Source organism: Ochotona princeps, chromosome 5 (genome assembly GCF_030435755.1).
Source record: "Ochotona princeps isolate mOchPri1 chromosome 5, mOchPri1.hap1, whole genome shotgun sequence".
NCBI classification, from domain to species: domain Eukaryota; kingdom Metazoa; phylum Chordata; class Mammalia; order Lagomorpha; family Ochotonidae; genus Ochotona; species Ochotona princeps.
The window spans coordinates 106,079,304-106,150,687 of NC_080836.1; the positions used below are offsets into that span (position 1 = coordinate 106,079,304).

At 52.3% G+C, this 71,384-nt stretch overlaps 1 non-coding gene across 1 annotated transcript; it reads right to left on the minus strand.

Moving 5' to 3' along the window:
• Positions 1-1,328: 1,328 nt before the first annotated feature.
• On the minus strand, positions 1,329-1,430 carry LOC118757938 (U6 spliceosomal RNA). The gene has a single exon (XR_004995443.1). It is a non-coding gene; the product is annotated as a U6 spliceosomal RNA (small nuclear RNA).
• Positions 1,431-71,384: the final 69,954 nt, after the last annotated feature.

The following is a 71,384-nucleotide window of genomic DNA, read 5'->3' on the forward strand; positions in this document are numbered from 1 at the left end:
GCTCCGGCATGGGTGCCTCCTTCTGCAGAGAGGGGAAGGGATGGCTGTCTTTAGGGACTTGTCACCCACTACCTTCAAGGCTCCTTTGGACCCAGGGACTGGGCAGTCCCTCCGGGTGCAGAGGCTCGCACGGTTGATGTCCACCGTTGCCATGCACCCCTTGGGCTCAGCCAGGGGCACACCCAGCACACCTTTGACACCTAACACAGCATTCATGACTTCTCCAACTCACATATGAATCCGTCAAAAGAATTAGAAAATACAAGTAAGAAACTGAAACTAAAGCCGTTTAGAAGCTTCCGGCTCAGACACAGCTTCTGGAAGCATTTGGGTCTTTTTTCTTTTGTGTTTTATGAGGCCTTCCCCACGACCTCTAACATCCCATGAGAGTATAATTTTTATGGATTTGTAATACTGTGTTATGGTTGTGTCATAAATTATTTGGCTGTTTTTTCGCCATTGATTATTTAAGTTTCTTTCTCTCTGCTTTTCTCATAGTTATAAATAAGACTACATCGAACACCCTTGTGCAAAAATCTCAGGCCACATCATTTCTTTGTCAGAACATATGTTTGAAGGGGAGGGGAGGCTGTGAAGCTGAAAACTGTTTTAACTCTTCAGGCACACATTAGTATAAATCTTGGTGGCATTCATAGGCAAGAGAGTAATTCAAAGTTTGCAGAAGGTGGAAATTAAAACTAATTTTTTTGGTGCAAATCACTGAGATTCATGCGTGCAAGGAATACTCAGGAAGTTCATGGAGAGACCAGTGTGGTGGTGAGGCAGGCTAAGTCACTGTCTGAGGTGCTGGCATCCAGATGCCAGTTGGACTCCTAGCTGCTCTACTTCCTCTTATTATTATTTTATTATTGCATGATGCAGTTCCATAGGCTCTGGGATTCCCTTCTCCCATCCCCAAATCCCTGCCGACTATCCCCCCAGCTGATGCCCCCCACGTCATTACAATAGTGTAGTCCTTCATAATCAGTCGTGCGTCATTCTGCTGTTTAAGTGTATCCCGATCCAGCGGGCGTGGACGACGGCAGAGAGTCCAGCATCCGCAGTCAAGATGCATTCAACAGTTTGGGAGTCCGTCTTTGATTCGGAAGTAGACATGCACACTGCATTGCACCTTCACGTCTGTGTGGGTGGCCCCACTGCACAGTCACACAGCAGCTCTTTAAATGAAAAGCCATCAAACAAAATAAACCACAACACCACGAAGTTAAATGACGTGCTACGGAATGACCAGTGTGTCACCGGAGAAACGCAAAAGAAAACCAAAGACCTTCCTGAAGCAAACAGCTGTCGTGTGACCTGAGTGAGTGAGGAAATTGATGACAATGTGAACATATCATGAATTTACGCAGGGGCCATGCTAATCTTCTCTGTGTCGTTCCAATTTTAGACTGTGCACGGCCCAAACAAGCAGGATGGCTCTACATCCGATCCAGCGTGCCGGACACGTGCTTGGGAGAGCCGTGGAAGAGGAGCCGACACCCGCGTGGGGACCCTGACGCAGCTCCTGGCTCCTGGCTTCGGCCTGGCCCAGCTTCTTGAAGTGTGGACCAGCAGGTGGAAGAGCTCCTCTCACTCCTCTGACTTTCAAATAAGTAAGATAAATATTTTTTTCCACAAAGTTCATGGAAAATGTATACAATGAGGAAATCTTACATATGGATTTCAAAGGGCGCCTTTTTTTGGCACCAAAGTAAGTATCTTTTGATTCCATTTTTCCACAAACTTCTTGAAGTGCCCTCATAATGCTGAAAATATGTCCATGCAGGATCTTGCCAATACGTTAATTTACCAAGAAAAATAATCAGACTTATTGCTTAGCCCTCCCGAGCCCAGCTGTCTGATGTTTTTTGAGAACTCTGAAGTGAATGTTGGCTCGCAGTCAAGCTGGAGTGGAATAAAAAGCCTGGCTTTGGGTCCAGGAAGGAGTCCTGCCTTACTGCTTCTAGTTGATGAAACAACATTTTTCAATTTGCCAAGCTGCACAGTGCCTGAAAACAATTTTTCAAAGCTGCAGGCCCACGTTTCCATGGGTAGGGCTGGGCCTCCATCTGGATGGCACACAGGTGCCCACTGCCCTAGCCCGGCTGGGCCTCGGCCATCTCCAGCACAAGGCCGACAGAGGGATATTCAAGCCGCAGTGGGCGCATGGGTCGCAGAGTCGAGGTCATCGTGAATTCTGCATGACCATGACCGTCGGATCCGTCCCATCTTCCAACCAAAATGCTGGCTTCCGCGGACTAGGCTGTCTCCTTCCGTCTTGAAATTCCTGCGTCTTTACGTAACTGCCTGTGAACTAAGCAAAGAAAAGCCTTCTTGGGGGGAGGACAGAGGGGAAAATGATGTTCACAGCCTGGGAGGGGGTCCCTGCTCGAAGGCAGGAAAGGCCACAGCGTGGGGATGCCCCTCCACCCTGCTCTTTCAGAAGACGCCCTGAGTGAGACCCCGTGCGGATATTGATGTGCTGGTAACCGTGTTAGAATAATAGCCACTGTCTGCTGCGGCTCGATTCCAGCCAGAAAATTTAGAGAGCAGGCAGGGGGTCCGTAGCTCTGCTCCTCCCCTGTCAGGCCCGCAGCCATCGCCGGTAAATCATGCATGATCACCTACAGCAGCCCAGCCCCAGCGCTTTCAGGCACGATGGAGGCAAGCAGAAGAGGGCCATCCTGACAGCTCTCTTCCCATGTGCCCACCTGTCCCAGTGTCCTCAGCTTGAGGAGGAAGCGCCCCATGCTCTGGGGGACCCCATGACTTCATCTGCCCGCTGGTTAGCCCTGGTCTTCAGTGCAGCTGCACAGGGAGGCCGAGCCAAGCCCTCTCTGTACACTCTCGGCTGCCACCACAGCAAGAGATGAGGGAACTGGCCACGTGCTCCGCGGCAGGAGAGAATGCTGCCCAGGTCAGTGCCTGTGTTAGCAAGTGATGGAGATGCTGTGATGGGCCCCAGGTGGTGAGGAGGGGCTGAGCATAGGAGGGCCAGCCTCCAGGCCACGGTCATGACATTGAGTTTTCTGCAGGACAGGGTTACCCCAGGAGGTTTCCCACAATATCCAACTGACCCCCAGGCTTCCCTCTGGAACTTGAGGGGAGACTGGCTGTGTGGGGTAGCTGGGTCCCCTCATCTCACTGGGACAGGAGACCCCCAGACCCACTCTGTGCCCCTGCTCCAGCTATTGGGACAGTGGGCACAGAGAGCTCCATGGACCACTGGAGTTCCAAGAAGCATAGCCCATTTCCAGCCCTGGAGAGAGAGGCTTAGCCCCAGCCCGCCACCTCCACTCCAGGACTCCGTCCCTTCCCGGTGACGCACCGGTTGCCAACCTGGCCAGCACGGGGCTGTGCAGTTCAGAGGGGCACCAGCCAGCCTCTGCCTCCTTCTGGGAGCCTGGAGTAAGAACCAGCGGGTGTCGCAGCTTTCCAGCTGCCCACTGATTTCCACATGGACGAGTTCCTCTTTTCATACAAGGGCGAAATGCAGCTGACTCCTGGCTGCTTCGTCTTTGCCTGCGTAAAACCCTGGTCTTCCCAGTCCCCCACCAGCAGCGGTAACTCCAGCTTGGACACAGGCGGGGCATGGCAGGGCTGGGAGTGCATGGCTCTCTGGCCCCCTCTGATCCTGGCCCCCGTGTGTCATGGTCACAGCTGAGCACAAAGGACTCCCCTGTGGCTTCCTCAGCAGGCCAGTGAGGTTAACAAGTTAATGAAATCCTATTGCCGGGCTCCTGCGCCCGCCGCCTCCTCCCCCAGAGGCTCGGGGCTGGACCCATCCCTGATGGGCACGGCTTGTCTTCAGATCCCATTTCCTGGCGCTCTGCCCTCCACCCCTCGTTTCCTGACGCCAAGCCACAGAGAGGAGCCGGGGGCGGGGCGGGGGAGAGGCCTGTTATTCATTTCCACCTGGTGGAGGCAGGAATGTGTTCAAAGAGTCGGCCTGGACTCCTGCTTATGTGTGGAGTGCCCCTTAGGGGTTGACGGAGGTCAGTAGGCCCAGTGCCCCCCAGATCACCCCAGCCTTGCCGTCCGCAAGCAGGCATCTGGAGCCAGCTCCTGACCTCCTGACCTCAATGCAGCTCCAGACTTGAATCCTCAAAACCGGAGCGACGTTGTTTGGTCCGTGAGCATGCGTGAAGATCAACCATTAGAATCCTTGCGATGATGGTCCTGAGGTTGCCACACCAGCAACGTGGCAGCAGAAGGCTTGCCCTAGACAGCTCTTCTGTGGTGTGGCAGAGCTGTGGGGGGAGGCGGAGGCAACCAACCAGACCCCTCTGAAGGGAAGGTTTGTTTATGAGGTTGACTGTTGGTGTGGGGGATCTGCAGTCTGAATTTCAGATCATCAAGGTGAGCAGAAATAAGGATCCTATGCCAGGCCGTGGTGGTGCAGGGCAGTGGCCCCTGCCAGGCGTGGGCCAGTCAACAGAGCTGCCCGAGACAGGGGCCTCCAACAGAGGGACTGCAGCCATGTTTCCCTCTCCCGGGGCCCTCTGACTCCCTCTGGTCTCCCTGGGAGCTGACCTGGGTTTCAGACGTTGGCCAGGAAGGTTTTATATGTAAATACACACTGCTCATGCGCACACACAAGCATGTGTGTGTGTTTCTGCTTTTAGGATTTACTCATTTTGACTTGAAAGGCAGAGTTATAGAGAGCACTGGAGAAACAGAGAGAGCTCTTCCATCTGCTCATTCACCCTCAAGATGGCTGCAAAGGCCAGCGCTGAGATGATCTGAAGCCAGGAGCCGGAAGCTTGTTCCAGTCTCCCACAGGGTGCAGGGGCCCGAGCACTTGGTCATCTTCCACTGCTTTCTCAGACCATAAGCTCGATTACAAGTGGAGCAGCCAGGACATGAACCAGCACCCTTGCAGGTGGCGGTTTAACCAGCTACACTATGACACTGGCCCCTAGCTGTGTGTCTTTTTAAAGATTTAGGAGTCGTCTTCTTTTATTTTACTTCTTTTTGTTACTATCATTTTATGATAGTTCCATAGGTCCTGGGATTCCCCTTGTCCCCTCCCCAATTCCCTCTCCCCATCACTGAGTCCCCTGTATCATTACAACAGTATAGTTCTTCACACACAGTCATATGTCCATCACAGCAGGCATGGACAGTGGCAGAGTCCAGCATCCCATTGTCAAGATAAACAGTTTCATTGTAAGTCCATCTTTGATCTGGAAGTAGAGATGCATACTGCATTGTATCCTCACATCTGGATATGATAGTCTCCATTTCACAGTCACTATACATCCCCTTAAATGAAAAGCTACAAAACAAAATCAACAAAAGGAAGAAAAAAAAAGAAATTAACGACACCATGAAGTTAAATAACATGCTACTAAATGACTAACGTGTAGTTGAAGAAATGAAAATCAAGAACCTTCTTGCAGAAAATGATGCTACTGTATGATCTATGAGTCACTGAATGATTTGATCAGAAGGAAGTGTTTGAAGAGATGAAACTGATAAAAAGAAAATGAAAATCCTTGAGATACAGTTTCTGCTGATCTTTGTTGGTAAAATCTGTCTCCTATAAGCAACAAATAGCTGGGTTTTGTTTTTTAATCCAGTCTGCTAATCAATTATGTTTGATTGATGAGTTTAATCCATTTACATTCAGGGTCAGTATCGATAGACAGTAATTTGGCCCTGTCATTTTACAATGGGTTGTTCATTGATTTAATCTTCTGTGTTATTTTATTGGGATGTTCTTTGCATTTGCCTTTGGTTTTGGTGGGTGCTATTCCTCTTCTCTGTCAAGAGAACATCTTGAAGTATCACTTGTAGGGCAGGTTTGAAAGAGGCATATTCTTTTAATTTCTGTTTACTGTGGAAGAATTTTATTTCATTTTCAACGACAAAGGAAAGTTCTGCTGGATATGTTATCCTGGGCTGACAAGTTTTTGCTTGTAGAGTCTGGAATATGTCTCTGTTCTCTTCTGGCCTGTAGAGTTTTCTCTGTGTGAGAGAGGTCTCTTAAGAGTTTAATTGGCATTCCTTTATATGTCAATTGATTTTTTTTCATGTGCACATTTGAGGATCTTTTCCTTATGTTCGCCTGAAGAGAGCTTGATGATCATGTGTCATGGTGAAGATCACTTTTGGTCAGGCCTGTTGAGAGTTCTGTGCCCCTCCTGGATGTTGTTTCCCAAACCTTTCTCTAGATTAGGGAAATTGTCCCTTATTGTTTCATTAAATACATTTGTAAACCCAGCTTCTCTTTCTGCACTTTCTGGGACTCCCATAACTCTTATATTTGGTCTTTTAATGGTGTCTTTCAATTCTTAAATACTTTTTTTTTTTTTTTTTTTTGCCTGATTCAGCTCTGCGTCCAGCTTTTTGTTTGTTTCTCCCAGGTGACAGGAAATATCTTCTAATTTTGAGATTCTTTCTTCTGCCTCCTTCATTCTATTTTGGAGACTCTCCACTGTACTTTCAATTGGCTCCGCTGTGTTCTTCATTTCTGATATATCAGCTTTCATTCGATTCGTTTCCAATGTGACATGTTCCTTAAATACGTTGACTGCCTGCTTTACATGCTTCTCATTGTTGATAAAAAGTTTTATAACAAGTGTCTTGAATTCTATATCCACCATTTTCTTGACGTCTTCCTCTGTGAATTCTGAGATTGGCAAAGGGTTTTGCTCCTTTGCAAGGGAGTTTTCGGTAATATTCATCATGCCTTTGTCTCTTCTTTTGCTCTTGGTCATTTTACTTCTGGTTATCAGAGTCTTCTCCTTGGGGCAGGTTCTAAGCTGTGTCACCCACTGGTCTGCAGTTTGAGTTTATTTACTGCAGTTGGTACACGGTTCCTTGTTTGCAACCAATTGTGCCACTCTCTCCAGCGAGTCCCAGGTCTGGGTTCTTATGTTACATTTCCACCATGGTCTCCATAGCCCCAGCTCCGGGCTCACTGATCTGCACTCCTGTGACACCATGCTGAGCCTGCACCGTTGTCTGTACAACCTTTCTTCCACTTCCGGTTGGAGCAGGTCCCAATCAGAGAAACACCAGGTGTCGTACGTAGTTAGGTTGTTGTTGGTGGTGATCATGCTGGAACCTGTTGGCCATTAGATCTGAGGGCCACATGAATCTATTTTGACCCGTATGATGTCATAGTTGGTATTATTTTCCTGTGGGAACAGTGCAATGCACTGAGCTTAGTGTATACTTGCTGAGTTCAGCACATGCACAGCTCATTGTTGTCCCCTGAAGTATTAAATTCTTTGCTGTACAAAATGGCTTGCTTTATGTGCTTCTTACTGTTGATAAGAAGCTTTGTAAGAAGTGTTTTAAATTCTGTATCCCCCATTTTCTTAATGTCTTCCTCAGTGAACTCTGAGGTTCCACTACTAGAGTTCTTGATCTGTTGGCCGTCAGGTCTGAGGGCAACCAGACTTATCTTGGGTGGAACCTGTAGGATGCCCTGTTGATGCTGTTCACTGATCCAGAAATGAGTTGACTCCCAGCTCATTGCATGCACAGTACTGTCCATTGACCTTGCCTCCTTAAACAAAATGGTGCCTGATACAGCTCTAGGGGGCGGACTGGGTTGTGAAATCCATGTGTTCCTGCACTGCCGGTCTGGGATCTGCTGCTCTGTCTCTGCTCCTGGTCAAATCAAACAGAGCAGCAGGATGAGCAGTTCTTTGGGTTCACCGCCTGAACTCCCGGTAGACGTCCCTTCCCACCTGGCTGTTGGTGCGATTTGGATCGCCTCTCACTGAATGCCGCTGGGGTGTCAGTCACTGCAACACCACACTGTTGTGTCCGCTGCTTTCCTGTGTCTGTCAGTCTCCAGGTACCCCTCTGCTGTTGTTCTGTCCTCTCCTATTTCTGGAATGTGCCCTCTCTGCTTCACACTGGCTGATGTTTCTCTGTCTGTTTAAATGTGTTCTTACTCTATTCTGCCATCTTGGTTCTCCATAATTAGGAGTCTTCTGAGCCAACCCATGGCTGGGAATGGCTTAACGTCTCCTGAAGAAGGCCACGGTGTGGTCCATGGGGTACACACTTGGAAAAACCCCAGTTGACCCTACTGCCTGATAGTCGGAGGTACAGGAGAGGATGAGGCAAAGGCAGCAGGTGTCCACCTCAGGGGAAGGAGGCCAGCCCTGGGATTGTACAGCCAGGCCTGGAGCTGGATAGCGACACCAGCAAGAAGAGAAAGGCCCCAGACTGTCTGGGCTGCATGCAGGCTTGTCTGGGACACTAAAACTCCAAGGCCATGGCCAGGCCAGCCATATCAACTAGCAAGAGGCATGGCAAGTTAGTATCTACAGGCAGAGCCCTGAATTCTGGTGTCAGCTTTGGTACAGATAGATCTCCATCCCCAAACACCCCTCAGGCCCACCTGGCAAGCAGGAGGAGGAGGGGGGACTACAGTTGGGTTAAAATGCACTGCTCCCGCCCCCGCCCCCCCCCCCCGAGTCTTCTGAGCACTCGTCTGGGACCTGAACGCCGGCCTCGGTTCCGTCTCCTCCTAGTGCTTGGCAGACACTGACTTGCCTCACCCAGGACATAGAAAAGGCGCCTCCACCCCCAACTAGTGACGTGTGAGTCTGTTGGTTCGTTCAATAAATAAATGCCAAGGAACTCGTCTGCAAAATTCAATGGAATCATGCATTAATGCTACATCCACAACAACCTAAACAAGAAGCCCTGTGTCAGGGTTGTTCGGGCTTCTGGGAGAGTTGGCAGCACAGTGATGGTTTCTGCTGTGAGCTCTCCCACACGTGATTGTGCTTCAGAGGGACACCGTCGAGCCACTCGCATTAAAACACGATGACTGAGAGGACCCTGTTGGCTATTGATCCTTCATACTGCTTTGGAAATGCCCCCGATGCAATTAGGCAAGTGACAATTTGAAGTCGGCATAATTGTGTGTCTAAAAAAGACAGCTGATGCGGTCCACTGAAGGAAATGTTGGAATTAAGAGGATTCTGTGAGCGGGTAGTTTCCATTTCAGTAAACAGAAGCCCACAGCTCCTCTTTCTCCCAACATCAAGCACTTGGGAAATGTAAGGGAAGGAGCAGTGCCATTTGAAGGGCCACCACACGCCGCAGCGAGAAGTGAATGTCACAAACGCAGGACTTCCGTGAGAAAGAGTCTGTTCTACAGAGAAGGGGGATTGCGATGGAGGAGCGTTCTCTGGGAGTTCATGAGACAACTTCTCCTTGGGTGGGGAAAAGCAATTGTGTGGAGAAGTAAAATATCCTAGATCTGGTAAGAAAGATTTGTCCACACTGCTCCACGCCAGGAGGACCCCGGCGGCTGTCATCAAGAAGAGCAATGCAGTCTCTTTCCTGGATTGTACCTGCTGAGTTCGGCCAGGGAACTCAGCACACATCCTGGCATGGCCTGGGACACCAAGCTGGTGCGCTGAGCATGTGGGAGGGAAGCACCCACGGCGCCGCAGTGCTCCCTGGGTAAGGAGGCTGCTCTGCGCGGAGCTGGGGCTGCGGCAGCCAGAGCCCTGGGCTCGGGGGAGGCAGGGGCACAGCCGTGTGCATGCTGGGACGGCATGAAGGATGACCATGAAGGAAGGAGACGGGCATTCTCCAGAGAGGACAGATGAGAAGACATTGGCCATAATGGACTAGGCGGGAGGGAAGGGATCTAATCGCAGGGAGAAGCGAATCTCCACTGAGTGTGGAGAAAATGACCTTAGTGTCTGAAAGCAAAGACGTGTCTCCTTGTACTGACAAGCCAAACAGCTACAGAAGAAAAAAAAAAAATTTAGTCCGATATCAATGCCAGAAATGTCACGCTAGATCAACACTAGCAGACGGATAGGGATAGCTTTGCAAAATTGGATCATGCTACAAAAGCTATTTAGCCAAGAATGTACTGCATTTAATTTTAAAGACCAGCTAACTTTATACACATATTTATTTGTTTTTTTTTCCCAATGAGAAAAAACAAATTGGTTTTGGTTTGTGAAAGACTCTCTTTAGAAAATAGAAATGATGACTCAGAACTAATCAGCTGGAATCATGGCCTCACTTTCGCCTCCTGCTTGGCCTTCTTGCTGCCCCTTTGGATTTGCAGCCACCGGAGAGGGTGGCATTCGCCTGGGACCCTCCTTGTCCTCTCCCCACTCACTGTCATCTGCCCGGCAGTTCTGGGCAGCGGCATCCCTGTGTTGCAGAACATCTCAACCTGTTCCACAGCCACTCGGTCACTCCAGCCCGGTGCTGTGCCACGCCCACAGACGGCTCACCAGAGCTGAAAGCCCATCACTGCCAAGCCCGGGCTGTGTGCGGGTGAGCTGGGTTTTCAGGAGGGCTGTCCCCTGTGCTCTTCCGTGTTGTCTTTGCTTTTGAAGGCAACACAGCTGCATGTAAAGAAGTGACACATCCCTCTTCGCTGACTTGCCGGCAGCCCCCCCCCCACCACCACGGGATGTTCCAGGGCCCAGGAGCAAGCCTGCCTCAACACCTGCCTTGGATCATACTGCTTTGGCTCTAGGACACTGCTGGGATTCCCATGTGGTTCTTTGTCATTGCACAGAATGCACAGGACACACACTCCCACGCGGCCTCGCGGCTGTGTGACGTGCCTGTTATCAGCTTCGTTCCCTGTGGCCCTGACATGGAGTCCCCTCGGTGGCTTGTGCCTCCCTGTTGCTCAGCACTGACTTCTCGTGAAAGACACATGCGCTTGAGGCGTGCAGGTCTCCTAGCACTCTCACTTGGTAAATTCTAATGTTCATTCTAGTTTCGTTTGGTAGGAGGCCTATTCTTTCTTATTGTATTTTCTACAAACCCTCGATCCTCTCTGGAATGTTCTTGGTGGGGCCGTCTGTGGTTCTTCTCCTTTGCATTTCCAATAGTATAACTGTTATTTAATTACTTCTTTAATCTGAAGGGAGTGTGCGTGTAATAAATACACATAATAAAAGCCAAGCAAAACCTATTCAGAAAAAGTCGGATGTCTCTCTCACTGTCAGCATGCAGGTCCTTGTTTTGTCATTTCCAGGATTTTGTGTGAATTCTTCTAGAAAACTCCTCCAGAAATGGTGTCAGCTACACAAGGAATAGCACAGGGTAATGGTTTTCAAAGAAATCAGCCCACATCATCCAACCAAACCTACTTCATTGCTTCTCTCGCATAAGGTTTCTTTGGCCACAGATGCTACAAATTACTCCAAATGCTTAGCTTTTGCCACTTTTCATATTTGATTTCTAAAAGCTACTTTCCATGACTGCTTTGCACACATGTTCGAGAATACCCCGGCTAACATTCCAAAAGTGAATTCTATCCCAAATGCCATGGGCTATAGCATTCCAGTTGGAAGGGGTCCTGCTGGCACCTGGTGGTAGGAGGCTGGAGTGCTGGTGGACATCCCGCAGGGCACAGGGCAGCCCCTACCATCAAGCGTCCCAGGGTCCACCCAACAGTGGTTCTGCAGCTGAGAAACCTGCACTACGGAGCAGAGGCTGTCTGCTTAAGCCCAGGGGTGGGAAGGAGACACAACATGGATCCAGTCAACAGAGAGCGGAGCGCAAAGCTCGTGTCTGCTCAGGCATGAATAACGTACAAAGAGCATGCAGCAACTTAGGAATAATTGGAATCAACACATTAACGAGGGCACTATATATGCATCAAAAACATCCAGGGGGCTGACACTGTGGCACTGCAAGTTAAGAGGCCTACTGCAGTGCAGGCATCTCATGTGGGTGCTGGTTCAAGTCCCAGCTACACCTCTAACAATCTAGCTCCCTGTTAATGCACTTGGCAAAGCAATGGAAGATGGCCCAGGTGCTTGGACCCCTGCCCCCACGTGGGAGACTGAGATGAAACTCCTGGATCCTGCCTCTGACTTTGATGACTCAACCTTGGCTATTGTGGCCGTTTGAGGAGTGAACCAGCAGATGGAAGACCTTTCTCTATCTTACTCTCTCCCTCTTTTTAACTGACTTTCATATAAATAAGAAAAATCTTTGGAAGAATTTTTTACAGAAATATTGAAGAACTGAAATAGGTAAGTACTTCAAAAAGCATGTGGAAAATGGAATTAGAAAAAAAGTTTGTTTTCTGAAAATTTTTTCACAGCATGCTTGTTTTACCAATGTTCTGACACACACAGGAGCAGCCTGAATAATACTGTTGGGGGTCAGGCATTGAAATGCAGTAATAGTAATGCTGTGATAACTCAAATTGGTTGGGTTGACTCATGTGTCAACTGCCTGCATTTCCTTATGGACCAGCCTAGCATGATGTGTTTACTCTCTGATACAATGTGGCCCTGACCTAACTGCACCTTCTCCACCGTAGGCAGTATCCGCCAGCTAAAGCAACAGACGAGACCAGGATGTTCGGAAGTTCACCACTGCAGACAAGCAATGGAGCACAACACAGACACACACAACAGAGAAACACGTCAAAGTGACGTTTCGGCAAGTTGGAGTGCATGCCTCCGAGTTTCTGCAGCCATTACTCCCGAGGTGAATCCTAGTGAAATCTCCTCTCCTCTCCTCTGCTCTCCTCTCCTCTCCTCTCCTCTCTTCTCCTCTTCTCTTCTCTCTCCTCTCCTCTCTCGCTCTCTCGCTCTTTCTCTCTCTCTTTCCTCTCTCTGTCTCATCTGCTTGTCAATTAATTAAATAGGTCTGTAAGAAATAGAAGTCTACCTATAGTATTGCTAATCCTTTCAGCTAATGATTTATTTGGGATAGGAGATGGCTGAAAACTTTCTTTTGCCATCCTTAGAATTAAATGATTTCACCAGGATGCACTCAGTGAAGCTGTGCTGTTCAAAGAAACAACAAAAAGTCGTCTTCAGAAATGCAGTGAACCCTTCCGGGGACTGACACTGAAGACCCAGGCCAGAGGGAAGACATCATGGAATCTGAAAGGCTGACCTTCCTGGAGCCAGGCCACCAGGGAAGCCTAGAAGTCCCAGTGGAAAGCGAATAGGTACAGGTCATCTCCTGAGGCTGCAGGAAGCAGTGATGCGTGGACAATCCCCAAGAGAACAGAAACTGAGTGCTCTCACCATTGAGAAAGGATCAGCATGTGCAAGGGACAGTTCCTTAGCTTCATCAAGCTACTTTACAACCTACCAGCACACCGAAACACAGGCGGTTTGCCAATTAAAATGGGATTTTACAAGACCATGGCAATGATAAGCATTGACCTGTAGGAAGATGATCATCATGGCCAACGTTCGGGCACAGAAGGGTTAAAGTGTCCCTGCTCTTCAATACGTAGGAAGTGTCCATCTTGGGACCAGTAGGCTAATCTTCCATCTGCAGGCACTGGCATCCCGTATGTGTGCGGGTTCGTGTCCCAGCTGCTCTGCTTCTAACCCAGCTCCTGCTAATGGCCTGGTGAGGCGCTGGAAGACACCCCAAGCCCTTTGTGTCCCTGCATCCACGCGGAAGGGTCAGCTCTGCGCCGGGTGTTTGGGCGTTTGGGGAGTGAACAGCATATGGAAGACTGTTTCCTTTATCTCTCCTTCTCTCTATAAATCTGCCTTTCTACTAAAAAGAAATATACCTTAAAATGTAAATTTTACATTACCATTTTTCTCATCATTATTTTGATGGAACTTCGGTAGAATTTTAAGAATTTTGTTTAAATTATTGTTTAAATTAAACAAGTATTGTTTCTGGAGTCCAAAAGGCGTATTACACTCTGCCCATGCCATTGAAATCTGGAAAGGAGTCAGGGGGAGAACCAGTGACAAAAATACACAGCTGTTAAATGAGCACCGGCTAGAAACCAGTACACGGACATGAAAGGTCGGAGGAAGGACCGTGAGGCACTCCGTCTTGGTCCACAGCGGAACCATGGACCCTTCACATGAGGAACTCCTGGCAGGATGCGGATCTGCCACAAGCCCTGATTCTCTATCTAGCCAAGGCTGAATTGCATGGAATCCTCACAGGCAATCACCTAGCAGCCCGAAGCAAGCTGCCAGCAAAGGGCACATTCTTGCTTGATTAAATAAGTCACAACTGGGAAATCATCCAGCAAGGCAGGCATTGGGCACAGCAGTGAACCCAGCCCTTGGCACACCCACACCCATATGGAGGTGCAGATCCACTTCAGATTCCAGCTTGCTGCTATGCACATCCCAGGTAAGCTCAGGTGCTTGGCCCCCTGCCACCCAGGTGGGAGACCCAGCTGGAGCTCGTGGCGCCTGGCCTTGGGCTGGCCCAGTCCTGGCAACGGTGAGTGTCTGAGGAATGAAGCAGTGCACTCCAATTCTGTTTCTCTCCTTCTGTCTCTGGTTCTGTGTCTCTCCATGCCTTTCAAAAGAAAGAGTTGAGTAAATGAAGAGTTACATGAATAAAATAATCTTATTAGAATGACAAAACATGAGAAGTATATGTTTTGAGCTGCACAACAAGAAAATGTCTATCTTTATTGTGTCCAATTAGTATGGGACTGGAACCCTAAAATGCATTAGACAAGCAAAAAAGATCACTGCTCCCCAAAGGAAACACCAAGCTAAGTGAAATATGAAGAGAAAAGGATGAGAAAAGAAAAAAACACCCACACCCTTATTGCTTCCATCAGTGATGAATTGGAAAATGAAATTATAGAAGTCTTTGCTAACAATATAAACAAACTTACAAGAGTCTGGGAATAGAGCTAACAAAATATGAGCATGTTTTTCACGGAAAGAATTATAATAGTTTTTTTTTCTTTAAAAGGGATTAAATAATGCAAATGAGTTCCGGGTGGGAAGACAACCTTGCAGAGACACCAGGTCTTAACTTGTGAAATCCATGCAGTTCTGATGAAAACAGGATGGTAGCTTTTCTTTCAAAATCCGCATGGAAGGGTGGAGAGATCAGACCAGCCAAGAGGTGTCACGCCGAGGGACAGGTACCCAAGGTGGCAGGAGAGAAGGGCCAACTCCCCAGCTTCACAAGGCCAATAAAATAGGTTGAGAAGCACACAGAGTTGAAGACCAAGATTGCAGCAGAATTCTACGAGCAGCAGACAGGCTGGACAACGTCTGTGCCAGACCCTGGACCAGCAGATAGAAAAACGACCTGAGGCGTGTGCCTGCCACCTTCTCCCGAGGAAGATTCCTGCTGGCTGAAGGACATAGGCAAAAAGTCACATTGGGAGCTTAGTACGGAAAGGTGGCACCGCGTGGACTCAGCCTTGCGGGCTGGGCCCTGGGGAGGTGGGGATGGGGTGGTTTCCTGGCAAGACCATTTCCCCGGCTGGTGCCGCGGCTGCTGGCTGCACACTGCGCTCCCTCGGCGATGTCCCACAGAAAGTCACGCACACCGGGGTGTACATGAGAGCTTTATCTGCAAAGGAGACTGTCAGGAAAGAACCCGGGATAACCACCACTAGGAAAATGGAAACACAGAAAGACTTCCAAAGCCCCACGGAGCAACGGAATTAAAAGAAATATTTATTTTGTGGCAGAAAAACCTTTTGAAATCCACCACTGTTGTTCCTAAGCACATCCATCTCAAACTTATGAGCTCTCCCACGTGTGGGTACCACCATCTCACCATTTGTTTTTGCACCAAAATCAACTTTTCTTTCAATCCCACTGTTCACAAACATTTTGAAGGACCCTCCCCTGGTGTCACAGTCTACAACCCAACTGTTCCGATGAAGATTTTAGATCTCAGCGGACCTCTGTGGGACAGAACCAAACATTCCAACTCCAAGAATAACTTCACATCTTTGCAGAGAAATGATATCTGAAGGAAAAGGAGAAATCATGTTAAAATGGCATAAATTACAAGGTTGACAACTAGGACTAGTATTCCTCCAGGAAGGAATTTGTCTCTGCACAGAACAAAGAAAATGAGCTTAATAAATCCCTTTAGATCCTGAAGGGAAAAGCCAAATAGTATATATCAGAGGCAAAAATAAAAAAGCAGAGTTGCTCATGCTATTAAACCATGATTGATTTGGGAGCATTAGGCCACAGAGAAGTTTTCTGCCAAGTTGGATCTTCTAGTTCAAAGAGCTTCAGGACAGCACATTTTGCAATGTTCATGTAGGTCCTTTGTAATTAAGGAAAAATAAATACCAAGAAGCTTCAGCCACCTTGGGTCTCAAAAAAAATGAAGGCTATGTGGAAATGCCGTTGTGCAACACCAAATTTTCAGAGTTTATAGCAACGAGGGCCGGTGTTGGAGGCAGCATGAGGCAACAGGGGCGTTCCCTTCCTTTCCTGACCCAGCCTGTCTGCGAGGCACCTGACCTGAGTCGAGGACCCCGAGCAGGCCAGGGTGTGCACAGGCGTCACCGACAGGCAGAACAAAGCCCAGGAGAACCCTGCACACCCAACCCAAGTCTCTCGCAAACGAAAGGACTGCTTCAGGCGATGAGACAGGGCGCTCAAAACAGACCATCCACAGAGACTCAGTGCTTTGGAACAATGCCTAGCATGCGTTGGGAGGACTTACAGATGAACTTGAAGGAAGTGTGAGAGGGGAACACTATTTCCATGTATGACTATGTATCTAGAAAGGAGGGTGTGGTGCAAGATGGGAGAGAGTTCATGGGAGGGCATTTGGCTGAGATGCCCCTCGGGTCGCAGACCAAAGCTGAGTGCCTTCCCCCTTGGGCCCAGCTCCCCACTGATGCACACACTAGGAGGCAGCAGGTGGCGGCTCAGTGACCTGGGTCCCTGACCTCCGTGTGGCAGACGCAGCTTAAGCTCCAGGCTACGGAAGGACTTGACCCAGTCCAGGCTGTGGTGAGCAGGCAGATCTCTCACTGTCTCTGTCTTTCTGCCTTGCAAATAAAATGAACTATAAATACACAAACCTGTTTTTTTTTTTTTCCAAAGGCTATATGCAGATTTTGAAAGAAAGAAGACCCTCATTTCTGGATATGTCACAGTGTCTGCTTTCCTGCTGGGCTCAGTTTGCTAGTGTCACTGTGATGGGAGCTTTAACATGCATGACAAACTGTACAGAGTGGAGCAGGGGAGAGGCTGCGGAGGACTCCACACATGCTTACACTCCTGCCGGGCCCTGCCCAGCTGTGCAGCCCCAGCCTGCCTTTTGGGAAGGTCGTGGTGTGGCCGTGGAATCCCATCCCGCTGGCCCCATTCCTTTTCATCAACTCCGATGGTAGAAATAATTCAGAACTCTCCCCCCAATCCAGCTTCTGCAGGGCACTGCGGGAGAAGACGGTGATGCCGAGGGCTGGAGGGTCGCGCAAGCAGAGCGAGGAGGGAGAAACCTCGGTGAGCAGCTGCGGCCTGCACCTCCCTGAGCACGCGCGGCTGTGTACGTGCGGCCTGGGACAGCCAGGCTCTGCCCACTGGCAGGTCGACAGAATTCCTCCAGGGCTTGAACGGTAGATGAACTGCTGAGAGGAAGACCTTTCTGCTGGGAGAAGAAAGGCACTAATTTGATAAGGAGATTAAGGGAGTGGACGGAGCGGAAGGGAGGCTTCCTTGTTAAAAATTGACCATTGTTAATGGAACCCGTTAATCACTCCCAACTGCCCTTTCTGGCTTTGGAAACAGCTAACCCAGAAGGAAAATTATGGAGATCTCACATCTCCTGAATGTGCTTACATTTGTTAAGGAACATGGATGGGTCACTTGAACATTTAGCAAAGAGCATAGGTTTATTAAAACACAAAATTCAGAGGACATGAGGGCACAACAAACTATGCATGGAGAAATGAAAGTGAAGATAAGTGTACGTTGGTACAAAAATGGTCAAAGTTGGTGCCTAGTGTTTTTCAGAACCCACATTTTCACAAACTTCCTGAGCACATCCTCATAAGCACAGACAAAAAAACCTGCTTTACACCAGTATAAATTTATTTTGTTGTTGTTGTTGCTTAAAGATTTATTTATTTTTTATTGGCAAGGCAGATAGAGAGAAGGAGAGACAGAGAGGAAGATCTTCTGTCCGATGATTCACTCGCCAAGTGGCTGCAACAGTCGGAGCAGAGCTGATCCGAATCCAGGAACCCAAAGCTTCTTCCAGGTCTCCCATGTGGGTGCAGGGTCTCAAGGCTTTGGGTGGTCCTCGACTGCATCCCCAGGCCACAGGCAGGGAGCTAGAAGGGAAGCAGGGCCGCCGGGATTAGAACCAGTGCCCATATGGGATCCCAGTGTTTCCAAAGTGAGGACTTAAGTCACTAGGCAACTGCACCAGGCCCATAAATTTGTTTTTAGTTCTGCTTCCACCGACTGTCAGAACCGTCCTTGTGTTTGCATGTGTATTTTTGCACATGTTTCTGTCAGTGACCGAGGCCAGTATGCACGTAGCGTTTCTGGAAATAACAATCAGAGAACCAAAGGCACACGCACCCCTGCCCATGTAGGTGGAAACTCCCTCACACACCTGCCCAGCATCCTCACCCTCGCCCACCTGCAGCCTGGCTGCTGTCTGGCTGATGGTAACCGCATTCTCTCACTTTCCTGGCCACCTGTCGGGTCCCAGGTGACTAGTCTTCCTTGGCTGTGTGGGATTCCTGGAATCACCAGGCTTCAGAAGGAGTGTCTGTTTCTTCTGGTAACTGAGGATTAATGTATCTGCAGTCATCAATACGCGTTGCAAGAACACCAGAGGAGGGAACGCTGAAGGAGGCGAAGGAACTGCTTGTTGTTTCGGTACACTCAAGTGCCCACTATGCTCTTACAGTGCGCGACACAGCTGCTTCCTCTAGCATTGTGGGGACCCTCCAAAGCACTGCCCCAAAGTGGCAGTGGTGACAGCAAGTGGTGGGACCAAGTGCCATGGTCATTCCCTGGCACCTGCGGGATTCTTCCCAGGAGCCCCTACAGGTATGAGAAACAAAATTCTCACCTGTTTCAGTCCTGTGGGTGGAATAATACAGTGTTTCCGTACAGGTAACACGTAGCCACTAGCCGCTCCAGCCCATCCCAAGCCACTGCACGATGCCGGTACAATGTGAGTGGTGCGGAAATAGCTGTTAGTCTGTGTGGTTTAGTGGGTCATAAGCATCTGTGTGTTTTGCTCAGGGACAATCATGTCTTCCAATGTGTCCTAGCCGTGGCTGAAGCCTTGCGGAGGGTCACCTACTCTCTCGTGGCACAATCATCCTGCATCAAGTGGCGGGCCATGCGGTCCCCTGGTAAAGCTCACACACCCTCTTATGGTGACATGCCATTATGGGCCCAGGGCAGTGAAAACAGACTGAGCACCACCACTGACCACACAGCGCAGCCAAGACGAGTAGGGACGGCCATGATCGTCTGACTGCTGGCTGCCCAGCCCACAGCAGGACTTCCATGGAGGAATGATTAACTCGCGCCTTTGCTGATAGGGACAGCAGGGAGCTTGACAGGCCAGAGTGACCAATCCAACCCGGATGACAGGAAGCAGAGGGGAGCAGCACAGCCCAAAGAACTCAGCGAGACGTGCATGAGGGAGAACCCAGCCTGGCTGCAGAGCATAGCGGACTCAGCACCCAGGAGTGGCCATGGGGAGTTGCAGGGTTGAAATTGGAGCTGGCGTAGATGCATGAGGCAAACAGGTATTCTGATTCCCAGTGAGTGCAGGCTGGGAAGATGTGCAGCCCGGGGCAGTGGTCCACTGAGCACGCAGCAAGTCAAGCCAAGAGTCAGAATTTAAACGGAAAGGTTCACTCCTGGGAGGGCGGCCTCTGGTTCTCTTTGCAAGGATGGTGTCCCAAATGTTGGCAGCCATGCACCTACCTGTGGGAGGAAGGCATTTCCAGGCTGCCACTGGGGACAATCTCCATGGAAACAGGCCACTTGCTTCTCTTACCCACAGGGAGGCTCTCCAGAGCCCCCAGGCTTCCCACTGTGGCACTGGGGTCCCAGGTGGACCATGAATGATGGACAGGGATCTGACATTTGGAGGCTACTCTGATGCAGAAGCACTCCCAACAGGGATGGGCACTGTGGCATAGTGGGTAAAGTTGCTGCAACCCGTATGGGCATAGGTTTGAGTACTTCCCATCCAGCCCCCTGCTGGTGTATCTGGAAACACAGAAGACGATGGGCCAAGTATGTAGCCCCTGCACCCACGTGGAAGACCTAGAAGAAGCTTCTGGCTCCTCGTCTCAGGCTGGCCCAGTTCAGGCTATTGCAGCCATTTGGAAAGTGAACCAGCAGGTGAAAGACCGCGCTCGCTCTCTCCATCTCTCTCTCTCTCTCTCTCTCTCTCTCTCTCTCTCTCTCTCTCTCTTTCTCTCTAACTCTGACTTGCAAGTAAGTAAATGAATCTTTTAAAAAGCCAACCTAACAAATGAACAAGCCGGCAAAAGCAGGCAGTGCAGGGACCGGAGAAAAATTCCCCAACACCTTGACGGTATTTTCAAGAATTAAGGAGAGATAATAACTCTACAACAAAAGAAGAGAATGCTGATAGGAAACAGCAGGGAAATAAAGAAATAGAAGTGCTCTGGAAACTCGAAGTTTGTGCCAAAATTCAAACATTATGAGAATGCAGAGTCAAAAGATATTAGAAAAAATAAGACTTGGAAAACTAATGTAGGAATGTGATGTCCACGCAGAGCAGGTCACAGGGCACACCCGTCCGAGACCCGAGGGCGTTGGAAGGTGTGCCTGCACACTGCAGGAACTCCCTCCCTTCACAGTGACTCAAACCAGAGAACACGGTGGGGAGGACCAGTCCACCGGGGACAAAGGGAAGACTTGACAAATGATACAGTCTAGACACAAGGAAAAACGCGTGCACGAGAGGGCATGCGAACCAAACGGCTTCAGACTGTCAACACCACCGAACTCTCAGAGACTGTCAGACTCGGCCTGCAGGTTTCTGAGGGGAAATAATCTTCAATACGAAACTCCCTGCGTGGTCACACTACAGAGCGTGAGGGAAGTCACGCTGTGGCCAGCACGCAGGAGAGCGCCTTCATGTTCCCCTGTCCGGGAGCTCATTGAGCCTGAGGTGAGAGCCACAGCCCACCTCTGCTGCCGGCGGCCTGTGCACTCACACGCTCTTGCTGGATCGCGCACTTTTCCGGCTTTCCCGGGGGAGGGATATTGTTGTGGTAAATGTAAGTTCTGCTTCCAGCTTGGTGTTGAGTGGAGAGGATTTGCGAGGCCCAGGCCTTCCTTCCTGGCTGGCGCTGTGCTCGGACTGACCTCCGCCAGCTGACCATCCTCTCAGGGTCTCCTGAGCCGTCCTTCCAGGCAAAGGAGTAACGTTACCCAAGACCCATGGACACCCTCATCCACATGATCCTCTGTCCTCTGAGTGACATTGGCACAGCCGAGTTCACTGACCTGCCCTCAAAGCAAAAACCACGTGATAATTTAAATTGAACCCCAGAGCAAAGCACAAACCATCCGTGTCTCCCCCACATCCACATCAGTGCTGTCTCTGCCTTTGCAAACTGGGTTTGGAGGCCATCTGTGCAGAGTGTCCAGAGTATCTGTCATATTGGAGCAGGTGAATGTGCCAACCTGTGGGCATGAGGAACATGTGCCTTCCATGAGCCCATATTGAACAGGAGGAAGCCCTGGTTCAGAACCCTCCTGCCTAGGGGACCTCTGTACCTTTCCGCTCTCCCCAACTCATCCTCTCTCCTTCCTTATATCCTCGCTGATTCAAGAAGGCCACATGAGAGACACACACTGAGAAATGTACTGCCCGGCTTACCTGCTTGCTGTCTGTCATCAGCGACCTTGGACTGTCCTGTAGGTCCCAAGGCACCACACTTGGGATCCCAGTGAGGTGGGCGCAATCTTCCCAGTAATCCAGATGGCCAAGAAACAGTTTCCTAAGCCTCAGGCAGGCTCTGGAAACAGAAGCTGATGCCGATCCGATCCCAGCCTACCTGGAGGCAAACCAGCAGAACTGGCCGCTTGGGGCCTGAGAGCTCCAGGCTTCTGCTCCAAGTTTCCCTCCACATATTTCATTCTTCTGGCACACACCTGCTTCTTTGCCTTTTGAAGGGCACTGGTCTCAGCTCCCAGAGGACAGTGGGTGACAGGCAGACCTGTCTATGCTGTGGGATAGTCCAGCCCCACTGTCCCGGCCTGAGGCACCATCAGTGTGGGCATCAGCACACCTGGAGGGACACAGGGACAATGCAGGCCCGGGTCCAGCTGAGCACGCAAGACCACAGAAAGGTCAAGGAACACTTCCCAGGCTGTGGCTAGCTTGGCCTGGCTTCCTGGTGCTCCCGGCATGGGAAATGGTTACATCACAGTGTGAGCCTCAGAGGGCCTGTGCTGTGACCAGCTAAGCCATTTGTCCACTCTGAGACCCCGAGCAAGCCTGGCTGCAGGAGCCCCAGCAACCACAGTCATCCTGATACCCAGAGGCTGTGGACCCGACAGCGGAGACCTCAAGAAACCTACACTGAATCCGAGAAGAGATTAGACAGTAATTGTAAATCCTGATCCATTATCTGTCTCTCAAATCGGCAAAGTCTCTGCTGGGTACAGGGCCTGGCCTTGTTCAGGTTTGTCCCTGGAATGTAAGGAAGTGTTCCCTGAATGTTGGTGACTCAGTCATCAGAGGGGATCACGTCACTGAAAATGATTGGCTTGACAAGGAGATGAACGCCTCCACTTCCACTTGTCCCTGCACTTAACACTGTTGTTTGCTTGGCTCTTTACTGAGAAAGTTTCTCTCCCCAGAGAGGATTATGGAGTCACCAGAAAGCACCTGGAACACACTGGACACCCAAAGACGATGCTCAACTTGAGGAGCTGACAAAGCCTTTCAAGTTGGGTTTGCACCTCCAGAACCAGGTGAGCAGCTGTGTGAGTGACAGGTGCAGAACACGCCTCCAGTTGGCAGGCTCAGCCCGGCTCAGGTGCTGCCACGTGTTGAGCAAGGGTGGGGTTTGCTTAGAACCTGGCACAAGTTGTCTGCCATGGCTTCCTAACCCAGCAGAAGCATGGGCGCCATTTCTGGTTGAACTCTCCACCAGACCCCAGATTGCACCCTGGGAAAAGCACTCCAACTCGGAGTGGCATTTGATGAGAGACAAAGAGAAGGGTCAAGACTCTTCCCCGTTGACTACGTGTTAGCTGGAGAGAAGGAAGTCAGCTGGCCCACACCCATGTGCAGTGCCAAGTAGTGTTGGGACCTGCAGGGGAACTGCTTCATTTGAAACAATATCCATTTACCTTTGACCTTGGACTTGTATCTTTCGACTCTCATTTCAAGAATTCAGCAAATGTATATAACAATGTCCCGGGAGAGAGGAAGTGTTGGGGTTCGAGGAAGAGAGAGCAGGTGCTAAATCCCACGGCTTAAAGTGCTTATCCTAAATGCAGATTACACCCAGGACCCACAGCTTCTGCTGAGGAACCTTCCAGAAGGTTCCAGACACAGACTCACTCCAGGCCAGTGGGATGAAGAGCAATAGTTTCCTTTGTCTGTGTCTAGTTGCTTTTGTATTACTATTTTCCTCAAGAAACATCTATTATGGCCAGAACAAAAACAGCTACGTAGCAGGACCCAACTCTGCCAGCCCCAGTTGGTCTTGGCCTTTGGCATGACTAGGACTGTATTCAGGGTGACTGCGATGCACACAGGAGCAGAGACAAAGCAGGGAAGCACCACCACTGGCCCAGTGTGGGGAGCCCTGCAGTTGGGGCGGCTGGCACGGGTGTGTGATGAGCACTGCTCCTCAGCCAGGCAACCAGGAGTTTCTGGCTGCATGGCAAGGCCTGGCAGAATGTCTCCAATCACCTCATTGCTGCCTCACCCCGTTGTATGGACACTCGAGGCCTCACCCCGTTGTATGGACACTCGAGGCCTCACCCTGTTGTATGGACACTCGAGGCCTCACCCCGTTGTATGGACACTCGAGGCCTCACCCCGTTGTATGGACACTCGATCACCTCTCTAGTATTTCATAGAATTCTCCTGAGGGTGTTTTTGTTGTTTTTCTGCAAATGTGAAATGATTCCTGTAACTGGTATAACACCTCAAACTGATCAATCATGTTATGGTCAAAGCACCGTAGCAACGTAAGGCAATGTCACACAGCTGAAATCATACAATAGTAAAATTGAGCCCACATTGTCTCCAAACATCCTGTTATGTGCTCACCTTTGTCCTGGAGCTTGCCCTAATATAAGTAATGTTTTCCTTAAGAAATGGCTTGATAATATCTTGGAACAAATGGCAATCATGGAGGTACAAAGAGTTGTTAACCATGCAGCCTCGAACTGTTACAACACGTGAAATGACGCGTTTTGGTTTCTCACCATGGAAAGCAGAAAATATATGGGGCATATTCTAAAGGGAGACAAATGTGAACCCCCCCAAAGGCTTAAAACTTCTACCGTATATTGGCACTTATATTTAGGGAAAGAAAACAGTTTAAAAAGATAACAAGAATTTTTTTGTAAAGGCCCTCTGTAGAAAGGCTGAGTTGCCTGATCCCTTTCACTGCCCTTTAACAAAACAACACCAACAACAACAACAACAAACCCAATTGATCAGCACTAGGTGAAGGTGATGGCAATTAATGCATGACTGATTATAAGATTTAACAAAGAATCTGTGATATGTGCCTTTATAAATTCCTTTCATTTAAGAACTTTCCTTTCAATTCTGTACTCTTGATATTTTAAGTAATACTAGCTTAGGTTTAGTGAAAATTGGTTTTGGATGTAAGTAAACCGCTTGTCACTGTGTACCTGCATGCGTTGCCAACCATGGACTTCCTGGCTTCAACCAGGTCACTGCAGGTTTGAATGAGTAATAGCTTGCTGAAAATATTTTCTCTGAAGTAAAATAATAATAATGTTTTTTAGAATTGTTTTTGTAATCATTCTTTTACAATGAAGTAAAAATGAAACAATTGGATGTTGTGCAAAAGCTTGTGATGATTTGTGTATAAGCATCATGCCATAGTGATCCACATCTCCTCTTCTTGTCTCCTCACCGACCCGCGCATCCTTTGCAGGCTCTCGAGTCAATCGGAGCTGGTCTCCAGCAACCCAGTGCTGAGGCCAGCAGGCAGCACCCGCCACAGCAGCACGGCGGCTGGCACAAGAATTCTGCATGTCCGTTGCAGGCATCTGAGGGCAGCGTTAGGAAGACGGGCCCAGGAGGACACTGACTTCCAAAGCAGGTGGACTGAAGATGAGGGTGGAGCTGCTTCCTTCATGGTGAGGGGTTGGCGTGCATGCAGGCACCCCGGGACTCTTCTCTGGCTTATCTCTGCATGTCTGTGGGGACCTCACGTGGGCAGTCTGTGGGAGGGGCTTAGTGGGAGGTGGAGAGGCAGGTGCATGCTGCCTGCAAGCAGTGGCCAGACCCACGCTTCAGTCCTGGCACCTGGGTTTACACACATGGATAGCCTGCTCTCTGTGGACTACCTGTCCTGATTAGGTCACACCAGATCAGGAAAAGCCAGTGTCTGCACTGAGCAGGCACAGCCGCTGTCCCCTAAACAGCAGAGTAGTCTGTAGAGCATGTAGGTTGTATGTCTGTCCTCTGGAGATGATTGGCAGCAGACGGGAGGAGTGTGTGCTCATCTGCATCTTCAGGGTCGACTGAGGGGCCTATGAATGCCAAGAACGTGAGCACTGCCGGCTGCCGTGCCCACGGCAGATCCTGGAACCCATTGCCCACGGATGTTACTGGGAGTCTGCGTGGAAGACTTCAAAAAGCAAACATCCCAATTATCTCCAGTCGATGTAAACAAATCCTCTTCTCACACCTTGCTGTGACGCCTGGAGTGAGACTGAATGGGCGTGGTAAGAAAGACTCACTCCAGGAGTTGGCATTATGGCACAGCTTGTGATGCCAACATCGTATGTGGGCACTTGTTCACATCCTGGCTGTTCCACTTCCCAGCCAGCTCCCTGCTTGTGGCTTGGGAAAGCAACACAGGATGACCTGAGTGTTGGGCCCTGCACCCATACGAGAGACCCAAAAGAAGCTCCCGGCTCCTGGCTTTGGTCCAGCCCAGCCCTGGCCATTGTGGCCATCTGGAGAGTGAACCAGCATTGAAAGTCTTCTCTCCCTGTACCTGCCTGCCATTCCCTCTTTTTCCCTGTAGCTCTGACTTTCAACGTTAAAAAAAACCACATCTTTACAGAGAAGAAGCATCGCCGTGCTTCTCAGACTCTTGCCTTTTCCCTTAGCATTCGATGGGCTCCTCAGGCTGTGGTCTGTGAAAATTGGATCCACATTTCTGAACTTTCACCCTGTCCGCGGCTGCACCCGCAAAGGAAGTGAGAACACACGTGTGGGCTCCCCAGGGTGGACATTGTGTGTCTTGACGCTAACAGTAGCCCGGCGCCCGCCACGGAGGACCTCACGTGTTTTGGCAAAAACAATAGCACGACGGGCTGCAGCAGCCAGAAAGGCCACACAGCACAGAGATGGTGCGTGGGCAGGCCTCAGGGACCCACAGGACGGGGGAGCATCAGGAGGAAAGACACCGCCCACCATGCAGGAAGCTGGGGCGTGCAGGGCTGGGAGGCAGTAACAGGCGGAGTGCTGGGGAGACAAACCACAAACATGGCATTGAGAGGAGTGATACCTGATGGTGACTTGCCCTGTGGTGTAGCCTTGAGACACACGCGTGACTTCATTTTTCTGTTTAACAAGTACTTTTATTTATTTTATTCATTTTCACTTGTTGCAAAGGCAGAGGGACAGAGAGGGAAGGGGGAAGGAGAGAACAAGCTCTACCTGCCACCGGGCAGTGACCAGTACAGGGTTTGGTGGCATAGCCAAGCTGTAAGGGGTGGAGGTGCCCAACATGCAGGGCAGCCAAGATCTTTGGCGTGAACAGTGGGGCAGGTTTTCCCCTTCTGTCCCCCACAGCTGAAATGGATGCTACCCACCCTGTGAGGGACAGGGTCCTGATGACTGGGAAGTTGGACGGAATGGTGGTGATAACAGTAACATTAATAGTATAATAATAGTGACAGTAGTAGCAATGTCCACCATCCTGCCTACCCCAGGCTGCCTCCCTCACCTGCAGAAGCACAGGCCTGGAGTCCACTCCATGCACACATCAGGCCCTTGCTCACATCAGCTACAAGCCAGCGGCACCAAGTGTGAGGAGTCTGGTGGGGCAGTGGCCGTGGGGAGGGACCCCTTGGGCTGCAGGTTTGAATATTCCTGGCAACCGTCCACAGCTCTGATGAAACCACTGAGGGACACTACTCCCTATATCATGGGAACATTGGCAAAGGCAGACCACCTCCTAGGCTTCCAGACTTGGCCTGCCATCCTGGAAAGGGTTCCTAGCATTGCTCTCTCAAGAACCATGACTCTGATGAGGATGAGTTAAACACACTTCTCCTATCTCCATGGGACACAAAGACATTGTCTGGGAGAAGAGCTGAGTTCAGAAGCTGAAAGAAGGGTGTGCCATGCTGCTGCCCAGTTCTGCTGAGTCCAATGAAGGAAGGGTGTGCCATGCTGCTGCCCAGTTCTGCTGAGTCCAATGAAGGAAGGGTGTGCCATGCTGCTGCCCAGTTCTGCTGAGTCCAATGAAGGAAGGGCTGCTCCCCAGCTCTGCTGAGTCCAAAGAGGGAAGGGCATGCCACTGCCCAGCTCTGCTGAGTCCAGTGAAGGAAGGGCATGCCTCTGCCCAGCTCTGCTGAGTCCAGTGAAGGAAGGGTGCACCTCTGCCCAGCTCTGCTGAGTCCAGTGAAGGAAGGGTGTGCCGCTGCCCAGCTCTGCTGAGTCCAATCAAGCAAGGGCGTGTCGGAGTCCAGTGAAGGAAGGGCATGCCACTGCCAAGCTCTGCTCACAGTCCAATCAAGGAAGGGCGTGCCTCTGCCCAGCTCTGCTCACAGTGCAATGAAGGAAGGGCGTGCCTCTGCCCAGCTCTGCTGAGTCCAATGAAGGACGGGTGTGCCTCTGCCCAGCTCTACTGAATCTAGTAATGAACTGGAAGGTGTGTTTTTGGAACATCTGGGGATTTGGGATGCACCAGGAGGACAGATGTGCTGACTGTGGTCATTGTGAACCTGCAGGCTCTGGAGCCCATGTTTTTCAGTCAGACCTCGGGGCACTGTTGAAGCCCCTGCTGTCTGCAAGATGAAAATGAGTCATGGTTTGTGAGGCTGTGAAGTTTCAGACCCTGACATTCATTTCATGTTCATTTCATGTTCAGTTCTAGAACATGTCGTGGCACAGTGAGTTGAGCTGCTGCCTTCAGTGCTAGCACCCCTTCTTGGCTCACCAGCTCGAGCCTCTGTTGCTCTGCTTCTTACCCAGCTCCCTGCTAATGCAGCTGGGAAAGCAGCAGAGGACGGCCCAAGTGCTTGGGCCCCTGCATCCATGCGAAATTGTCAGGTTTTGGTCTCAGCCTGGCCCAACACTGATTTTGTGGCCATCTGGGGAGTGAACCAGTGGGGCAAGATCTTTCTTCCTCTCTCCTCCCTCTGTATCTTCTCTCAGTCTCTCTGCCTCTCAAATGCATTTAACAAATTTTCTAAAGACACTTTCTAGGACAGAAAACAGTGTTTGCACATGCAAAGCAATTGCACATGTGCACTCCATGGCCTGAGGCTATGGAACCTGTCATGGCTGACACCTTTCAAAGTCACACCTTTCAAAGGTCTGAGCCAGGGCAAGTGACAGCAGGCAGGGAGAGTGTGCAGCGTTAAGCTGTTCTTGGAGTTTCCTCATGTCACTTGCAGTAAAATATGACAGCACCACTCACAACAGCCAAAGCTTGGAATCGACCTGTGTTTGTCAATGGGAGAGTGCCTTAGAAAGGCTGTGGTGGGAACAACATGGTGTACTGTTCAGCTTTGAACGCAGAGTGATCGTGTCCTTCACAGAGACACGCAGGAACCTGGAGGATGTTCTCTCACATCGAAATGAGCTAATCCCAGAAAAACAGATCCTGGGTGATCTCATTCACATATGGATACTCAAAGCTGATCTCCTAGCAGTGGCCACTGGGTGTGGCAAGGGGCACAGGGGCAGGGTGTGTAGGGGTTACTCTGTGGGACTGGGAAACAGGAGTCATATGCTGGGTTCTGCACTGGGAAGAGTTCAAGGAATTCAAAAATCACATCATCACAGAAATAAAGCAAGTCAGAAATTAAATCGTTGCCTTAGAGCACAAAGTTGAGAGGTTGACCAACAGAGTTAATACAGCAGAAGACAGAATTTCAGATATGGAAGACAACCAGAATGAAAGCATGCAGCTCATGAAACAACTGGAGAAAAACCTGAACAAAGCAAGAAGACCATGCAGGAAATGAAAGACAGCTTCAAAAAATCAAATATCAGAATTATAAGCCTTCGCGAAGGAGTAGAAAGAGAGACAGGTATGCAACAGGTGCTCAATGAAATTATACAGGAGAACTTCCAAAATAATGTGAACATAAATCCAACCCCAAACCAGGAAGGACATAGAACCCCCAACAGATATGACCCAAAGAGATCCTCACACAGACATGTTGTGCTCAAGCTCCCCTCCAACTAATACAAGGAAAGAATTCTGAGAAAAGTACAAAGATAAAGCAAGATTAAATTTAGAGGAAAACCAATCAGAATCACTGCTGACTTCTCATAAAAAAAACCTCCAAGCAAGGAGAGAATGGAGTACAATCTTTGAAATCCTGAAACAAAGCAACTGTCAACTAAGGATAATGTACCCAGCAAAGATCTCGTTTGTATTTGAGAATGAAATTAAATACTTCCATAGCAAAGAGAAACTAGAAGCATATGACAGCACAAAACCAGCTCTAGAAAATCTCCTTAGAAATGTGCTAAACCCAGAAAGAAAGGATACGAACCATAATCAAAGATGGCAAATGGGAAGACCTCCTCACTCAAGTCCACACAAGGAAAGACAATTAAACAGAGACAGACACATGCACTCATACTCACATGCATGACAGGTCAAAAATGCAACCTCTCAATATTAACTCTAAACACAAATGGCCTAAATTCATCAATCAAAAAGCACAGCTTCTGTATAGCAAAAGTAACAATCAACAAAGTAAAAAAAAGCAATCCACAAAATGGGAGAATATCTTTATACACTACATAGGAGATCATAGGAGACAAGGGACTAATCTCCAGAATATACAAAGATCTCCAGAGCAACCAAAACAACAAAGCCAACAAACCACTGAAGAAATGGGCATGGGAAATGGGCAGACACTTTACAAAGGACCAAACCCAAAGGGCAAACAAACATGAAAAAATGCTCAAGCTCTCTGGCAATAAGGGAAATCCAAATTAAGACATCACTGAGGAGGCAGGTTGGGCCCAATTTCTCAGCCACCACCTCTAACTCCATTTGGGGCAGGTCCCTGTGTCTGTAGGAAATGCACATTTCTTGCACTGGAAATCTGAGCAGCACCAGCTCCAAACAGTCATGAGAGAATAGAGACGCCTGGGAATTCATCTCCTGCCCCAAAGAAAACCAGCACATGGCTCACCTGTGACCTTGATTCCATGTCCTCTGGGTCACAAAGGACATTTCTGCCCAGATTTCCTGAGATGGACTTGGCCCTATAGCTGAGTAATCCTACTCTGTAGGGGACCCAAGGACCTGCCCCCCTGATGGAGCTGGGGGTGATTTCCTGCTCCAGTGACCAACACCAGATGACCAGACAGGGATGCTGATTGCCTGGCAGTGTCCACTGCCCACATGCTGCTCTAAGGGTACCATGCTGATACCCACCATGAGCTTGGGTGCAGCTGACCCCTCCTGTAGGAACTGGAAAGGGGTTGACACTTGATTCCCAGGACTCAGGCAGAGAAGCAGGGTGAAGTAGAGCCACTGACATGAGTTTCCTGGAAGGAAATCCTTACAGTCCTCGGACCAGCTGTTAGGTGTCCAGGAACTAACAGAAGCTGCCCTGGCTCAAACTTTCTAATGTCCTTTTTCTTGACCTCCTGTGTAATTTCTCAGAAATGTCCAAATGCCTGGGAACTCTGAAGTCATTTCACTGAAGCAAAGACATTGATGGGAATTTGGGGCCCCTCCAGGAAAATGGGTTAAGAGCTGGGCTGCCAGCCCCTTCCAAGGACTGCGGCTGAAGGTGGAGCCCCTCGAATTTTCCTGGCTGTGCTTCCTAACCTTGACCTTCCCAAAATAGTCTTGAACAAAAATCTGTGCTTTGCACTTTAAAAGCTAACTTAGGCTTCTGTGGCCAGGGAGAGAAAAGCCAATTTGTTTGGGAGGAATGATTCAGAACTGTCGCCCGGGGCTTGGGGACAAAAGCAATGCATTTGCAATCCGCACAAGAGCTGCTGAAAGGCCTTCTTGTAGACCGGGGATGCCAGAGGCTGCTGCCTTCCTAGGCTCGCCCTCCATTTGCGTTTTAATGGCCAGGCCATTGTGGGCGAGGGAGGCGCCTCCCTGGGCACCATCTGGCCAGTCAGCCACTCTCCCCTCCGTTAGCTGGTGCTTCTGGGGACTCAAGTTCCAGCTATACTCCTGTTTCAGCTCCCTGTGGTTTCCTTTGACAGGAGTCTGTGTATTCCACTGATGCGCAAAGAGAAGCACGGATTCAAAGGATGCCTTCTAAACATTCCTAACAAGGAAGAGAACCAGCACACCTGTTCCTAGATGTGTTACAGGGCGGAAGGCAGCCACGGCATGAGGAATTGGCAAGGAGCTTCTACAAAAGGCTGTGTGGGCACTACCTTAGGCGCCACACTGCACTGCCACGTTCTCAGCAGTGAGGAGCACTGAGCTGTCCAAGGCAGCTAACAGGAAGTCACTGAGAAGACCAGGAAATGAAGAAGTGTTTCAGAGGACAGGCCCTTATCCAGAAAGTCGCATTTCATCAGCAGTTCTCTTACAGAGTCACCACAGAAAACACATGTTACAAAAGGGAAGCCCAAGTGTAGAAGTAAGGTCAAGATGACTGTGTATTCTTTCAGTGTCACACATAGGGGCATTTGAGGTCCTAAAGGAATCTGGAATCCAGCTTAGTATTTATAATTATTATTGGGGTGTTAGTTCTGGTATTTACGATGTTATTATAATATTATTATGTGCAGCTAATTCCCGCAACCTGGTTCTTTACCATGACCTGAAGACACCAGAAGCAACGAGGTACCTTAGGAGGTTTATTCCAGCGGCGCAGGAACAGGACAGGGGGGTGGGGAATCAAGGGGGTAGGAGGAGGAAGAGGTGGGGGCAGGCCAGAAGGAGAAGAGAAAGAACCGCACCTGGTGGCCTTTTTGTCACTCAGGTGTGTCTGCAAGGTGTGGGGGCGGGGATTGAGAGGGATTGAGGGCAGGCCCCAGGGGATTGGTGCCTGAAACTGTCACAGGTGATTGCCTAAGAATGATTGGTAAATGGGCAGAATTGGGGATGGGGCTGGGGGATTGGGGGTGGGATTCTCAGGTGAAATGCCTGATTGGTGGACTGCTGGACTGGCATCAATTTCATGAGCTGTGAGGAAGAGGAAACGGCGCCGGGTCCGGGGTGGGGTATTCGAATAACTCCTTCCATTCCTCCCTTTTGTTGTCTGTAAAGGAAGAGGGGCGTTGTTCTCTACGACGTCTTCAAGCTGAGTGTTCTCTTGGCAGTGGTTGCAGCTGGGTGGGAGGAATGGGAGATGGAGGGACACTTCTCGTCCTGCAAAAGAAACTGGTTAATGATTTAATTAGAAAAAACTATTTTACATTTGAGTGGATGACACGGGAATGGGGGAGGGGTTATTAAGGGTCCTTTGGCAAAGGTGGCTTGAGCTCTCTTTCTTTTAGCCAGCCTTGAACTTTGGTCATTGATTCTTCATTACTTCTGAATGGTCAACATAGACAAGGTAGCGTCACCAGGAACCAGAGACCCTGACTGCCTATCATCCCATCTGACTCCTCTCACTTCCTAACCGAGGAATGAACCCCAACTGCCTTTAGGGACAAAGGGACAGCGACCACTCTATCTGCTTCAAGCTGAAAGGGGGCGTTGTTGAGTAACTGCAGCAGTAGGGGTTCTAGCGGTTCCTGGTAGAAGGTAGAAGTCATTAGGTGTTCAAAGCACAGCCTGGCACTTGAAGGCTTCTCTTTGTTTGATGTCTAGATAACGAAACATAACACAGTTATAATCTTTCCAACCTAGCAGGGCGTGAGTTCAGTTAGAAACCCAGTGGGAATACTTGGGCTTTCAAGCTTAGGTATAAAAGAATTGTCAAGTTTTAACCTTTGTCAGAGTAAACATTAATTTAGTTTTAACTATGGACTAGATTTGTATCAGTCAACTCCTTCAAGTTCCAAATTTTGAATATCCAGTGACTGCAGTGGAACACATGAAACATTTGAGCTGTACGGAACTGCTGTCTGAAACAATGCAAGGACTAGTATGTGGCATCAGAATACACACCAATCACAGGACAGGTAAATGCAAGCTGACTTCCTGACTAACTTTAACAATTATTGCATTTGGCAAGTGTTAGATTTTTCTAAAACAGTTATACTTTACCAATTGTTGCAAGCCCTAAGAGTTTCAGGATGACAGCCTAAAACATAAAGCACAGCACTGAAAATTCTGTTGCATGACCTACTAGTCACATAGTAGATGGCAAAAGATTTACACTAGTTTTCATCTACAATAACCCAGCAGTTTATAGGATTCCAACAAGATCTTACAGAACTTTATACACTTCAAGGCAGAGGCAAGCAATCTACTAATTTATAGCCTAACAAGCCATGTACTTACAATTGAAGAAGACATGAAGTCAGCCTTGGGCAGTGAGGGTGTACTACCTCAGTGAAGTCTAGCAAAAATTGACAAGGAAGGTGGCAAACACGCCCTGTCAGAGCCTGGGCAGTGGTGCAGGCTGAGCAGTTACAGGCTAACTAACTTTTCCCTGAAACAGCTTCTTTTCCGAGCTTCTAGATTTCTACCTATCACCTGAGCTAATTTGGCGCTCCTGAGAAACCCTGGTGGTCACCATAAAAGAGGGAAGAAGCCCAAGCTAGCCAGGACAGAGAAGGCAGTGTCCAGAAGGAAACTTACAGTTTTCCCTTCCACTGTGAGAACCACCCATGGCTCTTGGGTGCTGTTCCGAGCTGTCACTGAAGTCCATGAATAGCCTTGAACCTGTGAAGGTGCCCTGGGTGTTGAGCAGTAAGCCTATGCTCAGTGTGGAACACAAAGTGCCTTGTGGACAGCACTGGAAAGGAATGTTGTATCTGTTTCTCGAATGGAAGTGAAGCCATAGAGAGCCCAGTCAAATCGTTCACAGACTGATTGTCGAGTCATAGTTCCCACTATCCTTTCCTCGTGAAATTGTTATTCTAGAAGAGAAACCAAACCAAAGCAAGAAATAGAATACAATAGAGGGCCCTGCCTCAGCCCTTTGCTCTGCGAAATAGTTGACTTTTTTTTCCAGAAGAACTCCGCTTGTTTGCAGAGACAAGCACTCACGCGGCCCTCCGGGTGTGTAACTGCTTCAGGAAGGGATGCAAGGCACATGGGGTCCTCTTGGGTTCCCAAAAACAGCCTTGAGAACTTTCCCAGGGCTCTGTGACTTACCTGCCATGGCGGCATTGTCCGCAGGGTCTGCGTCCCAGGATCACCATGTCCACCGGTCAAGCACAGCCTCCACAAAATGCAGACTGGCCAAGTTCGCTCATGGAGACCCCGGGGATTTTCTCCACCAAGCACTGGTCACGTACACATTTTGTGTTAAACAGAACATATTGTTGTCCCCTCTAAAATCCCCTACAAGGCTGTGGGCAAGAGGAGCAAAGCCACCATCTTCCTGCAAACAGACCACACGACTCTGGCCAGCCTGTGGGTTCAGGGCAAGTCACATCACTGTGAAAGGCTTAACAGGAACAGCTGTTCTGGGTCCGACTCGAGGGTCCCATGCCCAGCAGACATCAGACATTCAAATGTCATCTTTGGATCAAGATTTTGCATCTCTGGAAAAGCCTCATTGGGACAGAATTTATTGCTTGGGAGGGGCAGGCCAGCAGCTCGTACGGGTTTATGAATGTCTGATGGAGAGTAGGAGATGAAGTGGGGCGAGGGTCCTCGGGCCCTCTGTGGGACGATGGCAGGCCTCAGGAAGTGAGTTACTCTCTTCTGTTTTGTTGGTGGCTGGGGTAGGGGACCTGGACATAGATGGGCAGAGGCTGGCAGAAGAACTGAGGGACGACAAGGCAGAAAATCTTATTTTCCAGTTGTATAAAATACTCCTAGTTTCACATTTAATTGTGTTGAATCTACAGTCGCTGACAGCTAGATTTTGCACAGGCACACACATGTGCATGGCGCATGAGGAGCCCATATGTGTTGCACTGGACATCATGGAAAAGCTGTGAAGTAAGACAACCCCACTTTGCCTTGTCCTAGCTGTGAGAGCTTGGATAAGGAACTGGAGTATCTCCCTCCATAGGTCAACAGCCCTCCGTTCATGGGGTTTTGTGGGTATTGTACATGCCCAGGTCCTGAGTGGGTGATAAATGACAACAGCTAGCATTCCACCACACGGACCTATTGGGTAAAGCCCGCAGGTGTTTACTGAGAGTGGTTGCCACTGGCAAACCTGAATTAGGAAAGCCCTGCTGTGAAGTGCACAGAGAACTCCCTCTAGGGCTTCTGTGCTCATTGTCACCGGAGCTGGGACCTGGCCCACAGAAGCAACAGCTCCAGCACTGCCCATGGCGTAGAGGAGCCATCTGCAAATACTTCCCATGCTTACCTGAAAGACCACTCCTGCTGCGGAAACACACCCACCCTCGGAGGCCACTCCTACTGCAGAAACACACCCACCCTCGGAGGCCACTCCTACTGCAGAAACACACCCACCCTCGGAGGCCCCGGCGGCCCATGTCCATGTTGTAATCACAGCCCAGGTTCCACTGTAGATAAGGAAGCAGCTTGTGAATTCCTTTGGACTTTCTGGTTCCCCCTGCCCACTTCACCTGCACAAACACCTGGAGCCAGCCTGAGTACCTGGCCCCCTGCCACCTGTGTGGGGCACCTGGGGGGAGCTGCTGGTTCCTGGCTTTGCTTGGCCCAGCCTCTGCGTTGCAGCCAAGTGGGGAGTAAACCAGCAGGTAGAAGACATCTGTCTGCACCTCTGGCTTCCGAATAAATCAAGAAGCCTTTAAAATTATTTTAACTCTGAAGGAAAACACACTTGTTCTGTCCAGCTCGGTTCTGAGGGTAAGATTTAGACCATTCTTAGGTTTTCATTTAAATGGTGTGCATGAAGCAGACTAACGCATTACACAGAGAAGCAGGACCACCCAAAGGGAGTTTTTTGGTGATTCTAAGAGAGCACAATTGCTAATCCTCCCCCAACTGCACCTGTTCAATCAAAACCAGAGCCAACCTTCCACCCCCTTGAACACCCAGAATATTCTGGTCACCATATAGTTAGCACTTACATAGAAGGAGTGACAACCACTGTTCTGTCATGCAACACACATGAACCCAGTCATCGCTTGATGTTCTGAAGCAGATTTTTTCACCGTCACCATCATCATCTTCACCATCATGGGTTTAGAGGTAAGGAAACCTAGACACAGAGCGTATTCAAGATCACCCAATGAGCAGGAAGCAGTCTGCTGTGAAGCCAGGCTGTGGCTGTTGGGTTCTGCTCTCTGGGCACCCCAGGTGACCTCGCCCAGCTGCGGTGCTTGGCGTGGGTGTGCATTGGCCAGGGATGCTGGTCCGGCATGGTCTGTGGACACCAGTGGTGTGTCCCCGTCATCTCCCTGAGTGCTTCACTTTCTAAAAACACTGTCCTTACTCGTACACTCAGACCTCTGAGTTTCCAAACACAGCCATGCAATTTTGCCCTCAAATGCCAGGTGGGTATTTCGGGTGTCTACACTGGGAGCTTTCTGCCCAGGGGCAGAGCAGCTGTCTCAATGGTGGTGTTTCTTTCCCATCTCTGCTTTCAAATTGCAGGATTTCACTGACCCAGGAGGCCATTCTCTGTGGTAAGGCTGAGTTTTAAACTAAGCCTGCTGGAAATAGAAAACTAGAATCAGCTTAACCACAAGTATTTCAAGAGTATTTCTTCTTTCTTTTTCCTTTGTTTCTGCTTTATTTTAGCATAAGAGCATTGAAAAGTGAGTGACAGACCAACGTATCATTTCCTCCTAAATGCCACTTATTTTTCCTGTAATTTGTATGTGTAAGTGTTCTTGCTTAATTGTTTTATTTTTGTTTACCAAATGCCATGTTTTCATTGCTGACTAATTCCCCCTCCAAGGAACCATTTTCTGCTGCTTAAGCCATCCTGATGTTCCAACCATTCCTTTCTCTCCTCTCTCTCTTGCTTTTCTTTTTTTGCAGACAATTCTCAGGCCATAACTCCTTCATCGCAACTTAAAACGCAATCACAGGAGTCATACAACACTGACATTTTCATACATGGATCTTCAGCTGGCAAATCTCTAGCCCACACGTATGTGTCGTTCAGATTGCACACAAGAGGTGTTCATCCAGCCCTGAGTCCCAGCGTGTGGATGCAGACTCCTCACACAAAAGCAGCGGCTGGCGGAGGGCAGGGCCAGGCTGCTTCTCCAGGGAGGTCCCACTGACATGCCTGCTCAGGGCGTGTGTGATCTCACGTTCGCCCAGACAGCCGAGGAGCTGAGGAGGGGGCTGCACACTCCTCGGGCGTCCCTCCTTCTGTTTTATTATTTGTCTTGGCCAGACGCTTGAGGAGATTTGTGCAGTGGAACATGCACAAGTGCCCAGCTGAAGGACTTGGAACTCGTGCCTGCTCGGCTGTTGCTGTCTTTTCAGCCTTTGGGGGCTTTCTGCCTGTGTGGTTACATCCAAGTTTCTGTCGCTATCATGTTCCCATGATGACACTTTGACGCGAATGTGCTGGAAGATGTCCTAGGGCCTTCGCCTCGCTAAGCATGTCTTCATCTCACCTTCCTGTCTGTGTTTGGAGGCTGTTGCTCGCTGTGGCGAGGGTTCAAAGCTGTGTGTCTCTCTTCGAAGGCACCATCTGCACACCTGCAGATTGCGTGGCTGTAGCTGGGAGATGGCCTGCAGTCCTCTCGCTGCTCCTGTGTGTTCCGGTCCCTGGGTGCCCCACGACCTGCTCATGTGCGCTCTGAGGAGTGTGGCTGTAATGTGAGAGATGTAGACTTTGGGAGTCACCCTGCTTGGGGTCCTCTGAGCTCTTCTGCCTGGGGTTGGTGGGTTTTATTATCTGGAGAATGTTCTTGGCTTTTGTATTTTCAAGTACCTCTTCACCTGGTCTGTCTCCTTTAGCTGGGAATTCTAGTTTTTGTTTGTTTTGTTTTTAGCTTAAAAAATTTGTATAATCCCTTAGGTCACAACTTTGTCTTCTCTTTTCCTCTCTCTAATGCTGGGCCTTATCTTTAAGGTTGCTGTTTCTTTTCTCAGCTGTGTCAGGTCCACCACTGGTCTTGCCAAAGACATTCTCCATTTCCCTCCCAAGGGCGTGGTGATTTTTGTCTTTGTTTTTAATGCATGGGATTTCCACTGCAGGTTTTCTGCTAGTTTGCCTCTCTGACCAAATACCCCACCTGTGTATGCTCACAGTAAAGTCCGTTCCCCTAGCTCTGCAATCTGTCCTGCTGGGGTTAGCCTACTAATTGCTTTGTCTCCCAATAACAGGTCATTTTCCTTATTGTCGCTATTGTTGTTTGAACTTTTTACTTTTTTAACTGAAAGCAGTACAGTATTGTGTCTTGAGTCCCAGATACTATTTATATTCCAACAACCAAGAAAATTCTAGTAACATGTCAATATGAACATGAATCAGCCATTCACTAGCACATCCGGATGGTGCTCCCACACAGAGTGGGTCCAGACCCGGGACATTCCAAGTCCTCTCAGTTGGCCGTGATTGAGAGTCCCACACCTTCAGCTGGTGGGATGGGAGCTAAAGGGCTCCCCCACACGCCCCCTTCTCAGCCCAGCCCTGCAAAGAAAGGAGCCGCACATGTCTTGTCCCCTTGTACCCACTGCTTTCTGAATAACAGGAAGAACAAGAGGGCATACTCCCTGAATACTGGTGGGATGAAGGTGGCCTCTCACACTCTCAACGGCATGAGCGGAAATCAACAACCTCAAGCTCCATCCACAGGACACAACACAGAGAGAATAAGGTCTAGAGGACTCACAGACACAAGTCCTCCAGCACCAGAAATGCAAAGCGTAGCTGACAACGGACTCTGGTTTTTAATCTATACTGCAACGTTGAGAGTCTTAGGCCTTCTCAACTCCAGGTGTTTGTTGCCACGGAATTAGTCAACGCTCAAACATTGAATTAATTAATTAAATTAATAAATATTCCATAACAGTCTTGTACATCGTCTACATTTTTTAAAATTGTCTTTTATATTCAAAAGAGTAGCCTGTGGGCCTCAGTTCCCACTCCTCTAAGGTGGAGATGTGGGTAATGGCACAAGGCGGTGCTGAGCCCGGCGTGGACCCATCAGGCCACACGTGGTTTTATAGTGCACACTGACCTGGGAATACACGTGTGTGATGGCACACAGGGTGGTACTGAGCTGGGTGTATGCCCATCAGGCTGCATGTGGTTTTATAGTGCACACTGCCCAGAGAGTACACACAGGCATGCTGGTGACTGGTTCCAATGGAAGCTGTATGTTCTGATACTGCTTAGAACTCAGCAATATTTACTTTTGCTAATAAAGACAATGAATGACTTTTAAAACTCTTAATCTAGAAATCTTAAGAATGAGCTCAGATGTGCAATCGTAGATAATTAGTTCCTTTTGAGGGGGACATTTAAGTGTCTCCATGTTCTCTTCAGCAGAGCCTGGGGTTCTGCTCATGAGCTGTCTGTCCTGCTCTGGCCTGTGGTCACACCTTGAATGTTCCCCAGGGTCATCAATGGTCTTCACAAATCTGCTTTTTGCCCTATTACGGTTAACTATGCCACATGAAGACATTCGGTCATCTTGTTTCTTTTCACTGAAATGAATAACCGTATGACAAATATTGTCATATAAGTGTGTGTTCCTAGGGATAGCAGAGATATTCAAAACGCAAGAGGTGGTGAATGGATGATCTAATAACGAGTGCGTGTACAAATGGCACATGAAAACCTACATGAGAGGACCTTGAACATATTGACACAGTGCGGAAAATGAACTGGCAGTTGAGACTGTAGACCCAGGACAGAGAGACGGTGACAGGCAAAAGTACATCCTGGAGAGACAGAGGAACAGCAACACCGCAAGCGGGAGGGGCCCATCTTGACATCCTTCCGTAGTCGACTCATGCTTTGGGACTGGTGACAAGCAGGCAGGGGAGGTTTGGCCGTGGTTACAAGCCTGGTAGGAGCAGAAAGATGAGGCCACAGTGATCTCCTTTACTCAAGCCCGGGTATTTTTTCCAGGGTGGAGGAGTAGCAGCTGATGGGATCAGGGTTTGAGGAAGTGGTGAACGCCAGAGAGAGAGTTGTCTCACTTCCGCAGAACATGACAGCCAGGGACCGGTGGGGAGCCAGGGCTGTGGGCAGGGGGAGGGGCAGCTCTACAGTCCTGCCAGGGCCTGGCCACCTTGCAGGGTTGTACAGAGAACAGGCGAGTCCTCACTGGGACGGCAAGGAGGAACACACAGAAGGCCAAGGCCAGCCATGGGAGGGGCAGACGACCTAAAGACCTGGGTGGAGGATGGAAGCTATCTCAGCCCCCAATGCAGTGAGGGTGGCAGAGATGAATGCATCTACTTGGCTGAGTCCAAGACAGTTACAAGGAACTGAGTGAGCCAAGATTTCAGTAGTGGACAAGACCAAGACCCGATCCTGGCACCAAGTGCCCACAGGTGGGGGAAGGACAGGCCATTGGGCTGAGAAGTCCCAAGAACGACATCCAGCCAGCATGACTCGACGGACGTCCACCTTGTCCATACTGGAGCAACTGTGGAGAGCAGTGCCGGGTGTTATTGTTCCCCAGGGACAAAGAACAGTGGCTCAACCGAGACAGTGACCAAGCAAAGGAAGGCAGAAGGCAGTGGACCAGGGGATGAAGAGATGGGGGAGAAGAAGAGAGGGTCTTGGGAAGGAAGCAAGTGGAGAAGCAGTAAACCCAGCAGAGACGAAGGCCTGCTATGCAGAAGCTGCTTCTGAGCGGGGGTGAGGGCTCCGGGGGCGAGAGGGGGCGAGGGCTCCGAGGGCAAGGGGGGCAAGGGTTCCGGGGGCGAGGGCTCCGGGGGCGTGGTGAAGCTGTTAGTGGAGTGGAGCACCATGTGGCCACGTGATCGCCATATCTTCTGTCCTGTAGTAACAGTCAGGCTCTGAGCCTCACAGTTATGAGCAATGGAAAGGGTATTCCAGCTGTCAAAATAAGCAAGCCAAATGCCCTTTATGGGTGTTATTTTTAGTTTATAAGGCCAGATGTTCCAGCTCTTCGTTGCCTTGCGTGCCTGGGTTTACTCTACATGTCACCATCTCCATTTTCTTGCCGCCTGGAAACAGGGCACTTGGCCTCCACTACCTATGGTCAGCTCTCATTCAGTCTCATGGAAAGGGAAGTTAAAGCAGCAGGACAGCCTTCTCTGCTCACCTCCTGGGCCAGCAGCAAACTCAGGGGCAATCTTCTTTGCCATGATTTTACGAGAACCTGGGGACATGAAAAGGAGCAAGACACACGAAATATACGGGGTAGTTCCAAAAACCAAGGAATTCTCCAAGTAGCCATTTTCTGGACAATAAATATTTGTTAGGTAAGAACATGATCTGGGCCCAGCATCCGCTCAGGCCTGAGCCGGGGGTCTCAGCTGACTTGGAAAGCAGGGATTCACGCCTACTGGAAGCCTTTGCACAACCTGGGTTGGGGCCCAGGTCCTTGGTCCAGCTAGGTGGACTCGTGAGCTGAGCCTTGGGGTTGGGGACATCCCCACATGTGTGTATTCTCCTGGCGCCCCTCCTCCTCCTTCCTCAGGGGCTCCCTGGGGGCTCTTCTCCAGCCCCTAGTGTCCAGACATCCTTCATGGCGGCAGAGTGGTTGTGCAACCCAGGAGCTGCTGAGTCTCCTGGCCTGATCTAGTTCCCTGACTTCTTTGTACAAAGGAATGAGCAGTGCATCAAATCTATCGTTGGTGGAAATAGCCAAGGTCCTTCGAGAAATGTGTGGCAAGTGGAATTCAAAGATGAGTTTTTCTTAATGCACCAAATTTTGGAATCCATGCATAGTATTTTTGTAACATACACGTTGTATACTCCTTTGTGACCCCTCATGTGTAGCCACTGATGGATGACAAGCCTTGGTGCCTCCAGATGGGCTCTCGGAATGGGGAATGGTCACTCTGGGGCCCGCTGAGCTCCAGATCTGAACAGAACCACACCCGTGCCCGGGCACACATGCAGATGGACAGTCCCTACACAGAGAGTAGGAGCCCAGATTTCTACTTTTGGTAACTTACAGGCTGGTGTTGACGCTGTCGGTCCAGAGGAGTTGGCTGGCCAGGGCAGTTGTCGGTCCAGCTGATTTGGATGAGTATAGATGAGACCCTCTCTGACCCTGCTCTTTGACAGCAGCCCACTAAGCTCTGAGATCACCAGGGGCAGCTCTGCCCTCAAAGCACTCAGTGGGCGAGGCGCAGCCAAGCACTGTAGCAGAGTTGCGGCTGATTCTGGCCTTGATCGGGCATCACAGGACTGGCTCCATGCTGGATGAGGAGCCTTCAAGGAGTACTGCAGTACTGGGTTCAAAAGGAGGCAGTGCAGCTGCTCGGTGGGTGTGCCCATTGGTGGCACAATAGGACGTTGGAGCAGCAGTGCAGGGGGTGTCCAAAGCCGCCGGTCAGCAGGAAGTCCTTGCAGAAACGTCACAGGCACCCAGCCTCACCCAGGTGAGCTTCAGTAGATACATTTCTGCAAGCATAAACTCACACTGCAGGTGCAGACTACACAGAGCACAGGTTTTGCTTCTGCACATCATAAAGTTAAAAAGCTGCAGGCTGAAGTGCGGCACTTAGGCACCATTCGTGTGGCAGCTGCTGGGCACCATGCCTATGCAAGCCCCTGTGCCATCTATCGCCCAACCTGCAACTGCCTGCAGGTACCTGGAGTCGCTCAGCAACCCCAGGTGCCCTGTACCCCACAGGTACCTGGATTACTCAGCAGCCCCAGGTGCCCCGTGCCCTACCGATACCTGGAGTCACTCAGCAGCCCCAGGTGCCCCGTGCCCCACAGTTACTTGAGTCGCACAGCAGCCCCCGGAGCCCTGTGCCCCGTGCCCTGTGCTGTATAGTAAGATCTTGCCACACGTTGTTGACATGCAGACTTTGGAGTCCCCAGCTGCCTTCCCTCCTTGGATGCCCTGGTTTTGCTGAATGCTCTTGCCATAGGGGTTGCCTGGCTATGTCTCCCTCTGGCTGGTGTATGGGGAATGGGCTTCATGAGGTCCAGACACCAAGCGAGGTCAAAGAGCGGCCAGCCCATCAGCAGGCAAGGGGCCAGGCTTGCACCTGGTGTTGGCTGTGAAGACGGGGCTTGGTGGATGAGATGGCTTCTGGATGCATTAGCCTTCTGCAGCGAAGATCAAGATTCTCCCATTAAATGTTGTCCCGAAGCCAGCAGCCTGCACTGGCCTCCTTCCTGGTCCCCACCATGCGGGGGGGGGATCGGTGAGGCATCGGTTACAGCATGCCAGAAAGGCAGCGAGCACATGACTGTGCACATGGCTGCCACCTTGCAGAGTGACTAGCGTGTCCTCTGAGCCATCGGCAAGGAGCTCATGGAGTGTCCTGTGGCAGGGCAACCACGTTGTCACTTGCCCGTGTCTTCTGCTGAGCAGCAGGCACAGCTGAGCCACGTCCAGCCTGGGACAATACACACTCACTGCTGCTCTGATAGATTTGTTTGGGGGAAACGTTCTGGTGATTAATGAGCCATTTCCCAACTGATATGACACATGTGTGACCATTAATTGCCCGCTCCAGTGCAGCCTGCAACTCGGGATGTGGCTGGCTGGGAGGCCGGCATCTAGAAGAAGGAGGTCAGGGCCCCCAGGTGGACGGTCCTTGATGGCTGGTGGAGCAGGTGAGCATGGCGGGGCTTCAGGGAGCCCCACTTGGGCTGGGGTGCAGGGCTAGGCCACCATGTGCAGTCCCGACAGTCTGTGATCAATCCATGATTACAAATCTGCCTCCTGGGGCCTGCGCGCTGGCTTTCCTGGGCTGCCGTGGACCCTGGGCAGCACAAAGGGACTGTCCCTGGATTGAGGGCTGGTGGTCCTATAGAGATCAGTCCGTGGACTCCTGAGTGGCTCCCAATGCCCAGCGGAATGACTCTGATGCAAGTCCTGGCTGGCATTGGCCCCAGAGTGGCCCTTGCTCATGCGCGGCTCATGGCCGCACCCACCCAGACTCACAGCCAGGAAGGGTCACTGAGCCAGGCCAGGGCCAAGCCGGCTCAAGTCCCCAGCCCTGCAGCATACATACACAATGCACACAGCATGTACACACATACATTCATGTGAACATCATCATGAAAATGCTTCATATGGATAAATAAGGAGACAGACTGGCAAAAGATGGGTGGTAAGAATGCGTGTGCTGCATAACACTGGGAACACTGGGTTTCAGGCAGACTATGCACACAATCTTAAACAATAATCCAGGTGGGAAAGTAGCTCATTCGACCTTTGAGGAACTCTCTGGACCTAATATTCATATTAGTAAGCAAAATAAGTAATGGTGCTTAAGTCTTTGTCATGCATTCCACTTGAACTGTACATGTTTGACCAAAGTTCCCGTTCCAGAGTTCTTCATGTTAGCGGCACAGGGTCAACATTTTGTCATCTTGAGAGATAAGAAGCCGAAACTCCAAGGTGAGTGGTTGGTGCAGACACAGTGTGCGGTGTGAGAATATATGTTACAAAGCAGAATTCAGACACCATCTTGCTTTTGTTTGAAAGGCAGAGTTACAGAGAGAGAGAGAGAGAGAGAGAGAGCAGCTGTCGGTTTAGTCCCCGGAAGGCACCATGGCTGGAGGTGGAGCAGTCCACAGCTTCCCTCTGGTCCCCAACATGGGTACAGAGACCCAGGGCCGTCCCCCAGCGTCTTCCCAGGAACATCAGCAGGGAGCTAAATCAGAGGTGGAGCAGGTGGGACTTGAACCAGTGCCCATATGGGATGTCAACGCCACAGGTGGAGGCATAGCCTGATACGCTATGGTGCCAGGTCGGTGGAGGGACAGAGTGATGGGGGGACCTCACATGGCTGTGTTTCCTGCTGCAGTTGGGAGCTGGGGACAGGACAAGGAACTCCAGGTTAGGGGAACCATTACTTTCTACAAATATCCTTCCTTTTCTTATTAATGTTTCAATGTCTGCCTCAGCCACCCACTGATTTTAACATCTGCTCATCGGTCATTCGGTCAGTACAGCCACTTGGTGCATCTTTGACATGTGTGTGTACACATGTGTTCAGTCATGCATACACCGATATATCATGTTCGTTTAAATGTGTTCACATACATGTCTGTATGTGTGCATATTTCTGTGTGTGTGGGTGTATGAAGCAGGTGCACACACATACGGGTTCATCACGTGACAGTGTCCCGAGCCCTTCGCTCTCAGCTTCATTCTCTCACTCCTCAAAGTGAGGCACGTGCTGGGACTCCAACCTGGGCAGGCAGGGGAGGTCAGATGAAGACTCTAAGCATGGATAACAGGTCACAGACAGCACAGAGTGTGCGATGGGCTGGGGATGGGTGAGGGCGCAGCGGGATGGGTGGGGAGCCACTCCCTGGTTCCTCCAGCTGTCTCCTCTGCCCACTGCTGTGCAGGGGGAGGGCCCAGGAGGGCATGGAAGGGGTGCCTCCAGGGGAACAGATGGGCTGCAAGCAGCTAAACAACAGCACTGCTTGCTGTGGGGGTTATAGAGAGAAAGGACCAGGGCAGGAACGTAGAATGAGCTGTGGGGCTGGGAGCATGCCCTGTGGGTAGAGGTCAGGGCCCCCAGGTGGACGGTCCTCAGCAGGCAGCCAAGGGTCCTGGCTTTAGTAGGAGGCTCAGATGTCCAAGTGAACAAGACAAGACGAAGATAGGCCAGCTTGCCCTTTCCACCCTAGGAATGACAGCCCCACACCACCTCCGGGTTATAGGGAAGGCTGGAAGATTAGCTACCTCACTTGGAGAACTGAAAGAAGGCAGATGAGAATGAAGGGCTTGGAACATTCTCATGTGATGAATTCGTCGGAGTCCAGTGCGCACTTGGCACCAGCAGCTGGAATCCAGGCTGGGAGGGTCCGAGGGTCTGTAGCTGGCCCTGACCCTAGCCACAGTGCAAAGAGCTCCCTAGCCTGAACTGTGTGCAGTCATTTGTCAGATGACGTTGAAGCTGGTATCAACTTCTCCAGGAATTATCCACAACCCAGAGGTGGTCAGAAGCCCACTTCTCTGTGGGTTGGGCCATGTCTCTGGTTTGCCAGCATTTGTTCTGGATTGCTTTAAACACATATGCTTGGAAAATCTCATTTCCCACTCAGCGGCTGCTGGTCCATCATGCAGGAATGGTGCTGCAGGCTGACGACTGAGCCAGCACTAAAGCCCTGGAAGGGGCTCTTCACTCCATCCAAGATCCCAGGCCAGTGGAGGGAAGAGAGCATGCAGCTGGGAGCAGCGCCCTCCAGGACAAGCCTCAAAACCCTGGGTCCTCACCAGGAGGCAGGGCTGGGACACACCTGCTCGCCTGGGATGTGAGCTCGGTCTATTCTGGGCCAGATGGTCCGTCTGGGAAGCAGCTCTGCAGAGGCCCCGGGAGGAAAGGTGTCAGAACTTGGCACATGTCTGTCTGGCCCGCCACACCCTGGGAAGAGGACGCAGGTCAGAAGGAGCCCCATCAAGCTGTGTGCTCATGCTCCAAGCATGTGGCCCTTGGGGCCATGTCCACTCACAGCTGGACATGCAGCCCAGACAGGCTAGCTCATGTGGACTGAAACCCACTGGGGCATCCTTGGTTAGGTTTTTCAGAGTCATCATGTTTGCGAGGACTCCAGGGGTGCAGCTTAGCCAAAAGCTCTCCCCTTTCTGCTTCTTTCTCCAACCGGTGCACTGTCCCCGCTGCGGGTAGGTGACCCCGTGCTGCCAGGGCCAGTCCGCTCCAGGAGCAGACTGGATCAGCTCCATCCACAGGTCCCCAGACAGCCCCTGTGTCCACCTCCACCCTCACCAGGAATGTACTCTCTATTTTGAGTGACCCCCACTGACCCTGAACCTCTTCTTTTTGACCCTTCGCCCTGCGACTTGGCCCACTGTCTCTGGTTCATGGCTCTCAGCCTCATCTCCGACTCCACCTCACCCATTGTCAGTCAGGACTCTGTTGTGGAAATGACAGAGGCAAAATGGTGTGATGCAGACAGTAAGAAGGCCTGGACCATCTCACAACTGGAAAGATGAGAGCCCATGTGATGCAGTGGATGCTGGGTAGCAAGAACCAAGGGGAAGCCCACCCAGGAAGCCAGTCTCAGCCCGCTTCTGACCTTGAGCCACTCAGCTGGAAGTTCAGATGACTGAGGGAATAAGTGGAACTACTGTGAGTAATGTTTCCGTTTGTGTGTCATTGGGTGCCTTTGGAGTAACAGTGTAAACAGGAGAAGGAGGGCTCTGAAGGAAGACTACGACCTTTGGCCAGGGAGGGAGCTGGACCCTGAGCAAGCAGACGAAGCCGCAGAGGGGTGGATATTTGGCATGGCAGTGCCGTCATGCCACAACGGAGGGCCTGGGTTCATACCCGCCTCTGGCTCCTGATTCCAGCTTCCTGCTGACGCGTGTCCTGTGAGGCAGTGGGTGACAGCTCAGTGGATTCGATTCCTGCATGCGCGTGGGAGAGCTGGGTGGAGTTCCCATGGCCTCAGCTAGTGGCCACTGCAAGCGTTAGGGCAGCGGACCAGGGTACAGAGCTCTGTCTGCCTGTCTCCTTGTATCTCAAACCAGGGATTTCTTTTTAAGTGCTTTCAGTAGGATATGGCCATGGTGAGAGGATGAGGTGCCCAGGGCAAGGACACTTCCGCCCGTAGCCTCGGTCCCATCTGTGGAATGTCATTTTTGCTAGCCTCTCATTGACAGCTGGGAACGAGGCTGATGGATTGTGTTTATGGGAACTGGCTGTGTGGTAATCTGGCGGCCACGCTCCAGCCATTGTCCCGCAGGACATGAGATAAGAGTCACACGCATCAGGAAGGGAGGGTGTCGCTAACTCCCAGAGCTGGCTGGAGGGAGGAGGGAGTTTCTGAAAGGCCAGAGCTCAGCAACATAGAGTCTACCGCCAGCTGGGAGCTGGAGTCCTACAGAGAGGCAGGGCAGGGTTCTGCATGCCAGTCCTGGGCGGCCACTGCCCAACCCTGGCCTTTAGACAGTCAGCTCATCTCCGGTGGCCTTGTTTGCACATCTTTACAAAGAGCCTGGTCAAGGGATAGTCCTGCCATGACCCTCTGCCAAGGTCATGCCTGGATGCTGGCCAATGCTGGCCTCCCAGGGCCTGTCCATCTGTGCCCTGGCTGTATGTGTGTCTTCTGTGGGACATGGTCAGCCCCTCCATGGCTTTTGATCTGTATCCAACACACAATGATGAACGTGCCAGGGGCTCCTACTGGCTACTCACTGAGTGAATGAGGACAACTCAGGCTGGCCCTCATGCTATCAGAGGGTACAGTGGTCATAAGACACGCTGGACTGTCTCCCTTTAGAGCACCCATGGAAAGGGCAGCCCTGGCTGGCGGGCACCTGGGGCATCTCCAGCAGTGCCACTGTCCTGTGTCTCAGGGAACCTCTCTCTTGTAGACACAGGGAAGCACGGGGCCAGCCAGCTCCCTCTGTGATCCAGCAGCGACACAGAGAGATCTGGATGAAGCCAAACCTTCCCCAGGCAGGACCGCGCTCTGCTCCCTCAGTCCTGGGGTAGGGTGGGGGTGGAGGCAGCCTCGTCTGGTGGTGTGACGACCCCCGAGGAGGGAGCTGACGTCTGTGAAGGACGTCCAGGGACGTGGGAGGCAGGGGTCAGACCCTCGACCCGCAGCACGCTGTGGTTTCCCTCATGGGTCCCCAGGGTGCGCTGCGAGTTTAGTTTTGAGAATGCAAAGTAATCTGGTAGAAGTCATGCTCCCTACAGCCAAAGATGGAAGTGACAGACGTGTCCCTGGGCAGATCAATAGATCCAAGAATGTGGTTTGTCCGCATGAAAGGGACCTAAGGAATAATAATTCCACCTTGAAGAGAAACCTGACTTGGGCTGCAGTGTAGCTGGGCCTCCAGGACTTGCACACAATGAAAGAGCCCATCACAAATACTCAGGTGCCGTAGAAGCCGCTCCCGTGAAGTCCCTGGCGTGCGCAGCCTCTCAGAGAACGTAGGGAGAACCGTGGGCGCCCGGAGCTGGAGGAGGTGGGCATGGGGAGCTGATGCTTAAGGGGCTCAAAGTTCTAGTTTGGGAAGATGAGAAAGTTCTGGGTCACAACAGTGTGCATGCACTCAAGCTGTGTGCCTCAGATGCGTGTGATGGGAGTTCTGACTGCGGTGCTCACTTCGAGAGCTCGGAGATTCAGATTTCCAATGGAAGAATCAGAGGTCAGACGTACTGATAAAGGCAGAAATCTAAATGACTGCAAGGCAGCGGGACAAGCAAGAACCCATGGATGCCATCCCTCGGTGAGCTCCGCCTCCTGCCAGGGCCTGCCCAGCAGCCCCGTGCGTGCACCCCTGCACCTCACCAAATGCCCTGAGCACAGGCCAGTCATCCTGGGCACGGCTGACAGGGGACATCCCCTGCTGATGGGGGCGCCTGTCAGACAGGAGGCTACCTTGCCCCACACTCTCCCCACTGCCCTCACCCTTCTCCTCCTCCTCGCCCCTACCATCCTTACTGAGGAAGCAGCTAATCCCTCCCCCCGGAGTCCCATGGCCCTCTGGTTCATCTTTGACAGCACGATAATTCAGAGAATCTTCCAGAAAGCATTGGTTCTGACACCCAAGAGGATCCATTACCCAGGAGGATCATTGATGGGAGGAACAGCAGCTGGCGGCAAGAGCTAGTCAGAGAGCTGGGCAGGGGAGATGGCGTGTCGCTGCAGGATCCACGCTTCACAGCAAAGCAGCAGCCAGCATTCCAGACGGACCAGGGGTTAAAGGTTGAAGTCTCCCTAGCAGGCAATATTTGATTTCAGCTATTAAGCATCAAAAGGAACAAAAGAAATAATAAAATGAAGACTGGAAGATTTGCCGTATCAGACATGAAACTCCCAAGTAATTAAGCAAACCTCGAAGGCCAGCGGGCTCAGCCAGCGAGTGTCCAGGATGGCAGAGCCTGGGCCGGCCAGGTCAAAGCCAGGACTTGGAAACCCAATCCAGGTCTCCCACTGTGGGTGGCAGAACCCTGGTCCCTGGCCCCACGGAGTCTCCCTGCCAGGATCTGCACCGGCAGGAGGTGGGAGGCAGGGCTCACAGGCAGTGCCTTACCCACTAGGCCCAGAGCCCACGCACATCACCCTGTCCCCACTGCCCTCACAACAGTCGGAGCCTTGCGGCATTTGGATAGATAGGCAAATTGTCTATACAATGGTATATAACAGAGACACTAGAAATTAAGTTCCAGTGGATTTAAACATAGGCGGCATGAATTTAAAGTCATATTAGAAATACTCTATATGCATTAAGAAAAGAGACTGAGCAACCTGGGGCTACCCACACTGGTGCAGACAAATCTCAGAGATGCAACCAAGAGCGCCAAAAACTAACAGAGAGCGAGAGAGAGAGTCTGTTGGTCGCTCCAATGGATCCGTTCCAAAGCAGGCGTCCCGGGATGGCCCCTGGGCAGGCAGCAGAGCCAGCAAAAGCCACAGGCAGGACCCTGGGGGTTGCCGGAGCTGGGTCTTGAGGCTGGCGCGGGTTTGCCACGTGTTTCCAATTTGTGAAACATCGTTAAGCTGTGCTTCTAGGACTGGCACACTTCGTATGTAAATTCGGTTTCTGTGTTTGTTTTTAGAGAAGGGAAACAAACCCTGGAAGGTATGTGATTGCCATGTGCAGGGCAGGGCTGCACCTCTTCCTCTTCCTCCTCTTCCTCCTCCTCCCCTCTTCCTCCTCCTCCCCTCTTCCTCCTCCTTATCCTCTCCCTTATGGCTTTCAGGATGAGCCCATAGGACTGCTCTGCTAACAGAGGACTCTGATGATGCCCTGGGCTTTCATCATGCTGCGGAGAGAGAGCACGCCAGTCCCCGCTCTGGGGGAAGGTCCCCTGATGTCACTCCTCAGAACCAGCTCCCCAGGAGGCAACATGGCTGACCATGACTCTCAGCTCCCCACAGCATGGGCCACTTCCATCCAGGAGGAGGCAGCTAGCTGTGTGTCCAGCTTTGAGCCCATCAGGAGCCTCCCACGGCACGCATCTCTCTGAGGCTCGGGAAGGCAGAGACTGTTCAGCTCTGCCTGATCAATTCATGCTTCAGTCTCAATGTACCTTTGCCAGCCCGCCCTGTGGTCACTATGTCTTTGGTCTCAAATGTCAGACCAGCTGGCTCAGACTTGCTGGCTTATCATTGTCCCCAACAGAAAAACAAAGAGGGCCTTCAAGGAGGGCCTTTGGACATTCATCCAGGCATTGCGGGGCCAGGGTGCCAGTTCTGCGGCTCTGCTGTTTCCCCGGCCCTGCCCACTGCTCAATTCTTGCCATCTTCTGCTACTTAGGGCTGAACCACATCAGCAGCCACTACACCCCAGTCACGTCCTCCACGGCCCTAGTCAGCGGTAGGCTACCTACAAGCCAGGGGAATGGCACGCTCGGATTGGCCAAGCCCAGTGCACCTGCTCCATCCACAGCTAGTCCATCCAGTCTCCCGTCCTTCTTTGGCCCAACCCCTACATGAGGCCATGGAAGGAGACATAGAAGGGGGTAATGGGTTTCTTGGCTCTGAGGGTCTCTGGCCAGACAGGAGGGGAGAAGATGCCTTTTGCCAGCAGGCTCGTGTTGTGTCAGGGCGGCTTCAGCCAATGCCAAGCAGGACAAGCCTTGCCTGGAAGCAGGGCCCTGCCGGTGTGTTCAGAAGGGACAGTTGCATCTGTCACAGGGGAGCAGAGCCGAGGAGCTGCCCAGACGTCCATCCTCGCTTCAGGCCTCGGTTTCCTTTCCTCTCTGCATGCACAGAGGCCGGAGAAGGAAGGAACGAGGCTGTGACTTGGGCAGGGTGCTCTTGTGCGGCCTGCCTCCAAGTGACCTCTCCTTTGAAAAGCAGTGGCCTCTCCCAAGGTCTGGGAAAAACAGCCAGGACAGCGCAGGCGTGCCCCGTTGGGAGTGGACCTTTCCCACCTCCCGCCAAGGGCCCCTAGTGGAAAGGCCTTAATTGCACCGCTAATGCAAACCAGAGCTGGAATGCGCCATCAGGAAGTCTCCGGGGCTCATTATCCTTCTCAGAAGGACCGCTGGGTCCCTCTCTTATCTCCTTGTCGATCAGCCGGATGAGAGGTGCAACAGAAGCAAGGGTACTATGCGAGATAAGGACTGTGCACCCCGACTTCCCAGCCGAGCGGGGAACAGCTCATTCTGCCTAACGGGGGTCCCCTCTGCAAGAGACCAGAGGGAGGTTTGTCTTTCTGTAGTTCCCCCCAACTCACAGTGAGAACTCACAAAGGGGCAAAGGCCAAAAAGGAGCTGGGTGCAGGGGAGAGGCCGTGCCGAGGGGTTAAGGGTCTTCCTGCTGGAACCCACCATGGGGTAGCTCAGCTTGCAGCCCCAGGAAGTCAGGCACACTCACACACACCATCCTGCGGCAGACACAGCAGGTGGAGTTCAGGTTTCTCATTAGGCTGGTGGCAAGCTTGCTGCAGCGCAGGTGGCAGCTGGGAAGCCGGGCTCTGCTGTCCTTGGGGCATCTTGCACGGGTCCTAAGTCACACTTCTACCCACTTGCATCCCACGTAGTGCTCCTGCGCACATCAAGCCTGCCTCTGTGGTGATCCTACCTCAGCTTCACCCACTGCCTCTCTGAGGATGCAGCCCAAATCCCCTTATTCACTGCCCCGGTGTGGCCGTCACCAGCCTGGGGGCTGCTTGGTGGCCTCTGCTGTGATGGAGCTACTGGATGAGTAGAGTCATTGGCCACCTCCGGGGCCATGCAAGGAAGGGCAGGCATGAGCTTGGGAGTCCAGAAAAGGTGACGCTATGCTTGGAGCCAGCGCTAAGAGATGTTCCTTCCAATTCCCAGAGGTCAGCGCGGAGGGGACACTGTCTCACTGAGCAGGAGGCATGCCTGGCACATCCCCCAAGGCAGGTGAGATAAGAACGACATCTCCTCCCCATCACATCGGAGTGTGCCCAGCTCGTGACAAGCCGTGCAAATGCTGTCTTGGGGTGATGTTTGGGGGTGTCCACAGCCCAGGGACGTAGGGAGCTGAAGACTGTGGACTGGGTCCACATCAGGATGTGCTGTGCAGGAGGAGGCTGTGTGTGCCCGCGTCTGGCGGGCCTGGCAGCTGCGCCCCCCCACTGTCCACAGAAGTGACCCTTTCTGGGCCCCAGCCTTCATGTGTAGGAGCTCAGGCTCTCTGCTTCCTGCTGCAGCCCGCCCCACTGCGTGCCAAGGCTGCGGCTTCCCCCAGCCGCATCCCAGCCCCTTCCTTGTTTATCCATCACTGCAGAACAAAGCGTAGGATATCAGTAAATCATGCAAGGAGGATCTGGCTGCTTTACAAAATGGCTCTGCGGAATTGTGGTGTCAATTCAATACATGAGCACATTTCAACCCAACTTCCCTAAACTCTACCTTGACCTTAACCTTAATCTTACCCCAAACACCAAGCCTATTCCTGACGCGTGAGCTCAGGGAAGGCGACTTTGTCTCTGCACGCACAGTGTGCTAGCGTGCCGGGGATGTTCCACAACCTGGCACGCTACCTCACATCTCAGAACCAGAGGAAGACTCTCTTCAGCTTATTTGTGTGGAGGGCAGACTACAAAAAGCCAAAAGGAAGTTCTGTTTTCTAGGCTTCTTATTTCACTCAGGCAGGAGAAATGCCTTCCAAGAGCCAGCCTTGAAAACCGGCAACAGCCGAGTACCAAAGGCAAACACTCCAGAAAGTTCCACCAGCAAGTTATTTTCAGGAAGGTTACGACCACCGTAATTATCTGTCGGGGCTTGGAAGTCTTAGAGCCTGAAAGAGACAAAAATGAATGCCTATGGCAAAAGGAGAAACAGACTTCCCAGATCGTAACAGCTAAAAACAGGGCAATAGGCCTGTTAAGACAAGCACCCAGAAAACCAACAGCGTGTGAGCAGAGACGCCTTGCACAGTTGTATCAAGAGCATTACATACCTACAAGTGACTTTCAGAAAGTATGCAAAATTTAAAACAGCAAGGCCCGGTGCGGTAGCCTAGCGGCTAAAGTCTTCACCTTGCATATGCCGGGATCCCCTATGGGCGCCACTTCTAATCCCTGCAGCCCCACTTGCCATCCAGCTCCCTGCTTGCGACCTGGGAAGGCAGTTGAGGACGGCCCAAAGCCTTTAGGACCCTGCACCCACTTGGGAGACCCAGAAGAGGCTCCTGGCTCCTGGCTTCAGATTGGCAGAGCTCTGGCCGTTGTGGTCACTTGAAAGTCATTTGACTTTCCAAGTAAAATAAATAAATCTTTTTTTAAATTTATAATACCAGGTTCTATAGGAAATCATAAAAGACGGAAAAGGAAAGGAGAGAAAGAGAGTTCTAGGCCCATAGGTGAGTTGTCCAAATAGAATTTTTCTGAATTTGACAAGAATAATACCGAAATTTGTCAGAAAGAATGGTTGCCTTAAATTTCTAAAAGACAGCAGGAAAACATGAGTTCAACAGAGGAACTGTTTATGGTCCTAGCAGCTGCTAAGATATTTTAATAAACAGCCCATGCATATATCAAAACATCACATTGTGCTCCATAAGTATGTGCAACTATATGTGTCATCGAGAAATACAATAAAACTTGAAAATTTAAGCAACATATGTTTCAAGAGCAACATTGAAACTTCTAGAAGACTGCCTTAAAATCTGAGAGACATTCAAGAAATGCCACAATACCTCGGCTTCAGGAAGTCACACGCAGAGCATGGGCCACCACATATGGAATCATATTTCCTGACAGGCACAATTAGCAAGATTGAAAAGAAGGCGGTAGAATAATTCAGCAGTAACCCTGACTTAACCCAACGTGCGCAACACGGTGTAATTTCAACACGGGTTACTCATATTATCGACGAGACACAGTCTCAGGTTACGGTGGATGGAGTTGGCGTGCTGTTGAGCACGCTTCTGGTGAACAGACACCCGGTAAGTGGTGTGCTAGGCTGCTAATTATCTAGAAAATCCGGAAGCCAACCCCAATCATGCCATACACCAAGCCCACACATCTGAGCTGAGTAGCTCCGAGCCATTTTTAAAACCAGAACACAGAAGGGCCAGCGGGCAGCTGGACACTGTCGTGTCCCGGGAGGCCCTGGGTGGAGTCCCTCTGGTGCCAGGATGACCATGGCCTGAGAGCAAAGAGCAGGCGGGGGCTGCAGAGGCAGCCGAGAGGGGCGGGTCCTGGGGCAGGCAGCCAGGGGTCCAAGGCCCAGGCATGCAAACACAGAATGGCTATTTCCAGGGGGATTCAGAAGCCGCCCGGGCTGCAGGCCTGGAAGGGTGTGGCCGATTAGCACAAGTTTCCAGGCACTGGTCCACACTGAAAGTCCGCAAGGGTGGTGACCTGCATTGCATAATGTGTTTGAAGTGGCTGGGGTCCAGCCCATGAAGGCTCCACCCAGTCCTGAAGTCAGGGTGAAGTTGGGGTGTCCCGAATCAGGGTGTTCCAGAAACCTTCAGGGTCTGTGTCGCTCCAGTCCTCAAGGGAAGGACAAAGACCCAACTGCCCAGAGAGAGGACAAGGTACAAGGTCGTTGCCAAGGGCAACCACGGCAGGGGTGGAAGATGCTGTTAAGGGTTGAAGCATGTCCCCCAGGAGTCACAGCCTGGAGTCCTGGCCCTAGCCTGTGCCTTAGCTGTGACTGTGCAAGGAAACCAGGCCTTTCAAGAGGTAACTAAGATTAAGGAAATCATGCGGTGGAGTCCTACCGCTGTGTGATATCTGCTCTGTTGTGCCCAGGGAGCACAATGTGAGGGCACAGGGAGGGGACACACCAGCCCTCCCCAGGGCAAGGCCTCTCACAGCTGTCTCAGCCTCCAGGATGCAGGAGGAAGCCCATGTCTCCTCTCGAAGTCAACTGTTATGTGGCACTGGGTCATGGTGTCCAGCAACTGACACGGAGGACTGTGTCGGTGGGAGCTCCCCAGGCCCTCGCCACCGCCACCATGGCCACGACCACACTGCTGCCACGGGAGCCCCAGGGGCTGCGGGAGAGAAACAGGAGTGGCCTTGGGCAAGGCGCTCCGGAGCCTTCCTCTGTGTCTTTGGCAAGCAAGGCATCCACCTGAGGTTAGCGGACCAGTGTTGAATCTCCACAGACAAACAGCGTGGGACTGTCAGGGTTCCCTGACAAAATGAAGGAAAGCCAGATAAGATTTGAATCTTAAATAATTGATAAATACTGGCTGGGTCTAAAACATGATTCATCACTCATGTGAAGTTCAAATACAGTCCACTGAGTCCTGGGTCCACGGAGGGCTCCCACCCAGCTGGTCCTCAAAAAACTCTGAAAGATGCTGCTTGGCCAAGAGTTGAACTTCTTGTAGAATATCCTAAACCCAGCTCTCCTCGCACTGGATGAGGCATTCTTTTTCTAGTGGTGTTTGTTTTCCTTGGAGAGGCAGCTTTTCAGAGAGAGGGAGAGACTGAGAGAAGCTCTTCATCCACTGGTGGTTCATTCTCCACATGGTTGCAATGGCTGGAGCTGAACTGATATGAAGCCAGGAGCCGGGAGGCTCTTCCAGGTCTCCCACACAGGTGCAGGGTCCCAAGGCTTTGGGCCATCCTTTACTGCTTTCCACAGGCAGGGGGCTGGATGGGAAGTGGAGCAGCCAGAACACAAACTGGCACCTACATGGGATGCTGGCACATGCAGAGTGGAGAGTTAGCCTGCCGTGCCACTACATTGCCCCCTCCCCCCACATCCAGGACTTCTTAATCAGGTCTTCAAAAAACTATGAAAGATGTTCTTTGGCTAAAAAGTTGAATTTATTACAGAATATTCCAAACAAAGCAACATTGCATTGGATCAGGTAGTCATGTTCGTTCTACAGATTGTTCTACAGATTCCATTTGTGTGCTCCTGTCCTCTCACCAAAAGCCAAAACCTAAACTGACCCCGTGTGAACTGCCCAGCACCTACCGCAGTCAGACATCCCTGCTGCTGTGACAGCTCGCCAGCCTGGGGCTCAGCTGGGCAATGACCTGGCTCCCAGGGTCAGGAACAGGGAGCACCTTAGCACGGGTCAGCCAAGGGAGCACCAGCACTGTTTGGGGGCTTAGCAAGTATAGCATGGTGTCAACACCAAAATGCCCCACATCTTCTGCATTCCCAGGGTTGGTGACCAGGTGTGCAGCAGTCAGCTCGGCCTCCGCCACAGAGCGCCCAGAGAGAGGCAGGTGCAGCGTGACGCCGCCTTCCTCCTGGTCCTCAGCCAGTGCCTGAGCTCGAGGTGTTGGCAGGGCTACTCCTCCAGCTCTCTGAGGTGCAGATGGCTGTCTTAAGATTTATTTGTTTGTATTGGAAAGGCAGACTTTACAAAGAGGAGAGACAAAGAGATCTTCCACCTGCTGGTTCACTCCCCAATGACCCCAAGGACTGGAGCTGAGCCAGCTGGGTCATCGCATGGGCTCCAGACCCCTGTCTCCTACCTGGGACTCCAGGGGATTCTTCTGTAGCTCACCTGGGGTGTATCAGCATTTCTGTGCAACCCAGCAGACAAGCACCTGGAAATGCAGGGCCTTATCTCCTCTGGCAAGGAAGCTCTGAAGTTTCCCATCAAATGGTTCATCACTCAAGTGCAGGAGAGTCCAACCAGCTCTGTCTTGCATCAGCGTGGAGGGAAACAGGAGGCTTCCCGGCTGAACTGTTCTCAGTCACTAAGAGGCACAGTTTCTAAACTGGTCCAGTGTGCAGCGGAAACGGACACGTGCAGAGGAATCAAAGGCCTGAGCTTGGCACAAGGACTTGAATCTGGGCAGCGTGAGGTCGTAGGAGCCAAGGGGAGTGATGTGTGCAGAATGCTGACACACACCCTTAGAACATGCGGGACCAAACTGCAGCAGGGCGTTGGTGGCTGCGACAAGGTCAGACACACTCAGGAGGAGACCCAGGTGGAAACGGGGTGCAGGGCTCAGAGCTGTCTATGACAAGGATAGTCCCTGGCCTGCAGGACACCCGGGCTCCTGTTCTGTTTTTCCCTCCTAGGATCATGTCCTGTCATGACATGACAGCACTTCCTGATGAAACAAGCTTGGTGCCAAGAGTCTCTTCCCTGCCCGGGCTCCTGTCGGAGTTCCGAGCTCGCTGAAGATAGGCTAAGCTAGGAGGTTCAGAAGGTTATGTGTGTTCTAAATCACTGTCAACTGACCCCACTGCATGGCTAACAACCTATGCCCCTCAGTGATCGCAGAAGGAAAGATTTGGTATTACGATGTAGGTTCATGGCTCACCCTGGCCTGCCCCGCCCACCTGCCCATCACCTGGACCACCCACCAGTGCCTGTAGGAAGACGCAGGTGCCACAGAGGAGGTGTCCCCTCTTTCCCCAGGATTCTAGCTCAGCCACAGGCCGTGGACGTTGAGAGAGAACCTGCCGTGCAGGGAGGGCTGTGTTCCTGCCTTGCAGCTGCTCACACCCCGCATGAATCTGCAGACAGCCACTCCTGGCTCCCCCGTGAACCTGTTGACTGCCACACATTGCCAGGGGTCATTCCTGCCCACCTCCTCGGAGAAGCACAAGCCACTTGGCCGGAGACAGCCCCCGCCCTCTTGATAAACTGTGGAATGAATGAATGAATGAATGAATGGCTGCTGGATCCTACGTGGCAGCCTTCCAAACCCAGGCTGGGGCGGAGACGAATGCTGACGTGCCGCCTGTCCCCCTACAGCCTGGGCCTCCATGAAGACAGAGCGCAGAGCATGCTGGCCCCCCGCCACTGCAGGAGAAGCAGCGGGCACCCGGACGTTCCCAGATGATCTTCCCCAGGGCGGAGGACCCACATTCTGTGTGATGAAGAAAACAGCTGAGGGCAGCAAATGCCGACTTCCCAGTGTGGCTGGCTCAGTCCCCAGGGCCCCGTCACCTCCACCGACCCCCACCCATAGACATGAGCACAAGCCACAAACAGCTGAGCAGTAGACACGGCTAAGGGCTTCCTGGCTCTGAGCGCCTGTGAGCATTGTGGTCACGGCACAGCAGGACAGCAGTCCCCCGTCTGTCCCAGCAGAAGCCAGTGCAGCAATGTTGACACATCCACTTGCTCTGTGGCTGCAGGTGGGTGGGACAACTGGCCGTTACCGTGCTTGTCACTGCTTGGCCTTGGAAGTCACTTGCCAGTGTTTTAAGGGAATGTCCATGAATGCCCATGCTATGTGAACTTCGTTCCATCTGACACTTTAGGCCTCTTTTCTGTCTTTCTTGGGGGTGGGGCAGGAGGAGCAAAAATTCTCTTCTAGATCTCCAGAGGGTCCCTGGGTTCAGGAGGACAGGTGCTGCCGTGTGCCTGTGGCCTTGAGCTCACAGTCCCCCGGCTGCTGGCCTGGCTGTGTTTCCCACTCATGTTCTGGGTATGAACGGCAAGGCGGGGTCAGCTGTGGCCAGGTAAGGCCTGTGACACGGCCTGGGGCCTTCTAGGGCTGGCATTCGGGGGCTGTGATGGTGTCCTGGCTGCAGAGCCACAGTTCTCCAAGCCTGGTCCCTGAAACGTCGCTGTTGGAGATGCAGACCCCCAGGCCCCCGTCATCAGCTCCAGCGACTACAGCAAGAGCGCAGGTTCTTACCCGACACTGTCCCCTTCCCTTCGCTTCCCTGAGGCCAGGCCATGCGTGTGGCTGTTCACACTGACCCTCAGCCCTCATCAGGCTCTTTCCCACTGGAAGGCAGGTGGGTGACCTCACAGAGAGGTGGGCAGGGTTTGAAACCGAAACTCCATTTTCGGGAACTCCAGGGTCCCCCATCTTAAAAATAAATGTGATTCGCGGGGTGGAGGACCCTCTCTAGGAGGGAGGCTGAGAAAGTCTGAGCGAGGAGGGTTTGCTGTTGAAATTGTCCTGATTTCAAGCACAGCCTCTGGCCTTTGACAAGCTGTCCATCCCCCTGAAGCCGGGCCAGCTGGAGCTCAGGGGTCCTGGCTGGTCAGCTGGGTGGGAGCCCTCAGTGGAGCCAGGACTCCCCTGAATGGATCCCGCCCCATGGGGCTTGCCCAGCCCCGCTTGCAGGGAAGGGCTCCCCAGCACCCCACTGTGCCTGAGCAGGGCAATCCTGTACTACTGAGCTTGCATTGTGGGGTGTTCTAGGTACCATCCCATTTGCACGTGGGAGGATTTGGAAATATGGTGCCCAGGGCAGCGTGACTGCAGAACCCAGCTGGGCATGAGCCCAGGAAGGCAGGGCTGCTGTCCCCAGAAAAACCCTGAGCTCACTCACACTCTTGGCTTAGAGACTGGCGATTTCCACCCTCCAGCTGTCTGACCCTGCTGTCCCAAGAATGTACATCTGCAAAATGTGTTTGCGTGGTGTCTGTGCGGGGCCTTCTCACCGGCCAGCCTGGCTCACGCAGGCCTGTCCGGCAGCTGGCCGCATCCAGGGCAGGGCCGGGGAACCATCTGAGCTGTGAGCCGCACAAGCCCCATCCACCCTCTTCTCTCCTTCTCTCTCTCTCTCTCTCTCTCTCTCTCTTTCTCTCTCTTTCTCTCCTTCTCTCTCTCTCTCTCTCTCTTTCATCAGATTTATACAGAAAAGGAGACAGAGATGGAGATCTTTCATCCACTAGTTCACTCCCCAAGTGGCCAAAACCTGCAACAGTCAGAGCTGAGCTGTTCGGAAGCTAGGAGCCAGGAGCTTCTTCCAGGTCTCCTACACGGGTACAGACTCCCAAGGCCTTGAGCCATCCCCCACTGCCTTCCCAGGCCACAAGCAGGGAGCTGGATGGGAAGTGGAGCAGCTGGGATATGACCAGAACCCATATAAGTGCTCAGCACTTGCAAGGTAAGGACTTAGCCATTGAGCCATTACGCCAGGCTCCAAGCCCTGTTTCTCTTTAGAGCTCCCAGCCTTGGTCATTTTATTATAGGACCACCAATCCCACAGGCTGATGCACAGCCATGACATGCCCAAGGCTGAGGGGGAGTCTGCCGCTGCAGGCAGGGAGCCCCTGAGAACCTTCTGGACTGTTCCTCCTTTTACCTCTGCCTCCCGCAATGCACTTCCCTCTCTGGGTCTTGGCATGGCTCCTCTGTGTCCTCCAAGAGCCAGTCTAGTTCAGTCACCTCTGCTCGGGTCCGCCCTCACCACTCGCGGAACCAGAACATCTGCACTCCAAGGAGACAGAGGACAGGCGGCAGCACGGGTGTCTGGCCACACCCTGGCCTTGGTAGCTCTGGGCAGGGTTTGCCAGTGGAATTTCTGCTGTGCCACCGCATGGACGTCTCCCTTGGAGCTGCTCCTCCGCCAGGCTGCTGGTTGCGCAGCCCAAGTGCCAGCACTGTCCACAGCAGTGTGTGCTGGGGAGAGAGGAGGTTTGTCCAAGCATCACCATCCTGGTCCTGCCAGAATCTGCACTTGATGAAGTCCCCCCGAGATCTGAGTGCACAGGTAAGCGTACCCAGGCTGAGCCCCTGGAACACAAACTCGGGCTTTCCGTCCATTCCCAGCCGCTGGTGCAGGGGCCGAGGGGCCGGGGCTGGAGACACTGGCTGCATGCACGGCCGTCCCGGGCATGTCTGTCTGTATCTGTCCACATCAGACTCGCCAGGACACTCTTGGCAGCTACGGACCCTCAGAGCAAAATTCAGCAATCCCCTGCTGGGTTCTGAAAGAGTGAGTGGGACTCAAACGTAGGCTGGCCACAGGAGAGCTTTCACAGGTGTCTCTACCCTCCATGGCTGTAAAGAGGCAGGTGTGGAGACCTGATTTCCACACCCTGGGGGCATCCGCCCGTTGTCCTTGGCGGAGCAGCTACACAAGACCCACCACTCTGCTTGCAGCTCTTCCACCATCTTGCTGCGGTCCTCTCAGCACGCTCTTGGCCGAGCACCAGGGCTGGCCATCACAGGACCAGAGGATGACTTGGGAAGCAGAACACTACAGCCTGGGCTGAGCTTGGCCTCCCGGGGACGGCTCAGTGGATGGATAACATGCAAGCTGACCAGCACATCCGGTGAGGCCTGGAACTGGGTGCTGAGGGCATTACTCCTGGGAGAAGATGGAGCAGAAGCCTTCTCGGTCCCCAGTCGGAGGACTCCTCGGGAAGGAGTCCTTGTCCTCTGGGGTGAGGATGACTCCAGCCACCACTGAGCACTGCGTTTGGCTTGCTATGAACATTGTGCAGCTTAACTGCACGTGGAAGACACACCCACGGCTACACGGTTTGAGAGATGTTGGGGTGTGTGTGATGCGTGCTGGGAACTTGGGCAGGGAGCTGGCTGGCTGCAGAACCGTCCCTTGGTGGAACGTGACCCACCCCTTCTGTGCCCTGGCCTCGCGTCGGCACAGAATTCTGTGGACGTGACTCCAACTCGCGGTCAGATTTCAGCTGGTCCCTCCCCACCCTACTGCCATCTCACAACATTTCTTTCTTTCTCTGTGTGTGTTGTTGTTGTTGCTAAATCCTGAGTGTTTAGCGCAAGCCTGTGGGTAGCAGGGCTGGGGACTGGATTTCCAGAAGGGATGAGATGATTCGGTGTTCCGACACTGAGGCCTTTGATTCTGTGCTTGACTCACAAATTCCTCTTCCTTCTTGCCAACCCTTCAGTCCAGCATGACAAAACCCAGACCCAAGTGGAAACACCAGCCCCGTGGCCCTGCCTGCCCCCACTCCACAGGGCGGGAACGTGGGCTGAGACGGAAACACCAGCCCCGTGACCCTGCCTGACCCTGCCTGACCCTGCTCCACAGGGCGGGAACGTGGGCTGAGACACAGAAACACCAGCCCCGTGGCCCTGCCTGTCCCCGCTGAGACACTGCCAAGGTGAGGAGGTGGAGGGGGGAGACTAGAAGCCAACTTTGGCTCAGGGGTCTAAGCTCACACGGGGTGGACTCTGAGCCAGGGACTCCCAGCTTGGGCCTATGACCACGTCTAGAATGTCGCCCTCTTGCCCCCCTCCCAAGGATGAATCATTTGTCAAGTGATGAGGGGTTTTCTCCTGGACCCCATCTTTTCCCAACCGTTTCCTTCCTTGGACTCTGTCTCATCACCTCTCACAGCACCCTCAGCCAGCAGCTATGGATGTGGGTGAGGGAGTGCCAGGCGTTTCCTGGCAGGCACAGATCTCCGGGAGGGGAAGGCTTGTGCCTTGAGTGCTGCTGCGGCTCCGGGGTCCTCTGCGCCATCCCAGGCTCTCCCTGCTGCCTCTGCTCCCCGTCCCAGGTCCCTGTGCTGGAGCCTCTGGTCGTCACTCCCGGGTCACAGAGAAAGCAGCTACCTTTGCTTTGAGCCCTGCCCAGCCGGGCCTGGTAAGAACATTCCAGCACAAGCAGCAGCACCCCAGAATCTGCCCAGGAGAGTTCCAGGTCCCGGCCCCAACGGTCATGCTGACCCACTAACCTGCTCACCAGGGGGGGGCTCTGCGTACTCGCTGTAGCACTTTCACCAGCCTTTATTATTTTACTAGGAAGTCCTTTCCTGGGTAAGTAACAGACCAGAAGGCATCAAATTCAAGAACTGAGGCTTTTTCCCAAGTCCAAGAACAAGCTGAGGACGACAGCCAGGGAATGAGGACCTTCTGCTTTGGAACAGGAAGTAGATCCCTGGTGCCACCGGGTTACCTCTGGTAAGTTTGCTTTCCTGTTGGAGTGAGCAGCTTTGATCTGCCCCCTATCCTGCCAGCCAGCCCCTCCAGGGCCAGGCAGCTCCTGGGGGCTGCCTCCCCTCGCTCCTGCCTCTGCTGGAGCCTTCCTCTTCCTGTCTCTCCCCCTCTCCCTGTGCTTAGATTTAAGATGTCTCCAAAATGCAGAGCCACAGAGAGTGAAGGAGGGGGAGAGAGAACTGCCCTTCCCGCCCTTCCCGCATTACTTCCCAAACAGCCTCCGAGATGAGGTGAAGCCAGGCTGAAGCTGGGCTTCCAGCTGCATCTTCCAGGCAGGGGACGGAGCCGAGGCACTCAGGCCGTCTTCTGCTGCCCTCCTGGTATCAGCAGGAGCTGGGTCAGAAGCACAGCAGCGGGGCTCGAACCGCAGCTGTGAGCTGCGATGCTGGGACGGAAGGTGCTGCAGCTCCCCGCCCCTTGCTCTCTGGGGTTAGTCAGAGCGAGAAACCCTCTTTTCTTTCTACCTACCTCTCTGCAGCCAAAACACCCAGAGAGAAAGGCTTTGGCTCACGTCCAGGCTGGGGCTGCCCTGTTGAATCTCACATCTGGTGAGGCCAGCGATAGTCCAGGGAGGGTTGCAGGGCCTGGGGAAGCTCTCTACATGTACAGAACTGACCCTCCCGCGAGATGCGCCTTCCCACGTGCTGGAAGGGCCTCCCATACACCACGGCCAGGAGGTCTGCAGCCTCAGTCTGCCCGCTGCTAGCATTAATCCATTAACCGCTAACATCAGACGGGCTGGACGCGTCTGCAGGAGTCTAGGGAGCCAGCCGGAGGCTGAGGCGGGAGGCCCAGACCCCAGCAAGAATTTAAAAACCAGAAGCAAGTCATGGCCCAGGTTTCCTGGTGCCTTAAAACACCAGACCTTCCTGGAGTCAAAAGACCCTGTGGCTAAATCCACAGCTCGGCTCTGAGCCCACGTGGTGGCTTCCTTCCTTCTTATCCCTCTCTCCCTCCCTCCACTCCCCTGACCCTGAACTTCCTGATTATTTCTATGGCGAGAAAGCCGCTCTTGTTTCTCTTGTCTGCTGCTAATCCACAGGCCCAAGCAAAGCAGGCTGGAGTGTCTTGGGGCAGCATTTCCTGGAGGCACCCAGCAGCTTTCCTTCAGGATGGCGGACTCCGCAAACACACTCATCCCAGGAGAGGGCTCTGTCTAGTGGTGATGAGGTGATTCCCTCAGCAGCGGCCATGGTGAATGTCAAGTTCACATCCTGCCCCTGAAGTGCTTTCTGCCAGGGCTGTCAGGGGCCCAAGTGCAGCCTGCTTCCCCTCAAGGCACTCCCCAAAGAAGTGAGAAGTGCTGGAGACACAGCGACCTGCAGGCTAGTGGCCGCCCCATCCCTGGGAAGCACAGCCCCCTGTGCTGTGACCACCCTCAGCCACCCCACCCTGGCTGAGCAGCTGTCTCTGTTGGCATCTCTTTTAGCTGACAGATGTTTGAAACACCCAGATGACTCTTTCAGGCGCTGTCAACGTCGTCAATAAGATATTTCCTAGCAAGCTCTTGCTATGGCAAGTTGGGAGCCACTCCTGGTTTCTCCACAGCCACGCTGAGGTCTTGCCAGAGGTTAGAGGCTTCCAGCACTTCCCTCTGGAGCTCCGGAGAGGCTAACTCCTCCGAGGTCATGGCCTTGCTCTGGGTTCAGGAGACTGCCTGGCTATGGCTTGTGATGCCCACTGCTGCTGCTTTGAGTCGTGTGGCTCCAGTGCACACACAGCTCTTTCTTTTTCACTCTCGATCCTGGCCACCAGCTCCAAGGGGCACAAGGCGGGCAGGGCCTGGGACTGCTGTGAAGCTCAAATGCTACCAGGCCCCCGGGCATGGCTGTCATTAGCTCGCTGTAGAGTGGGTTACACTGTTGTGAGTGGGTTCTGAGCAGTCCCCAGAGAGGGGTGTACAGCGGAATAGAGGGGCTGGCCCAGGAGTTGCCCCTGCATCCCTCCTGCCTGCAAGTGTTGTGGCTGCGTAGCCGGAGGCATAGAAGCCATTTGTTGTCCTATGTCATCCCCAACAGGCGAAGCCTCCAGCCCTGGCGGGTGAGGCCTGGACTCTTTCAGGAATAGAGGCCCCCTTCCACGATCCGCAGAGGTGCTGGGGTCCTGACGGCCACCTGCCCTCACCAGCAGATGTCAACATGAACCCAGAGATAGGCCCAAGGCTGCGCATCTTAAAACCAAGATCAGAGTTCAACTGACATAGCCTGCCCTCAGCAGGCGGCGGGCCACACCTATGAGAACAGTAGTTCTTCCTCACACGTCCAAGTGGCCGAGACAAGCTGTGTAAGGGTGAGCTTGCCCAAGAGTGAGGTGGACGTTCCCCTGGCAGGTCTGAGCCCAAAGAGGCCAGTGTCACCTGCCAGCCCATGTCCTCTGGAAAGCAGTAGTAGTAGCTCCCACACCCCCCGGAAGTCCTACGGCCTCGTGCCTACTTGTTACCAGCACAAGGGTCCAAGTTTGTCCGATCTTCTCTAGTGTTGGGTGCCATGGCCAGCAGCCCTCACAGAGGTTCAGCTTCCCACTGCGCCCACACTGCAAGAAAGCCCACCCCACTGTGAGATGGAGGGTCTACGTGGTGGTGCTGGGCTCACGCATGAACCAGACCTGGCTGTCCACCTGTGACCTCGCCTCTACGGGGTCAAGAGCCAGTGAAGTGATGGCGGCTTCAGCCCCTGATGTCTGAGGGTTGCAATGGATAAACCAAGTTAAGCAGAATATTTTTTAAAATAATTAGTATTGGGCCTGGTGGCGTGGCCTAGCGGCTAAAGTCCTCGCCTTGAATGCCCTGGGATCCCATATGGGTGCCGGTTCTAATCCCGGCAGCTCCACTTCCCATCCAGCTCCCTGCTTGTGGCCTGGGAAAGCAGTTGAGGATGGTCCAAAGCTTTGGGACCCTGCACCCGCGTGGGAGACCTGAAAGAGGTTCCTGGTTCCCAGCATCAGATCAGCGCAGAACTGGCCGTTGCCTCACTTGGGAAGTGAATCATCGGATGGAAGATCTTCCTCTGTCTCTCCTCCTCTCTGTATATCTGACTTTGTAATAAAAATAAATAAATCTTTAAAAAAATATTTAGTATTTTATTTTGAAAGATAGAGTTACATGCAAAGCGAGAGAGAGGCAGATTACCCATCCACTGGTTCATTCACCAGATTGTCATAGAGCCACGGCAGTGCTTGGCTGAAGCCAGGAGTCAGAAGCTTCATCCAGCTCTCCAAGCAGGTGAATGGGGCCCAAACAGCCAGACAATCACTCACTGCTTTCCCCAGGCCTTGAACCGGGAGCTAGATGGGAAGTAGAGCAGCCAGGACCAGAACCCGGTCCAATAGGAATGCAGGAATTGCAGGTACAACTTTACCCACAATGCCACAATGCTGCCCCCTACAGAACAAATGTAAGAAAGAATAATGGAATCTTTCCTTTTTTTTTTTTTTTTTTTTTTTTTAATTTCTGTCCTCTCCTAAATTTAAGTATGATTGAAATAAGTGTTCTAAAAGCATGGTGCAGGATCTGTGCATCCATTCACTTAGGAAGGTTTTGCTAAATGTTTCAATCATGAACATTTTGACACACTTCTGATTTCCATCTGCAGAGGGCTTCATGTCTAACTGGGTGACCCAACACAGAGGCTGGAGGCTACTACAGCACCCGCTGGTCCACGCTGGTGCCCAATGGCCTTGAAGTCTCCTCCAGGTTCTGGGGACCCACCAGGCCGTGGTCGGTTTCTAAACGCTGGGCCCACGGGAGATGCCCTAGAATTGTCAGCATCAGCAACAACAAAACGCAGAAATGGCAAACAGAAGTTTATCTGCATGGGGCAGCATCTGCTGGGCAGTGCCCGTCAGTCCTTGCTCCTACAGCTGGGAGCCGGCACAACGCCTGCACAGAGACGACTCCTCCAGAGCCTCAGAGCGTGCCTGCCACTTGCTCTGAGGGGCCCTGCGCCCAGCAGGAGGCAAGGGACAAGAACCCAAAGGAACCACTGCTCTGCTAGCAGCCTTGCCTTCCCAACGTTCCCCGACTCCTCCTGGGCCCCAGGCGTGGGCTGAGCTGGGAGTGACCCTGGGGCCACGGGGGTCAGCTGGTAACCTGCCAAGGGTGGAGGTGGGGCTGTGGGGCACCCATGGAGAGGAAGGGACAAAGTGTGTTGGACAGCATTGCCTGGACAGCAAACACCGATGACCAGCAAGGTCTCCCTGCAAGGGAAGGTGTCGGGGAAGAGGCCAGGGGCTGGCTGGGATTCTCCCTCTTTAGGCATGAAAGGGGCCAAAGGGAACACACACACACACACGGACCCTCAACACATACTCACATCACACATGTACACTTCCACACAAGCTGTCATCACACACACTCCCACCCATGCACAATATCACATACACGCACAGCCATAAGCTCCCATATCAAGCACAGTCACACAGTTGGCCATCCAGGGCTGCTTTCAGGCACACCTCGCTCAGCACCTTCAGCTCTGCTGAACCTGCCTTCCCGCACCTCCCAGTCTCCTGACCGCCAAGGCGTGCAGTGTGGCTTGGCCTACACCTGCCAGAAGCACTCAGTGAGGTTGGCACTCAGAGCCCAGGACAGTGGGCAGGAAGGCAGAATCTGAGAGGTTCTTGGGGGTGGCCATGGAGGAGCCCTGGCATCCCTGCCAGCTGCCACTGTGGCACAGGAGCTGTTCTGGATGCCACCCAGGCAGGGCAGTCCCCAGTGAGGGTGTGGGTGAGCTGGTAACAGGAGCTACATCCTCCGGAGCTGGCCAGCTGCCCACCCCAGCCTATCTGCCCTCCTCCACCCACACAGGCTGCCTCTCCACCCGCCAGCTGCTTCACCTTGGAAAAGGGGCTTCAGATCTCCCAGCCTTGGCTTCTGTCCCTTAACTCAGGCTGCTGCTCCACCTGCGGCAGACTCCTGAAGGGATGCCATCTTCTGCAGCCTTAGAATATACGGAAAATGTAGAAGAGGCAGCTGCTGGGCAGGGTGCTGCGACACTCCATGTTCAGGGGTGGCAAGGAGGTGGCACACGGGGATCTGCACTGGAAGCTTTGGGAGTCACATCTATCTCCAGACACACCTGTTAGCCCTGGGCGATCTTGGGCTAAGTGACCAACCTGATTCACTTCCTTTAGCTCCTGGGGAACAACCTGGGATAGGAGAGCTTCAGAATGTTTCAGATAGAGACCTTTAAATGCAGGTCAAAGTACCGGAACCGGCACCTCCAGCTGACCTCCAAGAAACAGTGGCCCCTGCCCAGCTCCTGCCTAGCCAGCTGGCGTGGTGAGCAGGATGGGCATGCCACTGTCCTGGCAACCCCTGGATAGGAAGCAGATGTGAGGATTCATGCCCCCACTCTGACGCTGGGGAGGGAGAGGGTGTGGAGGCCCCATCTGCAAGCCGGGAGGGTTTGGGGGAGTATGGCAGTCCTTTACTGCAACCTGATGGAAGGCAGAGCAGCTTCTCCAGCCCCTCCTCGGGGTTCAAGGTGACCAGGACATGTTACAAGCTGACGTCCTGCAATGAGAGAGCCCGGCAGACCACGGAGGAAGGCCAAGGGGGAAGTGCTCATGCGGGGGGTGGAGGTGGCCAGCATGGGCGGAGCCAGACCACGGAGGAAGGCCAAGGGGGAAGTGCTCATGCGGGGGGTGGAGGTGGCCAGCATGGGCGGAGCCAGACCGCGGAGGAAGGCCAAGGCAGAGCGTGCGCTGAGGCCAGCCTGGTGGTCATGCGGGGCTGGACATGGCCGGCATGGGCGGAGCCAGCACAACCCAACAGATGCCCAGGATGAGGAGCTGAACAGCTTCGGCAGGGATGGACGAGCAGGTAACAGTTCCACATTTGGAGAGGACCTGCAGGACTTGCTCCAGGTGTCCCTGGCTGGCTCGACTTGTCCTTGCTGAAGCTGTGATGGCCCACAACTGTGCCCAGCAGTTCCAACCCCATCACCTCTAAACACGTCCGTGGGGACAGGCAGTGACAGCAGCGCACCATGGTGTCAGCACAGTGAAGCACCCAGCCAGCACTTGGCGACTGTGCACACACAAGTGAACAGACTCGATAGAGAACAGTGGGGATGCTTCCCTTGGGGCCCCATTATTACCAATCCATGACCATGAGAACAAGTGTCCCAAGATGCTTCACTGCACTGGGAGCTGTCCAGGCAGGTGCAGGGAGAGTGGGCAGTGGAGAGACCCCAGGCAGCTGAAGTGGTAGCCTCTTGCTTGAAGATTTCGGGCAGCCAGGAAGAGAGGAAGACACTGGCCTCCGGAGTCAGCGTGCTTGATAGCCATCTGCACTGTCAGTCGGGAACTCTTATTTAAAGCTCTTTGTCTATTTGAGATACAGAGAAACAGAGCAGAGTGTGTGTGTGATAGAGTGTGTGTGTGATGGAGAGAGAGAGAGTGTGTGTGTGTGTGTGTGTGTCTGTGTTGGGGGTTGGGGGTGCCTGTGGACAGCGAGGGCTGGGTTGGGCCAAGCTGGGAGCCAGGAGCTCAGTGTGGGTTTCCTGGGAAGGTAGAGGGACCCAGCTGCCTTAGCATCACTGCCTACGGGCTGCATCAGCAGGACGCTGGAGCCGGCGCCACGGCCAGAGATCTAGCCTGAGCCCTCTCATATGAGATGTGGATCTGAACCAGTCTTCACTGTCTGGTCAAGTGTCCACTCCAACATGGGCTGTAGATGCCCAGGCAGCACTTTAGCCACTAGGCCAAACACCGCCTGCATGTTCTCTTCTTTGCATGGGGAAAGAGAGTGTCTCTTCTGTGAATTCACAGCCCTCAGTGAGGCCCTGCAGTGAGGTCCTGCAGTGAGGCCCTGCAGTGAGGCCTGCAGTGAGGCCCTGCAGTGAGGCCCTGCAGTGAGGCCTGCAGTGAGGCCCTGCAGTGAGGTCCTGCAGTGAGGCCCTGCAGTGAGGCCCTGTAGTGAGGTCCTGCAGTGAGGCCTGCAGTGAGGCCCTGCAGTGAGGCCCTGCAGTGAGGCCTGCAGTGAGGCCCTGCAGTGAGGCCCTGCAGTGAGGTCCTGCAGTGAGGCCCTGCAGTGAGGCCCTGCAGTGAGGCCCTGCAGTGGTGCAGAAGGGCGTCTCAGGGCCCTAAGACACCAGCAGTCACAGCCACAGGGGCAAACACAGTCTGTCCAGACTGACTTTGCAGCCACAGGGGCTCTTGCAGTGGCTTATTGGGCGTGGTATGCCTGGGGGAGGGCTTAGAGGGAAGGTACACCTGCCTCTGCAGAGGAGCGATGAACTCCTTCTGACTTGAGGCAAGCAGGTGCACCTGCCTCGGCTGAAGTGCCCCTACATCCCACTCAGCCAACCCCAGAGCTCAGAAACTGAGTCAGAGGAGGAAACTGCACACACACACACACACACACACGGCGTCTCCAGATGACTCTCGGGCATCCCTGCCCCTCAAGCCATCATCACGTCGGTCTTCACGGCAAGACCCCCAGGAACCCTCGCTGACGGAGGCTGCCCCAGCACTGCACCACAGGAGGGGCCTCAACGCTGCACTGGCGTCTCTTTGGGTCTTCACATTCTGCTGAACTAGGGCGTATCATATTACACAGCCTGAAGCAGCCCCACACACTTAGGACACAGCCGCACTCAGCGCGA